This window comes from Alosa alosa, chromosome 16 (genome assembly GCF_017589495.1).
Source record: "Alosa alosa isolate M-15738 ecotype Scorff River chromosome 16, AALO_Geno_1.1, whole genome shotgun sequence".
Classification (NCBI taxonomy): domain Eukaryota; kingdom Metazoa; phylum Chordata; class Actinopteri; order Clupeiformes; family Clupeidae; genus Alosa; species Alosa alosa.
In genome coordinates, this window is record NC_063204.1 from 18650246 (window position 1) to 18706324 (window position 56079).

The 56079-nt window shown below is 41.7% G+C and overlaps 2 protein-coding genes and 1 long non-coding RNA gene across 8 annotated transcripts; all 3 read left to right on the forward strand.

Moving 5' to 3' along the window:
• Positions 1–219: 219 nt before the first annotated feature.
• Positions 220–13987, forward strand: tfr1b (transferrin receptor 1b). Its single transcript, XM_048266461.1, has 19 exons — positions 220–394; positions 3639–3690; positions 3854–4070; positions 4286–4472; positions 4758–4904; positions 5191–5278; positions 5364–5483; positions 5760–5855; positions 5989–6128; positions 6229–6392; positions 6506–6625; positions 6714–6799; positions 6883–6946; positions 9949–10016; positions 10102–10172; positions 10330–10414; positions 10700–10921; positions 11177–11341; positions 11628–13987. The coding sequence occupies exons 2-19, from the start codon at positions 3646–3648 to the stop codon at positions 11868–11870; spliced, it is 2328 nt and encodes a 775-aa protein (XP_048122418.1). The 5' UTR covers positions 220–394; positions 3639–3645; the 3' UTR covers positions 11871–13987.
• Positions 13988–19625: 5638 nt separating this feature from the next.
• Positions 19626–25466, forward strand: LOC125309556. The gene is made up of 4 exons (XR_007196144.1): positions 19626–19728; positions 23865–24021; positions 24144–24216; positions 25135–25466. It is a non-coding gene; the product is annotated as an uncharacterized LOC125309556 (long non-coding RNA).
• Positions 25467–27223: 1757 nt separating this feature from the next.
• tnk2a (tyrosine kinase, non-receptor, 2a) lies at positions 27224–41724 on the forward strand. 6 transcript variants are annotated; one of them, XM_048266562.1, is made up of 16 exons: positions 27224–27466; positions 30349–30523; positions 30908–30978; positions 32926–33156; positions 33537–33689; positions 34092–34369; positions 34606–34732; positions 34906–35052; positions 36305–36399; positions 36485–36679; positions 37221–37312; positions 37575–37619; positions 37865–39363; positions 39658–39753; positions 39929–40056; positions 40147–41724. In XM_048266562.1, exons 2-16 carry the CDS (start codon positions 30361–30363, stop codon positions 40148–40150), a joined length of 3324 nt encoding a protein of 1107 aa, XP_048122519.1. In that variant the 5' UTR covers positions 27224–27466; positions 30349–30360; the 3' UTR covers positions 40151–41724. The 6 variants fall into 6 exon arrangements, with proteins under 6 accessions (XP_048122519.1, XP_048122523.1, XP_048122520.1 ...); XM_048266566.1 differs by having other exon boundaries at positions 32947–33156; XM_048266563.1 differs by having other exon boundaries at positions 27224–27454.
• Positions 41725–56079: the final 14355 nt, after the last annotated feature.

The following is a 56079-nucleotide window of genomic DNA, read 5'->3' on the forward strand; positions in this document are numbered from 1 at the left end:
TAGGAGGCCAATGAAGAGTAACAGTGTCTTCTTTGTCAGATTAAAAAATATAGGCTTAACATAAATCATAAAACGCTTGTAATCTACTTCTTAAATAAATACATTTGTTTATTGATTATTATTTAAAATATTATTGTTTTTATTCTCCCTGTTTTGTCCTCCATATGCGTACGTGCTCCAGGAAATGACTGTAGTGACGTAACTGCAGGGAAGGTTTACCGCCGGGGTTGATCTGACCACTGTGCATAGAGGTGCGTGCAGGCCATAGAGAGGTCGAAAGAAAGACGAGGGATAGTTTGCAAGCTACCACACTACAAGAGCAAGCGGCAGCAGAAGGGCCATCCCGTGTGAAGAGGGCAAATCAAGCATACCAACCAAAACGCCATTCTGAATGGTAAGGAAATATACCATTATGGACACGTAACACAGAGTGCATACTGTAATATTTGCATGCTGTAACGCTGAGTGCTTTGCTTAACTATTAAACGAGTGACATCTTTTTGGAGAGAAAATGTAACGTTCGTTAATTAAGAGACATTAACATTGAAATGTAATCCTTGTTCTGTTCCGCATCCTTTCGATGTAGCAGCTAACGTTTACTTTATATAGTGTTATCCGGCTCCATCCTTAACAGTAACGTTAACTGTTAACCATAAGTCACGGAAACATTACCTTACAACTTAGTTAACATTAGCCAATGTTGATGCATGACATACCGGCTAGTTTAACATTGTGAATAGACTAAAAGTAAGGCAAACATTTGAAACAGGAAGTAGTCTATGCTAAATTGCCATGTGCTATACACGTTAATGACTCTGTCATTTTAACCTCCAGGACAACCAACGCAGCTTAATTTATAGCAACCAGGACATGCTCGGTTTATTCAACTTGCAGAGTGTAATTTGAAGTTCTAGTCAGAGAAAGCAAACGGGCTCTAGGTTAGTTATCCACGCGGCGGACACTGGTATCCAAGTTAGCGTTAGCGGTAGTTGGCTAATTCCCCTCAAGACTACCTTTTAGTCCTAGTATATTTCCTCCTAACACTGTGTGTAGAGAGACTAGGTATGTTTCTCTCGTGACATCTGTGTTCTTGTGATTGTCGACAGTCTTATATTGCGTTAATGCTAGAATGCCGGTAACCTTTGACAGCTAACTTGGCTAACGTTAGCCCACATCCGGGGTAGGTATCATAGATATGGGTAGGCAGAGGAAATCTGCAATGTGCAGTAGCATACAGTAGCTACTTGCTAACGTTACTGACCTTGAATGTGATGCTCGAACATATAGCTCCTTGTATAACATTGCGTTACTAAATTCTCATATTAGTTTTATTTGAGTGTGGTATTCATGACCGTGAACGAGCAGAAGCGTTGTGTGTTCAGAAGTACTGTGTGGTTTACCCCACGTAATGCTTGATCATCACCACGAGGTGCTTGCTCTCTGACACTAGGCTAATAAAAATTATCTAATTTGGGTTTAGCTAGATATGACTATTAAAATCCATTTGACTTTTAAGTGTCATTTGTAGTTAAGCAGACAAGACTCAGGCCTCCTTGCTGAACATTCTTTGTCTCACATGATGACTTCAGGAGCCAAGAGTGTGCTATCCTCATTGACCCTTGATTCCCTGATGGGGAATTATTCTTAGTTTTGTGGTTGAAAGGATCTGATCTAAATGTTACTGTAATTTTGTGAAATTATATAACGTTAGTCGAAGGCAGTGGGCCAATCTGATTGTGTCTGCAATTTTCTTTGTGGGAAGATTACTAGTAAAACCAGTCCTGTACCGTTTCTAAGCAGCCTGCCTGCATTTACTGGAGAATTTACCATATGAGGAAATGTTTAAACTAATACCATTGTTTGTCTCTGGGACAATGGATGCAGAAGGAACAAAACATTGTTAAAGATAGCTGCCATGAATAGTAGCTCAGTATGGAAAAGGGAAGTCATCTAACTGGTCTGAAATATCTATTTAATTTGAGAGAATTGTGATGTAAAGTGAGCATGTTTTTTCCTAGTCCTTCTGTTCCTGGATAGTTCAAGATATATTTTGTCTGAAGTTTGGCCACACATCACTCATGGTATGGTGCAAAGAAAGTTTTAGGTGGCAAAAGCAATGAGGAACTGCTTGTTACTGAAACCTGCATTGCACCAGGAAATGACAGCTCTACTGGATGAAATTATGAAAATGGTCTTGGTCTTCTTATTCTTATTATCTGTAATATTATACCAAGGATTTGTTTAGATATTATGTAGGCCTAGAATTTTCCACTAACATAAAGACAAATAACGATCAACCAAATGAACAATGAATCTGGAGATGTTTTGTTTTCATCAGATGCACTTTGCAAAATAAAATGTATGGCAGAAAGGTTATTTCCAAGGTTGTTTCCCCTTGCCTTTTCCCTTATTGCTTCTTCTAGGTTGTTCAGACTGGGCTCTGAAAGTGTTTTGAAACAATTTCAGTAGATGAAACCAAATTAATAGATAGATAGATAGATAGATAGATAGATAGATAGATAGATACTTTATTGATCCCCAGGGAAATTCAAGAAATGAATGAACATTAGGATGGTGTCAGGTTTATGATGAAGTTACAAGGGCATGTAGAAAAATGTAAGAACACTGGCCTAGTATGATTGAAAAACTTTAAATCAGTTGTCACTATAGCAGACATACCTGAAATTTGTCATAACAAAGGGAAACTGACTCGGTGGAAAATATACAACTGTGTATGGATGTATGTAGATTATCGAAATTTACTCTGGGCCAAGTTGAAGGACCTGCTCTTTAGCCTTGAAGATGTTCCAAAACCTGATTGATTAAACAAGTAAGAACATGCATGCTCAGAGATTATTCTACCTGGGCCCTATTTCTATTGGTGAGTAATTGCAATAGAATACTTTTGGAATAGAATAATAATAGAATAATGTTTGTCAGTTAAAGGAATTATCCGGAGTAAAATGCACTTTAGATCAATTTACAGATGATTGGGAGTACATACGTTGAGTTGACATCAAAATCATGTCATTCGGATGTGTTTTGAGTAAGTTTGATTTTACCGTTTTTAGTCAAAACTCGTTAGCCTGGAAGTGACCAGGGCAAGCCATTTCGCCGCTACAAAACGCTATTTTTATACCTCTTCTACAGTTCCAAACAACATTACACTTACGTGGTAGTGAGTAGAGGGTCCCTAAAGCCAAACCGAAGGATCCTGAGGTCTTTATGTGGTCGGATAGAGAGTCCGGAATGAATTTCATCAAGCCACTACCTTTCCGGAAATGTTGTTGCTGCAGCTGGCGTCTTTAGGGGAAAGTCAATATGAGTCGATTGCCGAGTGTGGAGTAACACGCTCTGGAAATTCACAATTTCGTTGCCGTTTTTAAAAAAAAAAAAAAAAAAACAAACATAGTCCAGTCCATACAACTTCATTTCAATTTCGAAAGAAATACTGGACTATGTTTTTTTTTAGGTAGCACAAGGCGGTGTGTTTTTGATTAAGTAAATGATTGAACTTCCCTGCAGTGTCATTAACCCCCAACACATGAAGACCACATAAGGAGAGGTTTAAAGTTTCAGCAGAAGACGATACATATACTAAGTTCATATCTAAAACCATCCATTGGTGTCTATCCTAGGTCCTCAATGGCTACAACAATCAATCAAGCAAGAACATCCATTTTCAAAATGGTAGGTAATTGATTTCAATAATAAGGGATGTGCATAGAAATTAATTTAATAGTGAAATTTATGTTGATTAGTAGCTAAGAGAGAGTAAATTAAAGATGTGTAACAGAAAAAAATAATGGCTGATTTGACTATAATGTGTGCTGACTCCTCTACTTCCCCTCAGTTTAATGGAGAGCCCCGTTCGTACACACGCTTCAACTTGGCCCAAAACTCAGATGCGGACAGTAGCCAAGTGGAGATGAAACTGTCATCGGATGTTGACGATGAAGTTGGAAACCCCGAAGATGGTCAAGCCCGTGTCACCTACACGCAGAGTCCTCTACGTACCTACAAGAACATCTGTTACCTGGCCCTGGGCACTTTGGTGGTCTTCATCTTGGGTAAATACTGAGATGACTCATTAAAGGGAATAAAGTCTAGTATAAGCAGACACAAACTCACCTTAGAGCAATAATTGGCTAACATAATTACTGTACCACTATCTAATGTTTGCTAGACAATTAGAGGGGGCAGAGATAAATACTTGAAATGAGGTTATCCTTGTAAATTGTAATTTATCATTTGTCTGATTTATGTTCCCTTCTGAATGTTTCAGGTTATCTTGTTGGTTATGTCAGTCATCGTAAACCAGACGTGGCGTCTGCCGCCTGCCCCACTGTGCCTACTGAGGAAGGTCAGGATGAAGGGCTGGAGGTTGCACCCCTTCCGAGAATGAATTGGAATGACATCACCAACCTTCTGGAACAGAAGCTGTCCCCTAGTGCCTTCTCTACTAAATTCAGGTATTCTTCATGTAAATGATCAAACACCATCATTAGTCATATAATATATTCAACAATACCTCCTCATAACCTTACATTAAAACAGTGTCAGTTAAGTAATTTGTAATGGAACATCATAATTATTTCCCTGCCTAATTATACATTCAAAATTGTATAATAAAGTGTTACATTAATAAGTCATGTAACTTGTAACTTTTTCAATTTACTTGATACTCGTTTCAGTGTTTTGGAGTGAGTTCAAGGGCTATTATGCCGTAACAATTACTCCATTGTCTTCTCTCTCAGTGACTTCTCCCTCCCAAGGGGCGTAAGCCATGAGGCAGGAAGTGATGGAGATAACAAGCTTGCTAATAAAGTCTTGGGTGTGTTCAAGGACTTGAACATGAAGTCCTGGAATGATGAGCATTTTGTCAAGCTACCACATCCATCCAGGTAAAGGGTCTAATTCAAATGCTCATGTAATCAAAATCTTTTAGTCACTCATAACTGCAAAATGTCCTTTCGAAGGAGATTTGTGATGCCTTCCTGTTGAGGCACTGATTGCCTAAAGGCTTGGTGCGTGTTGTGCAGAATATAAATCTTGCAAATCTTGTCATTTCATAAACCTTGGACTTTTTGTTGGAAATGGATAAATTAATTTGTCTGTAGTATGCTTCCTTGTATTGCTATTGCTGGTAGCTAGGGTGGGCACTTAATAACAATGTTTGTTGACACACAGTGACAACCCAAATAAAGTTATTTTTGGTACTGAAGTAATCGGAACAACCAAAGGTTACTTGGCTTACAGTGAAGTTGGAACTGCAACGGTGAGAATGTTAGCCTCAATCATTGATCTGCACACACACATACTCTGTTTCTCCTGCTTGGTCTAACCACCGTTGTGTTTTACAGGGCAGAGTGGTGTATGCAAACTATGGTACACTAGATGATTTCTTATATTTAGACAAGAAGGTAGAGGTCAACAGCAGTGTCCTGCTGCTAAGAGCTGGCAACATCAGTTTTGCAGAAAAGGTAAGAAAACACATTTCAGAATGGCTACAGTTAATTGTGTGTAGGGCTGAATATTGCCGCTTGCTTCCTGTATTGATTCGATTTGGAAACTCAAAGTCTCGATTCAATATCCAATTTCAGTTTCAGTTTTAGAAGCACACCAATTTTGTTTGAATATGAAAGTGTCTTCAGAGAACTAGTGTACGCTGGAGGCTACAAGGAGCCCTGTAACATCATGCATTATAAAACATGCACTGCTAGTTGTGAGTGTTGATGGGTGTTCCGTCCCTTTGCCAGGTTGCTAATGCTGCTAAATATGGGGCAGTGGCAGTGCTGATCTACCCTGATCCTTCTAACTACAACTTTGCAGGCTCCACAGAACTTTACGGACATGTGAGTTCCATAGTTCCACAGTTTCATCTTTTCCACATGATGCATCAAGTTATTTGTGTATATGTTTGATAATTGCACAAAGGTATGCTCTCCTTTTGCGTATGTTATCCTAATTCCACACATGTCTGCCCAGGTCCACTTGGGCTCTGGAGACCCCTACACACCAGGGATGCCATCGTTTAAAAACACCCAGTTCCCCCCTGCTAGGTCTTCAGGCCTCCCTACTATTGTAGCACAGACAATTACTGCAGATATAGCCCTCAAGATCTTCCAGTGAGTCCCACTTGCACTTCACATGTCTTGGTCAAATCTGGTCGTTGTGTTAGTATGACCCATGAATGCAAAGTTAAAATGTACTTCCTTTAAAATACAGGAAGATGGGAGGTGATCCTGCTCCCAATTCCTTTAAAGGCTCCCTCGGGACACCATACAAACTGGGCAGTGTAGATAACGTGGTGACTGTGACTGTCAGCAGTACTCTCAATGAAACAGCCATCCACAACATATTTGGTGTAATCAAGGGAAATGAAGAGCCAGGTAAATAAGTCAATGCAATAATAATAATAATAATAATAATAATAATAATAATAATAATAATAATGCCTTTGTGTTGATGCTAGAATGATTGTTTTTCCCCTTTTCTCCCCCAGATCGTTATGTTGTCATTGGTGCACAGAGGGACTCCTGGGGCCCGGGTGCTGCAAAGTCCACTGTGGGCACCACTGTGTTGGTGGAGCTGGCCAGAGCAATCTCTGAGATGACCAGAAACGGTATTGTGAAGCGGCACAACAGGTCATCCACACCTCAGCTGTCATGATTGTTAGAACTCCGCTGACCAAGATGTTTCCTTCCTCACAGATCACCTCAGCCTCAGGAGGAGCCTTGTTTTTGCCAGCTGGAGTGCTGGCGAGTATGGAAGCGTTGGAGCTACTGAGTGGCAGGAGGTCAGTAGCGGAACTTTTTTTTCTTTTAAGAGGCAGCACTAGTTTATTGTGTTACTAATCTGACAGTTTCATTCTGCAAACAGGGGTACTTGTCATCTCTGAACATGAAAGCCATCACCTATATCAATCTGGATGGAGTTGTTATAGGTGAGTGCAAAAACAAAGGTCTAAACAAAAAAGCACTTCCAAGTTTTAGCTGCATGCTCCACATTTATTGCCACCCCGTAAATATACGTTTCTTAAAGATTGGATTTTTCCTCGTTGCTCTCATTGTGAGACTAAATTGCCAACAGAATTTTCTTTATTCCTCTTTTTACTCAATTTTACCTGGGGTGACAATGAATGTGGAGAGTGCTGTATGCACAATCAATGTTGGATACTTTGTAAAGAACTGTCACTTTCACAGATCTTTACAAAGTAACATGAATAGTTATTTTTCTGCTTGTCAGTGTCATAAAAGCCAATTCGGATTTAATGTTGTGAAACCTTAACTCATTGAGTGCCAAAAACGTAATATTACGTTTTTAGCTTTTTTTAAAAAAAAATTACGAAACTAGACACTCTAACACACCTTATGTGATTTTGGGAACTCTGTGATGAAAAGAAATGAAATATATGACGATCAAAAACTCATGAAAATTCTGGACATTTTAGCTGGACATTTTATCATAACTCGGTTGCTGCTTTGGGTCGAATCAGTGACGCTTGCACGTCAGCTCAAAACCAGGCCATTTTCGTGGGTCTATCACTAGGTGGCAGTCTCGCCAGGTCTCGCTGATCACTTCCCGGAAAGTTTACAGGCAACACTTCATATTTCATGAAAGACGTTATATCTCCATTTCTAGAAAAAAACAGCGATTTTGATGAAAACTAGCCACTGTTTAGCCTGGGATTTCTCAGGAACAGAGGCGTGTGGAAATACACGGTTTGCACCCACTGAGAGCTTAAAGTCTCACCTTTTAAACGAGCCATTGTATGTGTTCATAGCTATAACACAGAATATGCTGTGGCTGTACAAAAATCATCAACAATGGTCTAGATTGCTGGCACTCTAGGACAAAGCTTCCGAAAACAGCTTGGCATTCAAGTTAACAGGTGAAAACTTCCAATGATGGTGAAATCTTTTCAAATTGTCATTCACAAATTAATCAAATTGTCTATTGCAAAGTAATCACTCTCAAAATCAAACTGGCATATTATTGTGTTGTACTGGGCTCTATGTGCTCTTCACCCCCACCCCAATATTGAAATGTTAATTGCTTACTTGGTTGATTTTGAAGTGTCTAAAGTAAAGTTTCTTATACAAGGAAGTTTATTGTTGCATGCATATAGTTACTGGAAGTAAGAAATGCAGTGAAATTATGTCTGGTGTCAGCCTATTTGTGTGTTTATGGGGGGTGGTAAAAAGTGCAGTAGAAGAGGGGTTTAGTAGATTAAGTGTGCAGTGTGGGGGCAGTGTGCTGTAAGGATGTTGGGGATGTGTGTTGGAGAAGCTTCCTGATGAAACAATGTGGTAGGGGGGGGGGGGGCAGTGTACTGCAAGTATGGCAGTGTTTCCCCTAGATTTTTTTCCAGTTGATCGTAGGACCCCCAAAAAAAAAAAAAAAAGAGAAACATTATAAAAAAATGACTCCTTAAATTGTGACTTCTGGTGGATTTTGTGAAAGAAATGGACAGATTGAGTTACAAATTAGGACATAACCATCAACACAAGCATGATTATTGCAGTACTTGAACAGGATTATTCATGTTTTTCTTTCACCTTTTTCATTTACATTATTAGTATTAGCCACTGTACAACTGTACACTGTAGGCCACTGTACAAACTATTACTATTTAGAATATACAGTGCTGTGCATAAGTTAAGACATTTATATATAATGTATTTATTTACGATACATGATGCATTAAAAATAATTGATGTCATTTTTTTTTAATTAAGGCATTAGGACAAAAGTCAAAGGACAGTGTTTTTATTCCTCCCTTTAGTCAATTTCAGCATGGGTGTCTTAACTTTTGCACAGCACTATAAACTATATAGACTTCTCTTTCATGCCATTACACTGTATTGGTGCTGTGCAAGTCGAATTGAGTGCCTATCACTTTAATGCCGTGACGGCCCGTGACGCTGGCTTGATTCTCACGGTTTTAAGCTAACTTAGTAGTGTTGTTGTGCATGGTGCATAAGAATATGTGGATGAAATTAATTATGTTTCCCATGTCTTTTGGTAAAATAAATAGTCAAAAATTCGAAGAAAATTTACTTGGATTATAGCAGATAAGTGTCTTGTATCATATCTATAATTTTTATGAGCTCTACAGGAATTACAAACTATCTCAGATGTAAATGCTTGCGTATCCTATTACTCAAATTCAATTAAACCCGCCAATAGGCTAGCTAGCTAGACCTTAGTTTCACAGCCTAGGTATGTTAGCAACACAGGGCTTGAAAGCATTGCCTGTATCACAAACAAAAACGAAACAATGCGTGGATTTATCTGGGAATAGGCTACTGAAGGTAGGGGCGAGCTATCTCGCTGGCGTGTTTTAATTTGGTTCCTTGGTTAACATAATGTAGGCTAAGTTTTTTTGCACAAAATTGCGTCTGCTAATAAACTTAAACATAAACACAAACAAGCGTGATCTCCTGTGGAATCCCTGACTGCGCCTTCAACGTTAGCCTACTATTATTTGTTGACATGAAACCTGAACGAACGGCAGCTGTTCCTGAAGTTCACTTGCGTCTATTTTTTTTTAATTAGGCAACTCTTTTTGCAGTGGCGCTTGAATTCCAGCAGCGGCGCTGCGCCGCTGATGAATACATTGTAGGGGAAACACTGTATGGTGAAGGGACTTACCATTACAAGCAGAGTACTGTATGTATGATGTATGTGAGTGATGACAGTGGAGATGTGTGTGTGTGTGTGTGTGTGGGGGTGGGAGGGGAGTGGAGCAGTGACTGTGTGTGTGTGTGTGGGGGGGGAGGGAGTGGAGCAGTGACTGTGTGTGTGTGTGTGTGTGTGTGTGTGTGGGTAGGTGGGGGCAGTGTGCTGTAAGTATGTAGAGGATGTGTGTTGGAGAAGATCCATAGTTTATAAGATTATAGTTGTATTTGTCGGTCAAGTGAATAAATCACACTTTATTCACAGGTCGTCAGAAGTTCAAGGCCTCTGCAAGCCCATTGTTATATGATCTACTGCAGAAGTCTTTGAAGCAGGTAATGTTGAGTATTTTAATGGCTGATTTGCAGCAGATTTGAGTAGAATGCACAAGAGTTTACATGAACATGTTTGCTTCTGCAGGTGAAGAGCCCATTTAACACTGGCAAGACTCTGTATGATGATCACGCTGCATCAAACTGGGAAACCTCTATGTGAGTACACTTGCTGGCTTATCTACCTTAGTCTTAAAGTGTTTGTTTAATTTCCTCCTTTACACACCTTTTTGTCTGTTATTGTGATGCAAGATGCCTCATGCAAATTAGATATTTGTTCATTCTTTACTTACATTTCTGTATTTTTTTCAAACAGACTTGAAGCTATGAAAATGGATGATGCTGCTTACCCCTTCATGGCTCTTTCTGGCATCCCATCTATCTCATTCCGTTTCTGTGGGGTAAGTTCAAGCATTAATTTTGTTTTGTTTTTTTTTTTTTTGGAAGTGAACACTGAGAACTTGTAGAACATATTCTGTTACCATATCAATTTGTGCTAATCTTGAGTTAAAGTTTGACAACATGCTAATTTTGCTAGTGACTGCAATAAACACAAACACTAACCAGATACTCTCACTACCTCAGTCACTGTTGCTTTACAAATTAATATTGTGGCTTAACTGTGTTACCAGAAGGCTGTGTTGATTGTTGCTTTACATTTATCCCCATCCTCTCCCCTGTCCCAGGAGTACCCGTACCTCGGAACCACCCTGGACACATTTGACCACCTTCAGGCTTCCACAAGCTACAAGTATGCTGAATTGGCAGCGGCAGCTGCGAATGTAGCTGGTCAGATGGCCCTACGACTGGCTCATGACCACCTGGTGCCCCTGGATGTGGCACGATCCGGAACTGAGATCAGGAAGAAAGTGACTGACATCAACAGACGTGTCAACCAACTCAAGAATGTGAGTCAAGCGTAAAATATGAAGACATTATAGTTTCATATATAGATTTATATTTAATTTCAAATTTCTTGTATTTGTAGCTCAAAGTTTTAAAGCAAATATTATTACAGGGAGTCAATGGAATATGCTTAGATAGTAGATTTATTTGTGAATGAAATTCATCTTCATGTCTCTTTGTGTAGCATTAGCTGAAATTGCACTTCTTCACATGTTGGTACCAGGTAAAGTATTCTCTGGTTTCGATCTTTCCCACAGGCTCTGGGGTTGAATTCGACTCTGGCTAAGGGTTTGTCTGTCCAATGGCTAAACATTGCCATCGGCTCCTATGGCCGTGCTGCCCGTGATCTCCAGTACACCATTGATAACAGCGACCTGGAAAACATGGAAATGCGTCGCATCATCAATGACCGCATCATAAAGGTAAATTACTCTGAAAGTTACAAACCCACAGGAAACTGCAAAAGTTTGAATGTTCACCTTCGTTTATGAATTTGAACGAATCTCAGTTTTGATATCCTCGTCACAGTTAGATAGCTGTTAACTTTATACAGTCTATGAGGCAAACACTCTGGCCTTTGTTGGAGAACTTCTTCCAGCATCATAGACTGTGCCTTTTCATGTTACCATTGATGAAATGGTTGTTTAACATCACTAAATTCAGAATGTTTGTGCCTCTTTTTTTTTTTTTTTTTTTTTTGACAAAAAGGTGGAGCATAATCTGCTCTCTCCCTATGTGTCTGTGAGAGATGTGCCTTTTCGCCACATCCTCTTTGGCTCAGGATGTCACACAATCCAAACTCTGCTGGACCATCTTGATGCCCTCAAACAGAATGCTCCGGAGTCCGATGCCGATCTCTTCCGCAACCAGTTTGCCTGGGCTACCTGGACAATTCAGAGTTGTGCCAACGACCTCGCAGGTCCTGTCTGGGAAATTAATAATGAAATCTAAGTTTGTTTGTGATGACATCATGAAAGTGTGTTAAACCTAGTCCTCCAGTTTGATCAAGAAAAACATTTTTTCCATTTTTTTGCACTCGAAGTAGCACTTAATGAATTTATCTAGAACATTTGATTTTGGCTGTCTCATTGCTTCAGTAGAGCAACATAAGACATAAGAAAATATTCAAACAACTTAGATAACTTACATGCAGCATATCGGCATTTAATTTGAGACGTTACATTACATTTCACTATAAATTCATGGACAAAATTGTACTAAATTATGAAGAAAAAATTAGCTAATATTTTATGAAAAACTGAACTGTTCTGACAAGACTACTCTCATCTTGAAGAGAAGTACCTATTTTTTGTTACATCAGTCATAAAACTGCACTGAAGTTCCATAGATTAGTCAAACTTTAATCTGTCTTTGTGCAGCTTCACCCAAGTTGCGACATTAACCTGCTGTATCATCAGATTCATGTTTTTGTTGGGGTGTTTTTTCTTTTTTTGTATTTGGAAGGTCAGTTTGATGCAAATGAGATTTCTGACACTGGCTGATGATGGGGGATTCACAACCAGCCTCATTGCCTTTTAGCACTGGTCTGAGACCCCAAAAACCAAAGCCCAGGTTGCTTAATGGGGGGGCCACTCTGCCTTCGCCATGTTCTAATGCATCAACCCTACCCTTACCCATATGAATTGTATTTATTATCTATTTATTTATCAGTGGCAGTGTTCACTATAAATAGTATTTCTATTTTATTTTACAAAATTATCGGAAGCAGTGCCTTCCATAATTGTGACGGTTATACTGTCGGTTTATAAAAGCAGCATCTGCTATGGAAATACATGTTACCAACAACTGTAACTAGAAACTGGTCAAGGGTGCTTGATATGGAGGGTCTACCCAACACTAAAGTTGATTTTTAATTGCACGTGGTTGTCTGAAGAGTGCCACGTTGGCAGTTGTCTTGAAATATGACCACAAGCCAAGTGTCAAGGGCACAATGGAGGTTAGAGTGAATGTAAGAAAATTTAGTTAATATTGTAAACTGAAAGTCATTTGGAGCTACCTGATCTCAAATTGCCAATTCTCGTCTTCACTTTGATGGGGATACGAAAAGTTGAACAACTTTTCCTCAACTGATTAAGCCATTTCTGTGATCAAGCAATTTTTGGAACATTGATATTTTCTGATCCCAAAACATTATCGGGAGCAGTGTCTTCCATAATGTGAAGTGTTGAAGGTAGTTTTTGCCTACCAGCGTGTATATATCGGGGGCAGTGTTCCTCATATTTCACTTGTAGGGTGGATAAACTTATCGGGAACAGTGTTTCCCATAGTTTTTATATATATTTATTGTTTTTCATTTTTCTGAGCGTTGTTTTGCTGTGTGCATTTCTTAATGATTTTGTTCCTTTAGGTCTGTAATGTTTAGTGTTAACTAACTTGTCTATTGTGTTGTTACAAATCAGTTGTGCATCCTTTGGTGTTTACCAGGCTACAAAGTGTATTTTGACTAAAACATAATTTCTTACATGGAAGACTTGATGTGATAGTTACACGCATGCTCTGTAGCTCTGTTTTTCTAAAGAAAACATAAGAGGTAATCAATAGTTCGGAGAATTTTCAAGTTTGTCTTTAATCTTAAGGCATACCTCTGTCCATATTCAGACATGTAACAGTCTTTCCTGTGTTTTATCTAATTTCAAGTCATTATTCATATAATGAATTACTGTCTGTTAATAGTAAAGACCAAATATTTTCTGAAATATATTTGATGTATCTTCAGTGGTCATTGACTAGTTCATGCCAGGGGTTTGCTCATGTAAAATGTATGCTCATACCTATAATGTACATTTTAATCTGCTGTTTCTTTCTGGACTTGCACGCTCTTTTGCTTGTATGTGGATCTCTGCGTATTCTCTGCTCATTAAATGCAATTATATTATTGTAGGGATAAATCTTTTTGTTTTTTTTTTACTGTAAAATTGACATTGGTATTTGGATCTCAAATTTCAAAAGGTTATAAGATGAAAATGTGATATGGGAAAAAAGTAAATTGAGGAGATAAAAAAGTAGGACCTTTTCTGTCGCTTATTTAATAAACTTGTTCAACTTTAGACCTTTGCCTTGTGTATTTCTTGTTTTGTAGTCACTCACCACTTGGCAACTTGAATAAACCACATTTGAAACAATTGTAATACAGGCTTGGACCTAGACAGCTCAGATTGGGGGTGGGCAAAGATAATTTTTGGGTGGGCACATTGAGTGGGCACTTTTTCCTAGTAGCCTAAACATCACGTAGCAATAGGAGTTTGCTCATTTATCAGATGAATTTAAGTGATGCCATAGTGTAAATCTGCACTCAGAAAGGCACCTGCCTTCACTTCTTAAAAATGGATTAAATGCCTCCTGTCTCAATCTAGCCTGGGTAAACCCAGACGAAATTGACCTTATATCAGGTGTGCACCTGTTATTCTGCTGCTGTTGGCTGGTTGCTATGTATGCTCATCAAAACCTCAACGATACACCTCTTGCAGACAGGATTCAATCCCCATTTCGCACCATAGACATGAACTACGACAAACTATCTCGCTCCGCCATATATATTCTTTGGTATCGGTAATAAGAATTATTCTGGATCATGCTACCATAACATTGAAATAAAGTTATATTAAATTGTTTTACTATAATACTTTATCAGAAAGTAAAAGTTCACAAAGTTCTATACAAAAACAAAGGCCAGGAAATCAAATACAAAAGAAACACTGCCTTGGTTTACTAGTGATCTCTGGGACCTAATGAGGAAAAGAGATGCTTCTCTAAAGAAGTTTCTTAAAACAAGACTGACCACTGATCATATTTTTTAAAAGTCTGAGAAACAAAGTCACACAGCAGCTCAGAAAAGCAAGAGCAAACTTCTTCCTGGATATTATCAGATGCCAAAGGAAATAGTAAAAAAACTTTGCAAAAGCATTAACAAATTGCTTGGAAAGGAAAAACCCAAATGTGCAAAAACCCAAAAAACCACACTGGCTAGTGGCGTTTCTGCCCTGAATAAAACCCACTTCCACACTGGTTAGTGGCAATTCTGCCCTAAATATGACACCTACAAATGAGGCAGTGGTTGGAAAAATTCTCGCAACCCTGTCTAACAGCAAAGCAAAAGATATATATGGACTTGATAAAACAACATAGAGAATATATTACCTCTCCTTTAACTATTTTATTAAACAAGTCAATAAATGAGAGCATTTTAATCTGCTAGTTTCTTTCTGGACCTTGCACGCTCTTTTTGCTTGTATGTGGATCTATGTGTGTTCTCTGGCCATGAAATGCAATTATGTTATCCGATGTTATTGAATCAAAATGAAATTTTGGAATTGTAAATTTGGAATGGGGTACACTGTCTCAGTGAGACAGTCTCCATCTCCTACTCCATCCCCTACTCTTGCAACGTATTATGTGTGTGTGTGTGTGTGTGGTTTTGTATATGTGTGCGCACATCTGTGTGTGTGTGTGTTCACTCATGAGTGTGTGTGTGTGCGCGTGTTCATGTACAACCACAACCACATGCTCTAGGTCTTTTATTCAAACCAACCACTCTTTGACCTGGTAAGAAGGGTTCCCCTCTAACTTTACAATCAAACCCTTGTTCTTTGGCATGTTTATAAGCAGTTGCCAAACTTTTATGGTGGTGATGCACCCAGCTGCCAACAGTCCCTGCAAACCCATCCCCATTGCCCAACATTACATCTAGGGGCAGGTTAGCATGTTGGCCAAACATCAAGGGCTGTATATTATTATTATTATTATTATTATTATTATTATTATTATTATTATATTATTCCTGTCACTTTATTATTTTATTGAATTATTTATTATTATTATTGCTTTTAATCTTATCTGTTTTACTTAGATTCTTTCTACTTTACAGTCATGAAGCTAACCAGGCTTACATTTCACTGCTTGTTATATATACTGTTGGTAATTTTCATGTACCAAAGTTAGCTGGAAACAGGTTTATTCTTGTCAATGAGGCGCGTCAAGGGAGAATACAGCTTTCAGCTCAGAAGCTTTGACTACAATTCTAAAGACTACAGGAAGAGGCTGGCCTTTTATGCTCAATTTGCAAGGGTGTGGTTCATGTGGTGGTCATAGGTACAACGTCCTCTGATTGGCTTTCTCTTCCCGCCGTTTCCATCAGCCACACCCAGACACACCTACACACACCTACTTGATATTAACATATTAGGCAGGCTCCTCAGGTAGAAATGTTATACAGGATGTTCTAAACATTCTTACACTTAATTCATTGTACTCCTTGTACTGAGACTATAGAAATGATACCAAACATGAATAAATTTACAGTTAATAACACAAACATATAATTCAACTAAAGTTAATCCTAAGGTCTTTGTGTAACCCAAAGACAGAACAAAGGAGATTGTGAACAGATGGTAGGAGCAAATGGTGCCCAGCCAGTGGCATTTCACACCTACATCTGCATTGAATACATCAAAGGAAGAGAGAGAGTTCTCTCTAAATGTAAATGTGGCTAAGTCTCCATCTAGTCTGGGGCTAGAAACGGTACAAAATGATTTGCATCAATACTGATGTAAGTGTGTAGGCTATGAATAAATCTCTCTGAACTGAACAATGTGCTTGATGACATTGGATTCAAAATTGGGACCCGGGTCTGAATCATCGAAAAGCAAAACATTGTAGTAACCCACCAGCTTCCATTTGTGTAGCCTAAATAATAATGAGCTATACTCTAAAAAATTATGTGTTAAAATGACACATTGCTGTGTGTGCTCAGGGACAACACATTTTGTGTCAATTTCAACACCACAATTATGTGGAGATATTGCTGTGTTTGAAATTGACACAAAAATGTGTTGTCCCTGAGCACACACAGCAATGTGTCATTTTAACACATCATTTCTTATAGCTACATTTTAACTTGAACTGGAACATGCAGGGGTAATGCACTGAAAAGACTGGTCAGTGATAAGCAAAGAATCTTTGGTGATTAGGCAGTTGTGGGCGGCTAATAGACCAATCAGAATGTATTTTGTGACGTATCATGCAGATCTGGTAACCCATGCAGATCAGGTACCCACACAGTCGTCAAACAGTTAAAAACATGGGCCAAATTGTTCTCTTGTTTCTATTGTAATGGAATGTTTGATGTTTGGAACCTTTAAGCTAACCTGACTCTCGCCAGATGAATTTCGTTCCGCTTAGCTCCGCCTAGCTTCACTCACATCCATCTGGGACCTCTTCCATTGAGAGTGATTTCAGCACGAGATTGTATGGTAGAGCCAATCAGGACACAGGGTGGGAGTTTCATAGATGTGACATAGCGTAGAAGCGACTGTGAGACTGTTATCAGCGTCACGGGTTGGCTTCGATGTGAGTGGTTGAAGTAGCACGTCAATAGATGACGGACAAGTGGCTTATTCAATCACATGCAAGCATTTTTTGATTAGGCCCAGCCTTCTGAAGCAACACTCCAATGGATTGGTCTCAGATGGATGAGTGTAGCTAGGCGGAACGAAATTCATTTGGCGAGAGTCAGGTTACCTTTAAGCTACAATGGTGCAGAAAACATTACTTTAGCAAAGCAATTTCGAGCGACAACACAGATCTTTTATCCAAGCAACTTTTTCCACATCAGTCTTCTCACTTTGTATCAGGACATTTGTCTGGACAGAAAAAGGTCACACAATATGCAGGACAGAACGGAGGTCATTAAAATTGACATAATATTGGGAATTACCTGTCAATTTTGTTGTCTAGGCCAGTGGTTCTCAAATGGGGGTACGCGTACCCCCGGGGGTACGTGAAGGCACTCCAGGGGGTAGGCTACGTGAGATTTTAAAATATACATATATTTAAAAAGTAGAATCCATGCAAAAATACTTTAAAAATAATTATTTAATAAATATTTCAGGAAAATATAAGTTCATAAAATGAATTTTATATTTCAGTAGGCTATGGTCACTGTTTTCACTACATTAGTTTGAATCATTGTCATATGTGGTGTAGTGGCAAGATTTGTCCATGCACTTATCCCAGTAACTATGGCAGATAAGGAAGACCTGATCCTATGCCTATCCTACTGGTGGACCAGATTTGTTTTCTCACCGAAGTGACTCTTTTACAAGCTCAGGAAACACATTCTCTCCCCCGTCACCTCAAAGAACTGTCATCAGATGAACAGTGAGGTGACATGGTTTACAATCAATATATAGAGTCCTTCCCTTTGTGTGATGTTCATGATCAGATACACACATTGGTGATGGATAAACATCACAGCTTTGTGATCAGTACCATGATTATAACAACTTTGCAGGATTATGCAGCGTGGTTATCTCAAGGGTTTGCTCTTCCAGATACCTGTAATGCAGTGAAGCCACCTCCTGGTTTTGCTGTACCTTATGTATCACCTGTAGTGAAGCCACCTCCTGGTTATACTGTACCTCAAGCATCACCGGTAGTGAAGCCTCCAGGTTTTGCTCAACCTAATTTGTGCCTTGCAGTTAGACCACCCCCTGGGTTCAATCAGTCTGAAACATCACCTGCAATGCGACCACCTCCTGGGTTTGCTCTGCATGACCCTTCACCTGTAGTGAAGCCGCATCCAGGATTCTCTATCCCTGGTGCCTCACCAGCAGTCAGACCACCCCCAGGATTCATTCTGCCTAAAACTTCACCTGCAGTGCAGCCACAGTGAAGCCACCTCCTGCATGTGCTTCACCTGTGAAGCCACCACCTGGGTTTGCTGTAACACCTTATGTCTGGCCACTTCCAGGGTTTACGCTTCCACACATCCCACCTGTAGTGAAGCCACCCCCAGGGTTCTCTCCGCATGTCGCATCACCTGTGGTAAAGCCACCACCTGGGTTTTCTGTACCTATTGTAACACCTTCAGTCCAGCCACCTCCAGGGTTTGCTCTTCCTGATGCCTCACTGATAGTGAAGCCACCACCCGGGTTTGCTGTAACTGTTTCATCATCTGAAGCACGGCCGCCTCCTGGATTTGCTCTTCCTAACGCCTCAGCTACAGCGAAACCACCCCCTTGATTTACCGTGTCGCCGTGACAGTCACATTTTCAGTCTTTTGTCACGGCCACACATTGTATTTCTCACGCAGAAAAACTATTTATATATTTAGTAAGCCTATGCTGCCTCAGCGCCCAAAATGTCTCTGGCCGCGCCGCTCTCACCCGGCAGGAATCAAGCGCGTCTCCCCTGGAGTTGAGCCTGTCATTTATCAGCCAATCAAAAATAACGAGAGGAGCTACACAATAGCCAATCAGAAAATAGCACTATTGTATCTGGGTAAGATTTAACGCAACAACCAATGAAAAAACGCGTATCCTGGAATTGTTGAACGTGAATTATTGAACGCGAACCTGTTTCGTTCTAACCTGACCCTAGCCAGATGAATGTCGTTCCGCTTAGCTCCGCCTAGCTTCACTCACATCCATCTGGGACCTCTTCCATTGAGAGTGATTTCTCCAACCAACTTTATGGTTTAGCCAATCAGGACGCAGGGCGGGAGTTTCATAGATGTGACATAGCGTAGAAGCGACTGTGAGTCTGTTATTAGCGTCACGGGTTGGCTTCGATGTGAGTGGTTGAAGTAGCACGTCAATAGATGACGGACAAGTGGCTTATTCAATCATATGCAAGCATTTTTTGATTAGGCCCAGCCTTCTGAAGCAACACTTCAATGGATCGGTTCCAGATGGATGAGTGGAGCTAGGCGGAGCGAAATTCATCTGGCTATTGCCAGGTTAGTTTCGTTCACCTTGAAGCTTCGAGCATCAGTTCATGGTTTCAGCACAGAGTAAGTCATCTTTTAATGTTACAACAAATCCACAACTTGTTTGACACAAATGACAATGTGACTGCTAGAGAATGTTTCCCAGTTGTTCATGACTGTCTGTAACTTAGCCAACAGTTTCACAGCCTGTTCATTGACAACACTTGCTCAGGGCCCAGTTCCCCGAAAGCATCTTAAGCGTCGTAAAGTCCCTCTTACGAACGTCTTAAGATTTGCCGACTGTTTCCCCAAACCATCGTAGCTTAAGAGCTAAGAGCATCTTAACAGTAGCATACTTCTCACTGAGGTCACCAACAGGACATACAGAGGAATTACAACTTAGAATACATAATCCAATTTACGTTCCCATTCTTTTATTGTGTTTACCTGTGATTAATCAGATTTTAGCGTGCAAAATAGCATAGCCTACATTTAATGGTCATAATAATGTGATGAAAAGCGGACAAAAATGCAATCAAGTTATGAAACGAGATGTTGCCAGAATAGTTTGACATTGTCTTTGCTAAGTGAAGGCTATATTTTATTAGGCCTATGAGGTAAAAAGCAGAGAAGGCAACATGTGGTTTAGTCTGTACTGCATCAAAATCTAAGCCTACACATTTCCTCACTTTCTCGACTTCTTTCTTATCTTCAAACGTGTTCTTCTTTCTTATATTCAAAAGTGACACCGCGAAAAATTATTGGTGCAACAATCTAATCTTAAAATAATTACAATTATTTATGTTTGTGTGGTATATAACCTATACTAGGGATGCCTACATGCAGATGTCAAAGTGTTTCTATTTTCGTATTGATGTGAAATAGATCCGAAGTTTAAATGCTAAGCCTAGCTGTGACGTGCAGTCACCTGACATCACCGTCAAATTAGAGGATATTTCAGAACTATTAATGTGGACAGCTCCCCTTAAGAGCATCTTAAGAGAAGTGCACGCGCGTTCACACTACGAGCATGTTCGGGAAACAGTCGGAAAAAACAAACGAACGATCGTAAGATGAATCGTAGAAAACCCTCTTAAGAGCGTGTCTCCGTCGTTATCGGGAAACTGGGCCCAGAACAAGTAGGCTCTTAAGGGGAGCTGTCCACGTTAATAGTTCTGAAATATCCTCTGATTTGACGGTGATGTCAGGTGACTGCACGTCACAGCTATAGGTCTACCATTTAAACTTCGGATCTACACATTAATTCACATCAATACGAAAATAGAAACACTTTGACATCTGCATGTAAGCATCCCAAGTAGGTTATATACCACACAGAGACATAAATAATTGTAATTATTTTAAGATTAGATTGTTGCACCAATAATTTTTCGCCATGCAATGTCACTTAAGAACACGTTTGAAGATAAGAAAGAAGTCGAGTAAGAAAGAGAGGAAATGTGTAGGCTTAGATTTTGATGCAGTAGGCTACAGACTACACCACATGTTGCTTTCTCTGCTTTTTACCTCACAGGCCTAATAAAATATTCACTTAGCAAAGATAATGTCAAACTATTCTGGCAACGTCTCGTTTCATAACTTGATTGCATTTTTGTCCGCTTTTCATCACATTATTATGACCATTAAATGTAGGCTATTTTGCACGCTAAAATCTGATTCATCACAGGTAAACACAATAAAGAATGGGAACGTAACATGGATTATGTATTCTAAGTTGTAATTCCTCTGTATGTCCTGTTGGTGACCTCAGTGAGAAGTAGCTGACGCTCTTAGCCGGTAACGAGTAGGGGAGACCGGGTATGGTTGTAACATGGGGGGAGTTGTAACATCACCAATTCCACCAATCAGGGATAAGATATGAGCCATGTGACAGTTTCTGACTCTTCAGACTTCCTTAACGATCACACATGGACATTTTCAAGTTGTTAGTGCCATTTATCCCAGAGTAAGGAGAAAAATTCAACATCTGATGTAAGAAAGTAACTTGTTTAGATTTATTTTTTCTAGTGCTTTTACCAATGTAGATACAGTTGTATGAGTTACATCAGGTCAAACTATAGTTTCTCTAGTAAAGAATGGTGTAGCTCTCTCTTGCTAATGGCAAAGCACCATGCTAATACAGCTAGCTAAACAATGGATGACAGTGGTGGGGTAGGTTGTAGCACATTTTTTGAATATGTTACAACCTGTAGAATGGGGCTAGTAGACCCATTTAATGTCTGTTTAATTTCATCTTTGTGTGTGTGACTGTTCAGCCCTCTCTCTCTTTCCATGAGACACAAATACATACACACACAAAAGTATAAACGTTGTGGTTTTTATATTTAGTTTAAAACGTTAATATGATCTCCATTCTCTATGTGAAGAACGGATTGTATGGTATACAATATGTTGGTGAATCTATTTTCACACCCTGTGTACCCTGTTTATGCAATACATCAGTATATCAAATGGAATTCCATTGTTTTTCTGCATTTTTTTTTACCTGTTACAATATACCCCAATAGGTGTTACAATCTACCCCAGTAGTGGGGTAGGTTGTAACAAAGGTACACACTGTATTTGTCATAATCTCACAAATTCTGTAATGTAGTTGAAGAGATTTAAATGATTGCCACTTGTAGTAGACACATGTGGGTACTTTGCCAAAAAGTTCCAGAACTGTAGCTTTAAAAGAAATGGTAGTTTTAGGTGCTGAAGAAAAAATGTGTTACAACCATACCCAGTCTCCCCTACTCTGGAGCACTCGTAGATCTACGAGTGTTTTCACGACGCTCTTAAGCTACGATGGTTTCGGGGAACTGGGCCCTAGCCTATGCCTAGTCATAGCCTTTCGTTCACACGATGACTGACATATTGTCACATTCTAAACATCTCTCACTCCAAATAGGCTTAATCATTTTATTAGCACTAAACAAATTAAAGTGTATTGCATAGGTCACTTTTAAAATCAGCATATAATTATATCCTGGCCATGGATGCATTAATCATTGCATCTGTATTCAAAAATGTCAGGTAAAAAGCAATTAAGCATCCTCTCATTCACCCTGAGAGGAAAGCCCCCTAAAAGGTCCAGGTTAGTGGATGCTCAGAGGTGGTGAAAAAGCCTATTATTGAATTGTCAGTGCCATGTGTCAAATCTTTTCTTTTGCAAATCTGAACAATTATAAATTATACTTTTGCCCCATTTTGACTTAGGAGGGCATTGCTCCTACATACTGTAGCCAATAATCAAATGCCTGCTCTCTTTTGGAAAGCTGAGACACTGTTGGAAAACAATTAGAATAACTGTGTGATGTAGCCTACTGACACAAAGTTACAAAGGCTAGATTATTATTTTCTTTTTTTTTTTTTTTTTTTTTTCTACTAACAAGCATCTTTGAACTGACCACATTTCAGCCCTCTAGGTCTTGACTTGATATGACTTGAGTCCTAGCATTAGGTCTTGTCATGCTGTGTGCAAAAGTAGATCAATATAGAATGACAACATGAGTACTTTAGACCATTATTTGCCAAGATATGCTCATGCATTTTGTAAAATGCCCTATGAAAACTCCCCATAGGACTTTGGGTTATCCAAAATGCATACAGTAGACTACTGGCAATCAAATGCCTACTGCATATGAACCCCTTACAAGCATAATCTTGGCCTCAAATTAAAGGTAATACTCTGAAGTTTCATGCTTGCATTTGGATTGTAGGCTACTTCAGGTTCTGATATAACTACACTAAATATGGAATAATTACAAAAAATACAAATCTTTACAATTTCTATTTCAATTCAATTGGTGTGTATAAGATGGGCTATATTTCTGCACAACTAATATTGGATCAACTGTTGACCGACCTGGGGCTGGTGTATGCTAGCTGGTGATGCTAGTTGCGTGTGTAAATCCTCACACCCCTAACCTTAAGAACGGCTCTAACTGCTGAGTTGGAAGCTTGGGCTTTTAGCTCAGTGGTTAGAGCGCTCGACTCCCATGCCAGTGTGTTGAGGTGGCGGGTTTGAGGGCTGTGAGCGGCGGACGAAACAACCTCTGGAACATCTGAAGGCATATTATTAAACAGCAACAAAAAGTTGTAGTATTATTAATGAAACACCCCCATTCTCGCAACCCGTCTGACCAGCCACCCCTTTAACCCCCGGACGGGAATTGTCGACGGGGAATGTCACTCTTGCCCTGAAAATTTACTTTCAGTGAAGCCGCCTTCTGGGTTCCTGCTTCCAGATGCTGCACCTGCAGTACTGCCCCATCTGGGCTACTTCTTTCTGAGAGCTCGGGACCTGGATTGTGCCCAGAAATTTCAGATTGGGAGATGGAGGATGAGGCTCAAAACATTGAAAAAGATGATCAGGTACTATACCTATCTGGTGTATTTTATGTGATTGTGGTTGTGACACACACTGAACACAAATTACCCTTTTGGGACAAAGAATAAACTGAACGGAACTGCCCTGATTTCATTTTTGTTTGCAGTGTGCCCAAGACACAGCACTGACAGTAACATCAAATGACTCAAAAGATGACCAGAATCAAGCAGCACTGCCATGTAAGTTGCAGGCATCCATATAGTACATCATGTTACTGCATTTCACCAGTCCTGGCGTCATGGGCGGGCTTTGGGGGGCCAGGCCCGTCCTGGAAGTCATCTGTGCCCGCCCTGGACGAGCTTGGCTGCACCAACCAACCCCAATCCCATAGATTGATTTTGAACACTTATTAAATGTAGGCCTATATTATATGTTTGTCAATCTAGCAAGTATCAAATAAAACTTGTAAAATCTGTATTATTCCGTAGCTAATCAATCAGTTACATTAGGTAAGCCCATCACCTAAATGGAGAGGTTACGTGGCGCAGTCTAGGCTACTTCATTTCTGCACTAACCCGTCATCCGATGACAAATATGGCTTATCGGCTCGCAGGTAGGCTATATCTCATATCGTAGTTAGTAGAAGTAGGCCTAGTAGTTTCTGGGTTTGTTTTTTACTGTTTTTTCTTCTGACCTAGTCGGGAACAGGGAGCTTGTTACCTCCAGGGCGAAGTTATCCGTAACCGGGGGCTAACCCCTAACACTCTATCTGAAAGTGGTTAGCAAATGAACGAGGATTTTGGTTTTATCTGCGGATTTATTTTTGCATTATTTTGAATATGACTAGCTCCAGTCTCAACAGCACGTCTACTTTTTCCACACGCATCTCAGTTCTAACACACATATCCCCTCTCGCTTTCTCTCTCTCCATCCCTGCGCACGGGGCTCCCTTAAATGAGCTGCACCAAATTATACTGTGTTCATGCTTTGCTCATCACATCCAACATGTAAGTCACAGGGAAGGGGAAGTTGGACAATTAAGATATGTAAAGGATGCTGAAAAATGAGACTTTGGAGTTGTAATGGAACATGAATATAAAATAATTTATTTCCAGCAATAGTTAACATAATGCCCATGTATTTATGTTCTCCTGAAGAGATGCATGTTCAACACGTCAACCAAGCCTGCCTAAAGAATGACGCTCAGACGTAAGGTGTGAAGCTGAATAGTGGACACATCAACATCAACACCATGTACAAGTGAAGGGAACAATTCTGAGGAAGAGTACAGACTAGGCTTTGTGGGAAATGAGCAATATTGCTGCTTTGTAATAATTACAGCGATGAAGTCCATTTGCTCTACTGTACAGTGCTTTGCCTTCTATTTCATATAGGATATACAGTATATAATGAATGCATTGATCTAAGTTACAGTACATGCAGTTGTAAATATCGACAAAGCATTAACCTCATCTTTATTAGTACTTTATAAATACGTAATTAGTTGTTTTAAACACATTGTTTATTGTTATATTTAAATGTTTGTTAATGTAAACTGATTATTGATGTGTTATTGTACAGTTCTAGTTGTCAGTTAATACTGATGACTTATTTTTGTCAACAAATGTGTGAAGAAAAAAACTAACTACATTTTTTTTATTGAAGGCTTAACACTTCCTAACACTTCCTCATGGATTTAAATGAGACTCATTAGTGTGACATATCAGACAGCCAGTAAGAGTTTGTTTGAAGGTTTGCTGTTTTTATGGTTGTTAATCTGTGACTCTTTGTGAATGTGTTGTGAAGTGCAGCTTTGTGAATGTGTTTCCTTTCTGCTATATGCTCATGAAATGTTGTGAACCTCCTCAAGTGCCCATATGTATCAGTTTCTGTTAAACACAGGAATTTCTCTATCTTTCTGTAAAGGAGTTAAATCTACTGTGATAAGATAATCAAGATACAATAGCAATAGGCTGCTTTTTTGTTACAAACAAGATTAAAAGCATTAGGGAGCGTATCCTATTCATTTGATTTACAGTTTTTTTTGATTGCTTAAACACTACAATAAAAGTATTCCACAGTTAGCGAAACCTTACTCAAAGAACAAAACATCATAGATTTCTCCAACTATAAGCACATTGTCAGCCTCAAATGTTTTGCAAAACACTATACACACATTGATTTACAAAAAACTATGCATTACAAAAAACTAATACATTTCTCTACTTTAGACAGAAATCTCAGATAATGTCTCCTCTTTGCAATTTCAAGGCAATACCTTCCAAAATACACACCCATGAACCAATTGTTAAAACACAACTGTCGAGTGTGAAGACACTTAGGTGTAACTGTAAACTCAACAATCAGTCCTAAACACTAGGCAACAGGTGAGTCCTGGACAACAACACAAATTGAAGGAAGCACAGAGAGGAAGAGGAAGAAGAGACTGTTTTGCCAAGTTTTTTTTTATAAAATTGAACACTGTCAAAGACTGAGAATTAGTGTATGGTTTTGCAGATTTGGTATGGGGTTTATCATATGGGGTAATGGGGTTATAGTAGCATGTTTACTGTAAAGAATTGTATGATATGCAAAGAATTTGTGTGTAAGCAGTTGAAGAAAAACTGTAGAGTACTTCATCCTCCTCATCCTCAATGTACAGGGGGTATTCAAGTACGTGGTTTAGTGACAAACCTGGGTAAATTAACTCTGAGTAAGTGGTAAACTTCCTACAACAAGAACCCTATGGCATTGTTTTGATAGGAGAATGAAGCCATATTCTATTAGGAGCTTTACCCCTTAATCTGAATTAATTTGCCCAGGTTTGTTACTAAACCACGTTCTTGGAATAGTACTTGGAATAACACCCCCAGGTCTGGTTTTGTGTGTCGTGTTTGGTCAGTATATTCTTGTACTCTAAATGATCCTCCTGGTGTAGCTTCCCTGTAATTGTGTGTAGCCTGGTGTTTGGAAAAAACGGGCATTATAGGCCTATATTCAAAATTGGAAAAAAAAGAAAAAACAGAAGAAAACTGTAATTGTGTGTTACTGTCACGCACCGCTTGATAACTTGAATAAACCCCATTTAATAATAAATATTGTAAAAACAATTTGCTCATTCGTTAGACGAATTTAAGCGACGCAGGTAAGTGTGCAAAGAAATAGACTTGTGTTTAGCTCATACAAATTGCCTCCTGCCACGCTCGCTCAGCTCAGCTGTGCTGTGTGTGTCTCTTTAAACGAGGACGGTGGGGGTGAGAATAGAGATCAATCGAGTTGTGACGCCGTAATCCACGGCTAGCTGGACTGTTTGTACAAATAAACGAAGAACCTGCATCCCGTGCGAAATGTCGCCTAAACGGATATCGCTAATTACATGCTACACTGCAATGGAGGATTATAAAGACATTGTGCATCGGCCTTGATATCGCGTTTTATATATATAAAAAATTGCAGGTCCGGGGTCTACGTCTTGCTGTGAGTGGACAGGTAGGTTGGTTGTTTAACGATATTTTAATCCTCTCAGGGACCTAGTATTAGAAATACAACAGTAGCCCAATCAATGGCAAAAACAACACATAGCCTCATACCACGTTTGTAGGCTATCTTAATAAAATGTTCTTAAACGCACGAATTGGACATCGTTGCGTCCATTGGTTTTCCGCTGGCAACAAACAATGATGGCGTTTCTTATCTTGGTGTTCCCTGTCGGAATATTATGCGTTTATAATTCCTAAACATATGTCTTCCTGTAAAACTGGACGGTCCTGTCCAGCTTTGAGGGTAACACCCGAGAATGCAGTGGTTATCATGTGCCTGCTGAATATAGGTTGCGCTCTATGCGCAGCCTCCGCGCTAGACTGTCACAGTGCGGATGCCTCTAGGACACGTGCATCACATTTTCAACTCATAAAGTCTAATCTGTTGACTCTGATCGATGTTAAACTGTCTTGTTACATTGCCTGTCATTTTTGTAAGTTTTTCAGTATTGCTACCTTCATCAGTTTCCCATCAGTCTCCCTTTCCTTGTGTAGGCTATCCCCAGAGAGAGAGACCCTTCCTTCCTAGTGCCTGACGTTGACATATAACCCGGCTGCTGAATTCTGTGATTAGTGGTGGCTTGCTTATAAATTATTTGTAAGGTACCAAGCTCTATGCAAAAGTAGATGGCACATTTAGACACAGGGTCCATAATTAAGACTTACTTGAGAAAGCAACCTGATTAAATATAAGGAGGAAATGTGTGACCTTTGGCCAATTAATTATATTTTGTAATCAGTGTCTTGAAAAACCAGAATACACTGATGTTTAAAATGTTACAAGGTTTTCAGAATGAACATTGCCCATGCTTTCGCTGTTCTCTCACACCATTCAAAGCTGAAGGCAGTTTGTGTCCTATTTTCTCAGGCGTGTTTTCCCTGTAGGCAATCCCAATGACACACCCAAGAAGTGTATTCAGTCACAGAGTTTATAAATGTCAGTACAATGATCCCTTTTGTCCATTCATGTCAACAGTAGGACAGTGTAGCTTTTCAGTACACTTCCCTCTTCAGTAGCCATCCTTCTCTAGTGTAGGTTAACAGTTAACTGTGTGTGTGTGTCACTTCCATTACTGTGTCACTTTCACAATCTGGCCTTTAGGGCTGCCAACACAGAAGGCGTCCTCAAGAGGCCCAGCCTTGCCATGCGGTCCACAGTCCGCTTTGCCCACAGAGGCTTCGGTTGTACAGGATTACTGCGTCATCAAGTCATCGTACTCCCCTTGCCTCCTTTTTAAGCACACACACCCAGGGGACACTATGTTGTATACACTATGGGATACTGCAATTCCTGGTTATATAGGTTGTGTGTAGTCAAAGAGTTGTAGGGTTGTATGTGAATCATATATCAAGATGTGGGTATTAGTCAATGTACTTACATAAGATAAGGACTCTTGCAGCCACCCCCCCCCCCCTTCCATCTTACACTCACCCACCCTCTCCCCCCTGTCTCCATGGGAGCTGAATAATTCAGCAGTAATGAGAGGAGCAGGATGCTGTGATTCAGAGTTCTGTGTTAGAGGGAGAGCAGCACTGCTCTGTTCGGTCTTACTCGGATTTACTGGGAAAAGACAAGGCCCCTGAGGAGCTAGCCTGCTAAGGTAAAGTGTCTCAATTCAGTATCTGTAGGGATAGGACTGGTAATATCAAATTCATGTTCTAATAGAAGATGAATTCCAAGCCATTAACATACATTTGAGGGCACCTCATAGCGCACCGCCTCTAGCTGTCATCATGCACATCACTTATCGCCTGTGCTTGCCAGTCACCAAAAGGCTTGTGTTTTTTACCTTCTGTTTTTCTTAATAGGCCCACATGGTTAGTTTTTGCTTTATGTGGAGGCATTGTTCAGGTCTGTGGTAGGCACAGTGGACAATTGGGAGTTTTTGAATAGCTAAAAGCTATAGCTATTATTCCTAGTAAAATAAAGGTTAAATTAAAAATGAAAATAATAAAATAAACACTTGTGAGCACTGGGCAGTTAGGAGTTTCCAGTCTGGCTGGGTTCCCATCTGCTGGTTGGCTGATCTGGGTCGTGGTGCAGAAATAGGACAGATGGAATCTGGGGTGGTAATCCCCTCTGCCCTGTACCAGTAGGTGAGACAGCCTGCCCAACTTAACCAACTTCCTCCACTGTGCTGCACCATGTCACAGCAGTGGTGTGATGAGCCTTGTGGTGTTGCAACGTGGGCTCACTACAGTATATCCTCACTGGTTCTTTCTCTAGTGAAAGGAGCAGCTTCCGCGATCGTCAGCGTCTCCTACAGGCCAAGGATGAAAGCATGAGAAGGGTGTGAGAGAGGGAGTATATTCCATTGTAGGCTGCTTGTTGTAGCAAAAATGGACAGAGACCGAAAAAAGAAACTGGCCAACACTTCAGATTGAAAGGGTGAATTCAGAGGAGCCCACCTTTGTGGTTATATGTTCCTAGTGATGACGATGCAGGCTGTTGGAGGGTAGCTGAATCACTGATAGGTTAATAAACACCTTAACCTTGTGTCTGTTTACCACTCTTGGCACCGCTTCCACACATTCTGATCGGTCTGTTGAGTTTTCTTTGGGTAGGCAGCGTACCTAATGGGCATAGTCCAGACTCCAATGTGAAGCTACATCAGCATCACTCTTCCTGGCTTGCTGAATTCCAAATCCCCTTGAAGGCATTGATTGATTTGGTGGAACTGACTGTTTAGGTTCCTCTGAATTTGTAGACCGTGTTACTGACTGAGTGATGGTCTGGCATAATCTAGCTAACCACACCTCAGTATAGGTCAGCATGATCACATTTGTAGCTTATATTGACCATGTGTGTGTATGTGTGTTCATGTCTTGAAGGCAGGTGAAACCATGCAGGCAGACGAAGGGACTGAGTGGCTCTTGGAGCTGCTGACTGACGTTCAGCTCCAGCAGTATTTCCTGCGTATCCGTGATGAACTCAACGTCACACGCCTCTCCCACTTTGACTACGTCAAGACTGAGGACCTGGAGAAGATTGGCATGGGACGTCCGGGTAAGAGAACTTCCCTACCCACAGACCCATACAGACATGCAGGCAAATGGCATCTTAGCTATTGTCATCTCTTAATCACCACCACCCACTTCAAACACATTGAAATGTCCTCAGAACAAATGGGACTTTCTGTCACCCACTGAAAATGACAGCTTTGCAAATTCATTGTTATGGGCATCTGTCATCTTCTATAGTCATTGAGTAATTTTCCAGGAAATGATTTTTCATTTATTTTTTATATTATTTATTCCTCTATGACGATCTTAGTTTGTTCAATACACAATGGACAATGATCAACTAATGAATTAGTGTGAACAATTCATGCAGGAATGCTGTTGTGTGACGTTATCAGATTTGTCACCTATTTGTTTTGTTTGGGTGAAGGCCAGAGGAGGCTGTGGGAAGCTGTGAAAAGGAGAAGAGCCCTGTGCAAACGCAAGTCTTGGATGAGCAAGGTACGCTGTGGTTTCTTAAGGCAGACCCCTCCCCTCCAACAGCCACTTATATAGTATATAGTATAGTATATATACTCTTTTGATCCCGTGAGGGAAATTTGGTCTCTGCTTTTATCCCAATCCGTGAATTAGTGATGTTTAGTGAAACACACACAGCACACAGTGTACACACAGTGAGGTGAAGCACACACTAATCCCGGTGCAGTGAGCTGCCTGCATCAGTGAGGGGTTAGGTGCCTTGCTCAAGGGCACTTCAGCCGTGCCACTTCAGCAACTGGTCGGGGTTCGAACCGGCAACCCTCCGGTTACAGGTCCGAAGTGCTAACCAGTAGGCCACGGCTGCCCCGTGGCTTATCTATAACTGCAACAACATTGTTGTATTAAAGATCCATCAATTGAGATGAGAATCAGTGCGATGGCAGCCTAGCTGCTGCTTGCCTCACCCTTACACCATATTGTCATTCCATCATAGCTCAGTAGGAAGGAGCATGATGCGAGAAATGGCAGGTGTAATGGATGCCATCTCCCAGGCAAATATATCTGCTGCACCAAGTCATTATGAAGCATAAATCAATCAATCAATCAATCAAACGGACAATTGTCTTGTCGCACTAGTAAGCCAAAGCTTCCATCGTGTATTTCATCACTGGGGTCGCTGTGTCCATGCCATGTTTGGGTCCAGGTGCCCACGGGGACGTTGGTTTGGGTACGGCCTGCGGTTATTTCCTGATCCCACCCCATCTCTCTCTCCCACTTGCTTTTTGTCATACTTCACTGTCCTATCCAAATAAAGCATAGACAATAAAAGAAATGGACAGAGCCACCCCGTAGACTTCGTTAGAGGCAAGTGAAGTCAATTTGAACCCTTTTATTTTTCCTGTTGGTCGACTTCGGTTCTACAAAGTAGAACACAGTAAGTCGTCTGGTAACCGTGCTAAGAAAATTGATAACGTGCCGTTATCGGAGTGTTCCGACTTCAAGTGGATTTGTTCTGATGTAGTGCCAACCCAACAAAACATCACTTAATTGTTTTTTTCCCTCGATGCTTTCCTAAATTAGCCTGACCAGCCAGACCCACATCAAGATGTAGGGTCTGGGAACTTACCATTGGCACTGCTCAATCCGAGGGGCGGGATAAACGGTTGTCTTTCAAATTTCCTCTTCACGCAATAGGATGGCGCTACAACTCACCAGTCCCATGCATTTTCCCACCAGCGGAGCTAGTTGGCTAGTTGATCAAACTTTTGCCAATTTAAAAAAAGCTTTTAACTCGAGTTGCGATTCAAAGACCGCTGTTCGCCAGCAGCAGCATCCATGTTCTTTGTTTTCAAGTAGCAGGGAATTCACGTGGAACCAATGCCGACTCTATACACAATGTGATTGGCCTGATTACAAATTACATTTGCTGCCGCTAGGGTGCGTCTAGATTTCTAGGCTATTCTTAAATATCTTACCCGCTAACTTCCTTTCAGACAGCCTTTGAGTTTCTTATCCAGAGAATACGGTTACTTCTCTCCTGTACGACGCAAAGTCCATTTATGTCCATTACATAATTTTAGCATTGTTTTCTGAAAAAAGTTTATTACTCAGCTGTAAAGTGAGTTATGAGGTTATGACACCAGTCACACAATGTTGTATTTCTCTGAAAATAGAAAAGGTTCATATAAAGGCTTAAAACGCTTCAGATGTAATATTATTTAATGTTAAAGTGACGCCAAAATGAATGGGGGTCAATGGAATGTTAACTCCAAGTGGTCGACTTCTAGCCTCAAAGCTGCCCATAGGGTATGCGCTCTCCAAACGTTTGCCTACCCCCTTGAAATAAAGGCAGAAAGCCTAAACATATACAAAAAATATGTATTCAATCACAGTGTGCTCCAGCCTGCTGTTGCTATAGAGCATAGCCAGCTGTAGGGGGGAACCAGGTGGAATTACTCTCAGCTGTAGTCTCTGTGCCTGGGCCAGCAGGTCTTCACAGGGAAGCGGCCGGAGTCAGAGTCCCAGGCATCAGCCACCACGGTCCTGAGGGGCCCCTCACCCACCCCAGGCCCTGGGGACCAACCAGCTGCCCTTACCTGCCTCATCAGCGAGCGGGACCTTACTCTGTTTGAGAAGCTGGGGGACGGCTCCTTCGGGGTGGTGAAGCGCGGAGAGTGGCAGGCCCCCTCTGGAAGAGTGGTGAGTAGACCAATGGACGGAGATCCACTCGGGGACCTTTGAAAGAACTGCTGTAAAAGAGAATGGATCATTAATTTTGCGTCCTCCTTTTAGACAAAGGTCATTGGCGATCAATACATGAATGGAGTATGGTCTCACTCAGGAGGATCTATTGATTGATGACTGGGTTGGGTGGCTGGACAGATGGGAGAGGAGGAATATTTAGAATGAATGAACGAACAAGGTTGTTAAAATAGAGAGATGAGTCAGTGGAAATAAAAACATGCCTGCCCACGGCCAAAGTGTGTAGAGAAATTGGCAGTGAATGTGTGGGATGTGTGTGATGTTAACATGAGACATGAGTCATTTGTGTTCTTTTGGGCTCTTACACCGGCGCACAGCTGAACGTGGCCGTCAAGTGCCTGAAGACAGACCTGCTGGAGCAGCCTGAGGGCCTGGATGACTTCATCAGGGAGGTGAATGCCATGCACTCCCTGGACCACCAGAACCTCATCAGGCTCTATGGCGTCGTGCTCACACACCCCATGAAGATGGTGAGAGTCATCACTGGCGCACCATCGCAGCCTGCCTAAAGCCCTTCTGCATGTCCTCATGTTTTTCTAGCCGTTGGTGTTAGACGTTAGTAGAATGATGCTTGTCTTTCACTCTCTTGGATCTCCTGTTAGTTCTACAGTTCTAGAAGTCCAACAGTGAATAACTAGGTTTGGATACCTTCAAGGAATAAATTTGTCATTTATTTTGATACGGTTACTGCTAGGGATGTGCCATATTTTAGCGTACAGTATGTTTGCACATTTTTGTATATGCAAAAACATGCAAATTGTTTTTACATATCTGTGTGTGCCTTCACAACTGGCTAAAATCGCTGAGTTGGGCTCCACCAGTGCTGTTCTGCTGACACCACTGACTCTTGCTCCTGTTTGACTGTGCATCAGGTGACTGAGTTGGCGCCACTGGGCTCGCTGCTGGACCGTCTGCGGAAGCGCCAGGGCCACATCCTCATCTCGGTGCTGTGCCGCTACACCGTGCAGATCGCATGCGGCATGGCCTATCTGGAGTCGCGGCGCTTCATCCACCGCGACCTCGCCGCCCGCAACATCCTGCTGGCCTCCAACGAGCAGGTCAAGATCGGAGACTTTGGCCTGATGCGGGCGCTGCCAAAGAACGACGACCACTATGTCATGCAGGAGCACCACAAAGTGCCCTTCGCCTGGTGAGCAGGGATGGACGCAGGCAGGGGAGATGTACACCACATACAAACACGCACAGACACTGTCTCTCACTGTGTTTTCTCCCAAAGTTTATTTTCTCTGCATGTCCTCTCTGGCTCTTTCTTTCTTTCTTTCTTTCTTTCTTTCTCTCTCTCTCTCTCTCTCTCTCTCTCTCTCTCTCTCTCTCTCTCTCAGCCTCTGTCTAACGGTGTGATGCACTTTTCTCTGTGATGTGCAGGTGTGCCCCAGAGAGCCTCAAGACGAGGACTTTCTCCCACGCCAGTGACACATGGATGTTCGGTGTGACTCTGTGGGAGATGTTCACTCATGGACAGGAGCCATGGCTGGGCCTCAATGGTAGCCAGGTAAAGACACACACACACACACACAAACACACACACACACACACACAGACACACACACTCTTCCTCTTTTACCTCCATACAGTTCAATACAGTATTTCTGTACATATTTCTGTAGCATAGACCTCTGATTGACAGTGAGCTATATGCCATGTGGATTTGCTATTACTCTCCAGATTCTCCATAAGATTGATAAGGAAGGGGAGCGCCTGGTGAAGCCAGAAGACTGTCCCCAGGATATTTACAACGTCATGTTGCAGAGCTGGTCTCCCAAACCTGAAGACAGACCTACATTTGTGGCTCTTAGGGACTTCCTGGTAGAGGTATGTCCGGATTGTCATGATGATTCATGGTCTTAAAAGACTACGAACGGCTCTCTGTATGCTCGTTTGTTTCCGATGGAGCCCGGTGTGTTTGAACCTGACGCTATTGTTAATAAACAGTAGTTAGTGTCTACACAGACCCAGTTCGGTGTTGCACTAGGAATCAGCATGTTACAAAAAAGAAGGATTTAGGCATTTGTTAACATTTTTATTATTGGGTAAACAAGATATTCAGTGATGAAGATATATAACAGAAGATGCCGATACAACACAGTTTACGCTCCACCGGAAATAAATGAGCGTACAGGAAGAGCCTTTTGTGCACGTAGTCTTTTCTAATAGACCGCTGAAGTTTGCCTACAAAAAAGCTCCCATCTTTGCCCATATAAAGAGATCTGGTATCTTGCAATTTTTCCAATGGGAAAATAACATGAGGATTTGGAATAATCTCACCTGTTGCACTGCGGGGACGAAGAAGTCTGAAATGCAGACGTTTTGCCATACACACTTTTGTCATCTGCCTTCGAGTGAATTCTGTGATCTCCGGTATGTTAAGACGGCAAACTTTGATTTTTGCTACTCCAGACCTAACTTGCAGTGCAACCTGCAATATATTGCTTCGATTAGCGCCCGGATCTCCTTATATGGGCAAAGATGCCAGTTTTGGGTACTTTTTGTAGGTGAACTTCAGAGGTCTATACTTGAGCTCATTAACCTTTGGGTTTTTAGAAGCGTAATGTCCGAGTTAGCCACTTAATGGCTTGATTTGAGGGCTGTTCTTTGATATCATGATTACACAGAAATAATGTGTCCTGGGGGGCACTGTAGCTCAACTGGCTACAGCGCCCGTACCACATTTGGGTCCAAATGCCCACAGTGACTGGGATAAAGTCTGATCCCGGTCATTTCCCGATCCCATCTCTCTCTCTCTCTTCACTGTCCTGTCACAAAAAGCCCAAAAAATATACTAAAAGAAGAGAAGGAAAAGAAATAATGTGTCCTCAGTCATCAGCTGTTAGGCCCCTGGATAAAAATGTCCATGCCCACTACCTGTTTCTGTGTTTATTCATTTTTCAAGATTCAAGAAATCTTTAAAATATTCCTGTTGAATATCTTAGTTATTTCTATCCCATTTCAATAATCCCAAATCATCAGGGTGAGGGTAATTTATATAACGTCATGTCCTACTATAGTTAATGTTTAATCGGTCTGTGTGACTCACGCCTCTACCACTGTTTCCTCCTCTCCACAGACAATGCCCACCGACATGAGGGCCCTCCAAGATTTTGATGAGCCTGACAAACTTCAGATCCACCTGGACGATGTCATCACCATCATCGAGGGCAGGTACACCTGCCATTGTGTTGACCACATTCTAGTTTCCCTGCGCTTTGGTGCCGTAGTGGCACTCATCATGTGCTGTTAACCACAGGGCTGAGAACTACTGGTGGCGCGGTCAGAATCGGCAGACACTGAAGGTGGGACAGTTCCCCCGGCAAGTAGTGACATCGGTGGCCGGGCTGTCGGCTCAGGACATCAGCAGGCCGCTCAAGAACAGCTTCATCCACACAGGCCACGGCGACACTGACCCACACCGCAGCTGGGGCGCCCCAGACAAGATAGACGAGTAAGACCACCAGTCACATACTCTGAACAGACCTCTTCTTTGTACTAATTGATAAGTTATTTTATTGATTGTGTCTACAAGATATGGCTAAACTCAACTTCAGTAGTAACAGTGGTTAAAAACTTGCCAAAGATTGTGTATTGAGTTTCCCTGTGTTTTTACTGATCTGGGATTCTGTGTGTGTGTGTATGATTTAAAAAAAAAGAAATGGCTCAGTTGTGATTAACAAACTCACCAAAATGTGTTCCTGGACTCACCACTAGAGTGCAGCAAAAGACTGTGTGAAAGTCTTGAAAGTGATTTATGAACCAGAAATGGTGAACAAAGCATGTGTGTATATAAACCTATAAGATTTATGTTTTTGTCCTGGAAAAATATATATTTTAAACAACATGCATTGATTTTGTTTGTACTTATTCTTGTTTGTGTTTAGAGTGTTGTTTGTCTTCTTGGTGTCTCCGTAATTAATCTTTGTATTTATGCATGACTGTGTGTGTGTGTGTGTGTGTGCACGCACGCGCCTATGTGGGGACTTTATAAGTTTATACCTCGGTAACCCGATGGATCCTCCGGATGTTCTTGGAATGGACCCAAATGCTGACCGGCCCACTAAACTCCCAAATCGAGCCAAAAGTATGTGGGCTTTTTTATTGTCCTTCCAATATATGATTTAACTCAGGTCATTTTCATCAACTCTCTCTTCTCTCTCTCTCTCTCTCTCTCTCTCTCTCTCTCGCACACTATATTCCCTATCGGCTTAAGTCCTTTACAGATCAAAGGCTTGTACTGCTTTCCAATTTTCACCACCATTTACTTTCTCTCTCTCCCTCTTTAAATCTTTTCTTCCCCTCTTTTCTTCCCCAGTTTCTCCTCTGCACTCTATGACCTCTATTAGAGCTGCCACCTCCACGGCCTCCTCAGCCAGCTGTTCTGCTCAAGAGTGAGTGGGCTCACCTGCCTCATCACCATGGCCTCTCACCTCGGCTTCATCACTGCACAGGGCACACTCTTTCTGTTGCTGCATGTACCAGCATCATAGCAGCCCTGGGCCTTGGTGCACTTTTTGGTCTTAAGATGCTTTGTGAATACTGGCCCTGTGTTGTCGGTATGTCTTATTAAAAGCTTTAAGGTGGATGGAGGGTGGAAATGAGTTGATGTTGTTTTGTGATGTGTGCTTGTTTGAAGAAGAGGCATTCTATGACTCGGTGATGGACGACGGCGATGACCTGATGGTGACGAGCGTGAGGAAGCTGTCTCTGTCCAAGCCGTCGACGTACCTGGGCCTGCGCCTGCGTCCATGGGAGAGCCAGCAGACGGACCGCCTCTGTGAGGTCTCGCTCATCGACTTCGGCGACGATAGCTTTAGCTCGGCCTCGCCGTCGCCTGTGGCGGAGGCCCCGGTCAAGGCGCCGCCACCGCTGCCGGCCAGTGCGCCCGTGGGCTCAATCCTGGACACACCGGCGCTGCCGCACAGCCCAGCGGCGCTCTCGCTGCCCAACCCGCTGCACCCCACGCCTGTGCTGGACTGGGACCGGCCACTGCCCCCGCTGCCCGCCTACGACGAGGTGGCGCAGGAGTATGAGGAACCGCCGGGGAGGGTGGAGGAGGACGCCGAGGTGAGCTCCATCAGCCAGCGCGCCGAGGAGGCTAGCCAGCTGCCCACTCCAGCCAATGGCTCCACCAACGGAGGATTGTCTGGCGCTGAGAAGGCGGGCGTGGAGGATAACCTCTTCCTGACTGCCCCCCAGCCTGCGGAGGAGGCGCGTTCCCCAGCCCAGGCGGCGCAGACGGCCCAGCTCTTCCAGGAGCTGCAGCGGGAGGTGATGGTCAAGCTGCGCGCTCCCCCTGCGGTCGGCCGCTCGCTGCCCTCCTCGCCCATCCCCATGGCCTTCACGCCGGCTGGCCACCGTCAGATCATCCTTCCCTCCTCCTACGAGGACAAGCCCCTGGTGCCGCCACGCGTCCCCATCCCACCAATGCGGCCGTCCAGGCGCGCCGGGGTGCCCGCATACCGCTCCTCCAACTCGCTGGGGGACGAGATCGACGCCAATGACGCCGACGGTGACGCCAGCGTAGAGCGCCCGCCACGCATCCCGCCGCGGGACCACGCGTTGTCTCAGCCCAGCTCGCGGGCGCCCAGCCCGATGGGCTCGCTGCGCGTGGGCTCCCCCCAGCAGAGGGCCGGCCTGTGCTGCGTGGGCTCCCTGGGCGCCTTCCTCTCGCCCTCGCCCTGCCTGCCCCCCTCCCCCATCACGCCACAGCCCAAGCAGCCAGTGCTCACGCCGGCCACCCACAGCTTCGCCCGTGACCCCCAATACACGGCCCCCGAAGTGGGCCAGGCGCAGGCCAAGAGCCCCTGCATCCTGCCGGTGGTGTGTGACGGCACCAAGGCCAGCAGCACGCACTATTACCTGCTGCCTGAGAGGCCGGCCTACCTTGACAAGTACGAGCGCTTCTTAAAAGACTCAGAAAGCGGCGAGGACAGGAAGACCACCAACATGGCCACCGTCAGGCCCATGGTGCAGCAGCAGGCCGCTACCAGGCCCATCTACAGCTCCAGTAGCAGCATCAGCAGCAGTGGCATTGGTGGGATGGGGAACCCCCACAATCTGGCCTGGACCACCAACCAAGTTGTCAGCAGTCGAACGGAACCCACTGCACCTACCTTCAACTCTGTCAAATATGTAAGCAAATTGCCTTCTTTATCTACCCACCTTCAAATTGTCTTCTTTATCTACCCACAGACAAAACAAAGCTTTTAATGCAAGTTTAACATTTCTCTTAAGCCAAAAACATTTCTCCAGGAACTCTACTGGCTATGGCTATGTAGGCCAATGTCCTCACAAGAAACATGGCATTTATGTTTGCTACTAAACTGATGCGTTTATGCCATTAGCTACCATCATGATACTTGTTTGTTTATGTGCGTGTTGATAAAAGGCCTGGCTGGTAAAAGATTGGCGGGATTGCGTCCTCAGGTCCAGGAGGCGGTGCACGGCGTAACTGTGGAGGAGTGTCAGGTGGCCCTGCAGAGGCACAGCTGGAATGTTCCAGAGGCCATCCGCTACCTGAAGGTACCGGAGCTCACTCACTCCCGTCCCCCCTGTGATTACAGATGCCTGTATTTAAAGGGCTATAGAGCCTCTTTATTACAGAGGATGGCGTGAGAGTGTGTGTGTGTGTGTGTGTGAGCTGGGCCAATGGGACCAGAATGGGGACTCCTCCAACTCCTCTCCTCTCCTGTTGCAGGTGGAGCAGTTGTTCCGGCTGGGTCTGAAGGCCCGCTCCGAGTGCCAGGAGGCGCTGCAAAGGAGCAACTGGAACCTGGAGCAGGCTAGCACCCAGATGCTCGACTCCTACGGCCCCACCAGGCAGAGGTAGTCCAGCTCAGAGTCAGGGTGTCCTTTAAGTCAATGTGTGTTTGTGTCAGAGAGTCCATATCACCTCTGTCCCTCTGTGTTGTGCAGGTAATGATGACTGGGGTTCAAAAGAGGAGGGAGCAAAGTTCTCCCATCTGAATCACTGGAGCAAGACTTAACTTTCTCTCCCTGCAAGATTTTGTTTTCTCAGAGCTGTTTATCAAGCAGGACGAGTTACAGCAATTTTTTTTTTTTTTGGGGGGGGTTGCTAAGCACAGCTCAGCAATTGCGAATTGCTTCTGCATATCTGCAGATTATGCATCTTGTAATGCTTTTTCCATGTTACTTTTTCAAAACTCAAGGATTCTTGAATTTAAGCTGGAATATTAATCAGCATATCCACAATCATTCAGTGCAATGCAGAAACTAAATAGGATGTTCTTAACAGCTCACTGTAGGCTTATGCTCAGGCAATGCAGACATGCCTATAGATGTATGGCAGATCTTAGTAATTGCAAAACTACAAATCATGCCCAGAGAGGCTAAAGGCACACTCTCAAAGCTTAAGAATGCTATATAATCTTTTGTCCATTTTGCTATTTTTTTGTCAGTGTTGGTGATACCAAATATTGTTTATTTTGTACAGTAGTTGTTATTTGAATCATGTAAAATATTATTTTTATTGGTGTTTTAAATGTGGTCTTTATATGTTATTTAAGGAGCTTTCAGGGTAACGTTAGCATAGCAGTAGGCACTATAAGAAAAGCTGCTTTACTGTGACACTTGTATTCACATCAGGGCTTTCCCATTTGTTTTGTTATCTGGTTCTCCCTCAGGCTAATAGTCATAGTTTTACCATTATGTATGAACACTGTATTGAGAGATGAAAAGTATATTAATGTGTTTAATATTAGTTAAAGGAATCCTCATTAACAAAAGATGCCTCTGGTATTGTTCAGTATTTTTATTTTGTGTTCTTTTTGGATGCCTGGCCTCTGTTTTTTAAGTGTCATTTGGAATAGTATTTATTAATAGCGTTACAAAATGAAATACCATTAATGTGATTCATTTCTCAGAATAAGCTAATGCCGAGTTTACTGCTATAATGTAGTTTGCTGTATGTTCTGCTGCAAAGTGTTTCAGCTTTGCACGGGGTACCTTTTATCATCTTCCTCGTTCTGTGAACTGCTGCATTTCCTAAGTTGTGCTTACGGGGGGCCTGCTGCGTGAGAGATGTCTGTAAGATGTGACATGTTTGACCCGTCTCCTCACTCAGTCCTCACTGGCTGCTCAGAAGGTCAAGTGTGTGCCAACGACTGTAACTGTTTCAACATAATCATTATGACTTCTTTTTGTTTTTTTTTTTGAAACACCAAGAGAAAGAATGCCATTCCGTTAGCTAGATGAGCCCTGGGAGGTAGCAGGGACATCAGTGTAAGTGTGCAATAATGTGTCAGTTCTGCCATGGGGAAACCCAATCACTTGAATATGTTTTAGGAGGTGTAAACTATAACTGTTAATTATCATCGTTGTCATTCTCATCATCTGCCAGATGTCCTCTCTAATGCTGACGTGAACTGAGAGTTCATATACTTAAAATGCTACACTAAAGTTGCAAGGCTGCACATATGAAAAGTACAATTTCTGTATATTTTCTATTAAATATTTTCGTTTTAGAAAACAAAACTGTGCATGTGTTATTGACAATGCAGGCCTAATGGCTTTGGGAAGACAGTTGTTTCCTCTGTGGGGCTGCTTTTGTGTCTACAAACACCTTAGCTTTTCCTTGAAATGAATGATCACGGATGAAGCTCTGGAAAATGTATGTTCTGATCATCACAACTGCATCCCATGCAGCTTTGGATGTGGCAGTGCAAAACAGCCTGACCAATTACTTATAGGGCAAAGGAATGACCATGCATGGTCACACAGGTGTTCCCTGTGGAGTCAAAATCTCCTTAAATGACGTTAGCCTAAATTGCAATCCAGTCCCAAAACAGACCCCTGTGGCACACCATATTTAACAGAAGAATAAGAAGACACATAGTTGTTCACAGAGACACAGAACCTTCTATTTGACAAATAGGATGCAAACCATTGCAATGCAGTACCAGATAATCCCACCCAATGCCTCAGCCTGTATAACAGTAGTATGCAGTGATCAATTGTGTCAAAGGCCGCACTAAGGTCCAGAAGTATCAGGACAGAGCCCAAGTCATCATCGTCTATTCTTAAAAGTCATTGGTAACTTTCAGTAGTGTTGTTTCAGTGCTATGATGTTTTTGGAATCCAGACCATTGTGATCAAGAGCAGAAAGACGTTGATTTGACACTATTTTTTCAAGAATGTTAGATATAAAAGGTAATTTGGATATAGGTATGTTGTTTTGAGGAAGAGCCCAGACTTTTTAGCAGAGTTCACACAGGCAGTTTTAAAATAATCAGGGACACTACCATTACACAAGGAACTGTTAAAGATGGAGAGCAGGCAGGGCCTAACAGATTCCATTACCTCTAATAGAAACTTAGTTGGCACAATATCAAGAGGGCTGGAAGAAACTTTGATTTGAGACACCGTTTCTAAAAGTTCAGATAAAGTGATTGTTCAAAATATCTTGTTGAAAATGGGGGACCTCTAAGTAACTTGGATCAGGAGTAATAGAGGCTCTAATAGCCTCCACCTTCTCAGTAAAAAAAGACAAGAATTTTTCACAGCATCACACACACACACAGCATCACTTAACTGGGGCACAAGGTTCCCCATACAGTAGATCGAGCCACTGATGCAGCTAGGCCTCTTGGTAGCACTAATCCAGTAGTGGGAGCAGCGCTTGATTTATTTTCATGTCAGCTGTATGCTCTTGACTGTATACTCGGAGGAACTGATTGATTTGAGACTCGGACTACCATCAACACAACAGGGTGAGGGCGATACAGATATAGAGCAGATTAAAATCCCTGTCACATAGTTGGCACTCAGATTTGCCTTGATTTTGTGTGTTGTAAATGTCCTCCACTACCATTTACAATTACATTTATTAATTTAGCAGACACTTTCATCCAAAGCAACTTGCATACAAGCTACATTCCAAAGGTAACAAGAATACTACTACAGTAAATACTACTACCATTAGGTATATAAAGCCATTACTGTAATCAAACCTGCCCAGTTTGGGTGGAAAACCATTTGCCTTACTTTGTGCTAACCAGTAATGATCAGGCCAGCCATGGTTTGAGAAATAAATAATCGGTAAAAGCCCAATGGTGGCCATATAATCTTTGGCTTTTTATGTTTTTCATTTTTTTCCTGGGGCCATACCACCACTAGGTGTCAGCGTAATCATGATGTTAAATTGATTTCCCTTTGATTGATGGGTTCTCCCTGTGTCTTCTCTCCCCTCAGTCATCAACTCCAGGCCTCAGTGGGAGCATTATTGTGATAAAAGTTGCTGTGCACAGAAATTAACTGATGACTCGGACCTTTCTCATCGCTTCCTATTTATACCCCCTTATTGATATGTACAGTAATACAAATGGCTTTGGGTGACCTTGGATGCGTTAGCACTCTCAATACACTTGGCTGGTGTCATACATCTGTCTTTGTTTGTGTGTTGGCTGGTAGCTGCTATATAGATGCATGCATGGATGTCTGAGGAAAGCTGTATATATATTTATATACGTATATCCTGTATATTTTATATATATAATAAAATATAATTTTATATAATATTTATATATATATATTATATAATAAAATATAGTTTGGTTTAGTTGCTTTAATTGTTTACCTAAAACAAGAACTGATTTCATTGTTTTGGTAGGCATATCCCCTCCAATCAGACCTAGTCTCAGCTGAGGACTTCACCAAACAGAAAAATTAAAGGTGTGAAATTAAATCATCTCTAGCTTGGGTGAACCCAGACAAACCTGTTAGCCCATTGGCGCCCATTTCCGAACTTGCCATTTCACTACTTTCACAGGCATAACCAGCACTGAAATTAAATTGAAATGTGTTCATTAAAGTATTACCAAATCGTTTCGGAAGTGAAAAAAATATATATATTTCTTGTAAATTAAGGTTTTGAATGCAGTTGTTAACTCAATTCCAAAGAATATCTATCTATCTATCTATCTATCTATCTATCTATCTTTCTTTCATTCTTTCCAGACCAACCTGCAGAGCAAATTCAAATTTCCTATTAGGTTTGTCTGGATTGGATTCACCCAATTATAGCGCCCCTTGTGGTCAACGGTGACTAAATTTATTTTGCGTCCTCAGGATGTGGTCCCGAGTCTACGTACCAAGTTTGGTGTCGATACGAGAAAGTGTGGCTACTTATAGCGCCCCTTGTGGTCAACGGTGACTACATTGTTTGTGCGTCCTCAGGATGTGGTCCCGAGTCTATGTACAAAATTTGGTGTCGATACGAGAAAGTGTTGTTAATTATAGCGCCCCTTGTGGTCAATGGTGACTAAATTTATTGTGCGTCCTTAGGATGTGGTCCCGAGTCCATGAACCAAGTTTGCTTCTGACATCTGAAAGCCTTGCCAAGATATTAGCTCATTTCCTGTAACTTTAGTGCCCCCCTAGTGGTCGAAAGTCGAAAGGTTTTTCCGTGTCCTCAGGATGGTGTCCCAAGTCCATGTACCAAATTTGGTGTCGATACAAGAAAGTGTTGAGAATTATAGTGCCCCTTGTGGTCATCGGTCACTTAATTTATTGTGCGTCCTCAGGATGTGGTCTCAAGTCCATGTACTAAGACTGGTTTCGATACATGAAAGGGTTGCTGAGATATGAGCTCATTTCCTGTTACTCTGATGAAAATGATGAATTTTGACCTGTTGGTGGCGCTAGAGGCTTAGACCCAAAGGTGTGGAAATTGGTGTGCGTGATCATCGCCATGCCCTGACGCCTCCTACCAAATTTGGTTCGGATTTGTGAAAGGGTTGCTGACATGCCACCAGGAACAACTTCCTGTTTCTCTAGCGCCACCCTAGTGGTCAGAAATCTGACCAGTAACTTTTGTCTAAAGATCATATGTGCCAATTCTTGACAAGATTGGTTAAAGTGTCTGGTCTCTGAAGTTTTTCTTGATTTCAAAAATTTGAACTGTTGGTGGCGCTAGAGGGTAAGACTTAGTGGCATGTACATTGGTGTGCGTGGTCAGGGCCATGCCCTGATGGCATGTGCCAAGTTTGGAATTTATAAGTCAAGGCACTGAAGAGATATGAGCTGACTTCCTGTGTGGCGGCTTCGTCGCCATATTTGATTGGCTCTCACCTGCCGACACTTTTGAAATTGAAAAATCTGATTGTGAAATTTTTGTGAGGCTTGATCTGAAGATCATGTGTGTCAAGTTTCGTGAGAAACGGACAAAATTTGAGACCCGTGAAACTTTTGGAAAGTTTGCACCTTAGCCTGTTGGTGGCGTTACAGGAAGCATGATAAAGTCTTGGAAATTGGTGGGTGGGGCCGTACCTTTTGCCTTAAATAACACTTCAAGTTTCAGCTTCATAGGTCCAAGTATTGCAGAGCTACTTGCATTAATGTTGTTAAAAAATTGATGAGTTTTGACCTGTTGGTGGCGCTAGAGTTTTGGGGTCTGGGGTTTGTACATTGGTGAAAGTGATCAGTGCTATGAGTAGAATAAGTGTGCCAAATTTCACAACTTTTCACTAGACGGTTCTATGGGCTGCCATAGACTTCAATGGCAGAGGAAAGATGTTAAATAATAAATATAACCGCAAGCGGTGATCTAACGGGGTCCGAGCAAAATGAACATGAGGTAGCATAGCTTTTTAGTTTACATATGTTTTGATTGTTTGGGCCCAATTGTTCAAAATAACGTGATTGGATTCCGGTTATCGGATTTCAGTTACCGGATTTCGGCTATCAGATTTCAAATCTTGAAATTGGGTTGTTCAAAGGGAAACAAGGATCCTGAAATTAGATTAGATCACATAATCTATTCTTGGTTTTGATCTGGATAAAACCTTTGTGTTGTTCAAAACTTTTGAGTTGGATTGGAATAAATTTGATCCATAAAATTAGGATTACCCTGTGCTGTAACATTATAGTGCGCTAACCTCCACAACCCAACAGTATTCTAACAGTATTCTATTCTAGTATGCTAACCTCCACAACCCAACTGAAGGAACTGTAGGGGGCGATGTGGGTTGAGGTAGAGTGAGTGTGTGGCGAGCAGGCAGAGCCTCGGTCAGAAGGCTCAATGGTATGGAGTGATGACACGGAGATGGCAGGTTTCGGTGCAACACAAGTGAACTTTATTTGAGTTTCGATTCATCTGTTCTTTTGTTCTTTACTTGTATGTGTGCTGCATCAAAGAGGAAACAGAAAATGGAGTAATCAGTGAAATGGGGTAAATCAGTACAGATCCCAACTCACAACAATAAACTGAAATCATATGGCTATATAAGGTACAACTAAACAATACTTGACATTCCAAGTCAACCAACATCATCTAATCATCTCTCACATGCATCTCTCACATGGGATATATTTATATATATATATATAAACTTCTTTCACCAACGTCTTTTCACCAACAGTATTCTAACAATACTCTATTGTAGTATGCTAACCACCACAACTCAACAGTATTCTAACAGTACTCTATTCTAGTGTGCTAATCTCTACAACCCAATAGTATTCTAACAATACTTGATTCTACAGGACTAATTATTTGTCGAAGGCAGTGTTTCCCAGAGAATTGAATTGTATTTGTGGTGGTAGGTGAATGGGGGGCGGGGGGTTCTGTGTTGGAGTCAATAAGATAAACAGCCTATAATTATACAGTTATACTTGCCTTGCACTACAAGTCCATATTGACAAGTAGCTGTAATGTTATAGTGTGCTAACCTCCACAACCCAACAGCATTCTATTCTAGTATGCTAACCTCCACAACCCAACAGCATTCGAACACTAATGCTTCAAGTGTGATTTGCTAAGCTACGCTGCTCGGACCCCTAATTACCTGCTGCAGTCAGTTCAATATTCAGAAACAGTCAGGTTAGTTGAATCAACCTTATCAGTGATTGACCTCTGGCTGCATGGGTCCTGATAGGATTTGATTCACCCTGCTCATAATTGATTAATTGAAATCATTAAGGAAACTCATTATATGTTGTTGTGCTTAAAAATGAAAGGAGAAGGTTAGATAAAGATGTTAAGCCAATAGCTTACTGTGCACCCTTACAATGTCTTACAAATCTCTGTACAAAATCTCTACAAAATCTAACAATATCTGTCACGTGTTCTTACTACTGACCGAGCCTCGCCATTTCGCATGATGGAGAGAGAACAAAATCACAGTTGGAACAAAGCACCAGAGTGTTCCTGCTTGTTTTCCTGTTCTCAGCCTCTTCAGCTGGCCAATCAAACCCCAGCCTGATCCAAATGCCACATAGGCGAGAAGGATCTTAATTAGTGAGTGCAGTTGGCAGCCTGCCTGTGTGTCTGTGTGTGTGTGTGTATGTGTGTGTCCGTCCCTGTCTGTGTGTGTTTGGTGGTATTCCTAGGCTCTCGTATCCTTGTTAATCACTCAATGGCATTTGGGGGTCACCACCCTTCAGCACCTCTGTAGGGTGGGTGGTTGAGAGTGTTGAGGGTGTGTGTGTGTGTGTGTGTGTGTGTGTGTGTGTGTGTGTGTGTGTGTGTGTGTCTGTGGTGTGTGTGTGTGTGTTGTTTGTCCATACAGCCCCTGCGGCTCACTGGCTCTTATGAATTGCTCAGGGGCATCTGAGGGTCAACACTTAGTGTTCCTGGTCATCGACAATACTGCTGTGCTAGACTGACAAAACTGAAAGGCTGGGACAGCCTCGGGTCAGAGGAACAACAGGCACGAACCTTCATAAAAATACCTACATATTCAGTGCTGCATTTGACAAATACTTGAGGTATGTAGTAACCACGGCGGCAAATTCCACTAAGTACCTGATTGGTTGGCTTTATGTCATTGGCTTTTTTGTTGTTGTCATTGGCTTTTTTTCGTCGTTGGGTTTTTTTGGTTGTTGTTTTCTGGAGTCTTGTCATCTCATCATGCCAGGCTTCTGGAGTGTAAAGAGACAACCGTGGCTCCACTGATCTGATTTCAGAAAGGGTCACAAACTCATCACAATACAAGTGTTCACTAATTAGTGTTTTGTTTGACACACCAAATGATTTGTTTAAGCACATCAATCCTTTTTTTCCCACTGCTACAATAACAGTCTTTTGACCAACACAGTGGAATTTGAGAGGTTCAGAATATCAAAACTAACCATTTATACCCTTGTTTAAAATGAAAATAGAAATAAAATACAGCCCAGAGTTGTTCCCTGCACAAGTGCCAAGAAAACACCCCATGTTCATTAATTTGGTCTCACCCACTCGCTCGTGCCCTATCTTACATTGGCGTCTATTCTACTGCAGTCCTTTCAGTCGGCATGCTATCAAAGTGCTCCATCACATCTCGCTCACAGTGGGAGATTGGAAATGCAACTGGGTCATGGAATGTCAAGGTCATCAGCAATTTTCCTGTTTAGATTGTTGGAGCCGTTTTCCCCCAAGTGGAACTTGAGGCTAAAAGATCACTGGAAAAATAAACTTGCAAAAAGGAAAAAAGGAAAAAGATGTACTAATAGAAACTGGAAGTGAAGTGGATCATTCAGAACATCTGTCCTTATCTAAGTTTTGTCCTTCTAATGAGAAGCCTCAAGCATGTGGTGCCAAAACAAAAGGAAGATGATTCTGTTTTTCTTGCAGAGCAAAAGCAGGAATATTGTATGTTTGTTTCTCCACCTTATTGCTGCTGTTCTCTCTCTTTCTTATATCACATACACCAGCACACAAAGGAACAATCATTCAGTGGTGCATTACTCATTCTCGTACATATTGATGAAAACTGTGATTCTTTATTGTCGTGTGTGTCCTGCAAAGTATTAGGTCATGCATTAGCAGAACTGACGCCCAAATATGAATGAGATGTGTCTCGTTTGCTTTATTTCTGTTTTTCTGTGACTAATGACCCTTTCAAGAGAGTTCCATTATCAGCATCATAGTTGGCCCCACAAGACTTCCTTTTTAACATTCCATATGTTATCTTAATGCAGAGGAAGTAGATTGGGGCCCAAATAGAACGTTCAAGCATTGTTTTTGTTTTTATTGTTGAAAGGGTCTATGTGCATTGAGAGACGGAAGAGAATGATGTTTTTCACAGAAATGAGAGAATGTTGTCCATGGGGATTACACTCCAAGATGACAAGAGGTAAGAGTATCCCCCAGTGGCAAAGTCCACAGCTTATCTGAGTGTCAGGTGGCCATATCCAGGAACGCAAAGTGAGACAGGAGAAGACAAAAGTGCTCTGACTTATTTGTGAACTAGAGAAGATCGATGCCCGCAAACTGGGCAGAAAATCTGTGGTCCCTTGCCACATCTAGTGGAGACGGAAAGAGATAACATGAGTCTAATGTCAAAGAACAAATTCTGTTCAGTTGTTCCATCACTCTTTATGCTTGGGCATATATATATCAATATTATTGACAGCATTCTGCGTTCTGCTCTACATCCTTGGTAAAATGAAATGAACCTGAAAACAATCATGAAAAGAGATAAAAAGTAAAAATTACAAGGTCACTTACTATCCTCTCTTTCTCTTTCCTTCTCTGTATCTCTCTCTTTGTGTGTCTGTCTGTCTGTCACTCTGCCTTTCCCTCCCTCCATATCATTACTGCTGGTTGAGTAATGACATTTTCACATGCACAATATCAGTCAGGTAATTTGTGGCATCAAACCGTCTGACTTGGGTTTGGGGACAGGCGGGGCGTTCAGAGGTAAACAGCCACAGATGGCTCTTCTTGAGATAGGAGAGTGACCTGAGTTCAAAGGGATGCCTGCTTTGTGATAAAAAAAAAAGAAATATAGCTGCAAGTGGCAATTAATGGGGTTCTAGCAGTATATTAGCAGTTACAACCACACAGCAGCAGTCACAACCAATGCCGAATATGACAATTGGCAATTGTAGGAGAAATAGATTTGCCAGTTTACCCGTATTAAAGAATCAGAGGAAATAAGACATTTTGCATTGATTCAATGCAGCCACTTCTCCATTCCATTCTCCAAGATTCCATTCCAAACAAAACTGCTTCTGTGGTTGCCCCATGTTGCATTGAATTATAGTGCATAGGCCTCCAACTTCATTGTTTTTTTAATGATGTGATTAAAACAAACAATTACAAAAAGCCTTTCTTGTGGTCATGTACAATGCATTGCGCTATACAATAGAATGGAAGCTGTGTGTGGAGTAAAGGCTAGACATTTTGACTAAAGTATACATAATACAAATAATTACAATAATAATAATAATAATAACTAGATGTACCGCATAGCGGTACAAAATATGACCGCCGCTCAGTCCTGTACATCCGTTCCGCGAAAATAAATCACACTTCAATTTGTCTCCATCTTTTACTCTATCCCCCACTCTTGAAACTTTTGTGTATGCTTGTTTGGCATGCCTGAGTGTGTGTGTGCGGCTGCACAGAAAGTAGCCTACTGGTGCTGAAAAGGTGAATAGATTGTAGAATAGCCAAAGAAGATGTAGCATTGTTATAAAACCTTTAAAATCTCTAAACAATCACAAGTAGGGCAGTTCATCACAGTTCATCCATTGCAACTGGATTGATGAAAGGTCACTTACACCTGTAGGCTACACTGTATTTGGGAAAAGCAAAAGGTATCAGCATAATGTTATATATTTTTATTTATTTATTTATTAATAAACAAAAACATCTCTGTCAGTTCCATGCCGTTTTCAACAGCTATCAAAAACAAACGTCATTTTTGGATGGATGGATTTTTTGTGAATGTTTCTTCTTCTACATAAGATTTTAGTCATCTTTAGTTATTGTCAATGCACAAATTAAGTAACAGTAGTCTGAAACGTTATTGTTAATGCACAAATTAAGTAACAGTAGTCTGAAACGAAATGCTGTTTTACATCTAACATCTAGAATCTACATTAGATTCTAACCAGTGGTGCAAATAACTGACATGTCCAAATGGGCCTTGATGAAATGCGTCGCTAGACTGTTCATACACATTTTAACGGGCCAAAGTTGAAGAGCTGTTGTCCGTTATTGTTCGTGCAAATATAGGCTGATTCATGTCCCCTTGCATTGTGTAACTTAGGTCCATGGCTAGTCTGGTTTTCATCAGATCAAGCTCAATCTTTTAAGACATCAAAAAATAAATAGCGGGCAGATCAGGCTGGGTTCACCCAGTCCATAGGCACCCGATATTGTTTAATTTTCCGATTGAGATATCCACGCTCTGGCTATTCTAAATGCAAAAATGCATCAGGGAGTTATGACAAAACTGTAACTAACAAACTAGATCCTAATAGAAAGCTGTTAGCTTCCCTAAGCTACAGGTAGGCTTATAAGGTAGGCCTATTTACAACATAAATTGTCAATAGGCTATGCGGTGCTGGCTGGCGACACAAAAAATCTCATTTGGAAACCAATGGCTTAGCCTATGCCTTACAGTATCAAGCGGACTTAAACTGCCATATCGTGGCGAAAAGTTGTAATAAGATTCACGCAGCTCCATGAGTCAAGGAAAGCGCGAATGAAGTAGCCACTTCTAAATGGGACCCACTACACAGTAGCTTAAGGTGTGTTGCTAAAGCAGCCATAATGAAATGAAGGTGTCATTGTTTGGATACTTCACACACACATGCTTTTTAATTTCACAGACTACAACTACCAAGCTGGAATCAAAGCACATCGATTCCCCTCTTACACCCTGCACGCACTTAAAACAAATAAACAGGCGTCTCAGTCTCACGCATGTGTAGGCAAAACTGTATCAGACCGGTGTAACGTTGGTAAATCTTCCATTGCACAGAATTATTTTTGTAGCACGTGCAACAAATGACAGTCGAAAGATACAATTACAGTGCTGCTGCTTGGTGTCATGTCCATGTGTAACACACCCTATCAGAATGTTCAGGGGTATTATGGGTAGAGCGGATGAGGGGGAGTTTATTAAAATTCGTGCTCAGTAAGCAACAGACGTGTCTATGTGTGGTCCATATTATTACGATTAAATTCTGCAATATCTCCTTAATTCATAAGTAAAGTTGAGATATAACACTTGGTATAACCGCATTTATAGTTTTCTACAAATGCAATCAATCAAATTGGCCTCCATCACTCAACCAACGCTAACGGTAACATTATTGTACCTATAGGTCCTTATTGATATTATAAGATTAACGTACCTGCAGTAAAAACCAAGCATGTCCAATAAACATCCTCAGAATTATTTCGGCTTCAAGAAGAAATGGGAATTACATTTCATGTCAACATCATCCTATCCTTATTAGACGTTCTCTGCGGTAAACTACAGTCCTTGTAGGAAGCGTCCATTGTTTTTCCAACCCACTTTTAACTTCCAACAAAATTACGTCTCACTGCAACGATGCGCCATCTAGTGGACAAACGACTACTTATCGCCAAAACTGGAAATGCAGCCATGATGATGATGATGAATATTTGGCTTTCTTTAAATCCTACTGAATTTGTAATTATGTATCGGCCGTTCTAATACCGATAGTATGTGCGTGGCTGTGTGTGTGTGCATGTGTATATGGGTGCACCGCCATCTACAGGCCAATGAGTGTAGTCACTAAGTGTACACATAACCTAATATTTTTTAGACCCCCCCATGGATGAAATTCTACCAGAGAATGCCAGGTCAATCATACACATAATATTTGGTGCAGTTCTGAACATCTTAACTGAAGATAGGGGTGATTAAAGCAGAATAATATTGCATTTTCATTTTTTACCAGGGGGGTGCAAATCACAAATGAGTGATTATGGGCCAGGTTGATGTGGGCCCTTGAGACCAACATACCATAAAAGATTCTTCATCCTCAGTGCCACAGTTCAGGTAGTTATTTAGGAAAAACTGCTTTTTTTGCAGGTTCGGGGGGCCCAGCACGGGGAGTGGCCCCGGGGGCGAAACGAAATTTTTCCGTAAAAGTCTAGTGGGGCTACATACCCACCAAATTTCATGTGCACCGGTGTTTCGGTGTCCCGGGTATCGTTGACCAAACATTCAGGAAGTAGATGACGAAAAAAAAAAAAAAAAAAACTTTGACAATCATTATATGACCGCTTCGCTAGCGGCGGTCATAATAAAGAGAACAAAATGTGATTGCTTGCACAATCACATAATGATCCTGCCAAAAAAACAAGGATCCAGCAGCTTCTCTGTTTGGACCCCTAAAAAAACACTCAGTTTCACAGATAACTGGCAGGAGCATCCTTTTCTACCCCTCCCACCAAATCCCCGTCTGTCTCTCTGGCCTCTATTAGCAGATGATGAAAAGAGGGCAGAAAATTAATTTACACGTAAAGATTTCTGATAGGTGTTAAAATTGCCATCAAAGTCATCTTTGATGTGGAAAATTGAATAATTCCAGCACAAGGTGAAGCAGAAATGTGCACAACAGCAAGTTTCCATTCACACTTGCCCTCCTCTCTCCATCTTTCTTGCCCTCCCTCCCCTCCATCTCTCCTTAAGACTAACCATTAAACCTGACATCAATACTTATGGGGGAAATGGGGACAGTTTTAGTTGTGTTCATATCTCCAGGGTGTTACTGTGTGAGTGCCTCTCTTTTCACTTCACTTCCTCCTGCCCAGAGCTCTTCAGCTGGCCTTACAACGCAAAGGAGGGAAAAGGACGATAAGACGGGGGAAAAAAGCACACAAGCTGCGTTATCATCTGGTGTTGCTGCATGTGTGACTCTGAATTCTCAGAGTGTGAAAAGGCTGTGTTCTGGGGATGTGTTACTCAAACTAATGGGGAAGAGTGAAACGTGTGTGTGAGTGAGGGAGAGGACTGTGTGTGCGTGAGTGAGAGAGAGGAAGTTCGTCGGGGACAAATAGGTTCTGGTAATCACAACACTCCCAAGAGTCTCTGAAAAAGACATTATGTGGCCTCCCAAATGTGCATCCATGATGCTCGTGTTAGCTTTGTCCTCATTGCTCCCAGTGGAGAGTAAGACTACAATAAATCTTCATGTCAAGATGCTTGTGCATGTGTAAATTCAGAATTCCTCACTTTATCTGTTATGTTTCCTTTTTGCCATTTTTTTCTCTCTCGCTCTCTCTCCCTCTCTTTCTCTCTCGCTCTCTGCCTGCCTCTGTGAGCTGTTCTTGCCCTGCTGGGGGACATCCCCTAGCCCTGTCCTAAATGGAGACAGATGCCTGTAATGGTCCGTTTAAATGGATGCTGATGTGTCACTAAACAGAGTCACATAGCTGCAGCCCAAACAAATCCCAGAGCAAGCCAAGCACTCAGCCTCCTCTCAAGTTGAAAAATGGATGTTCCTCTCCCCCCTTGCCCCTCCTTCAATAGTCTCAAGTTCTACACCGGTGTCCCTCCCTCGACGGCCTCTCTCTCCACTTTTTACTTTTTACCTTGAAACAGTTCTCAATGCGCCAAGGTTTACAAGGCCTGTGAGCTTGCATCCGGTCCGAATAACGCATTATAATTCATGCGACGGAGCAAGTATCAAGAACACCTTGAGAAGTCGGAAGTCGAGGCGGGTGACATGGCTGAGCTTGAAAGGAAACTGATGAATCATGGTACGCAGGCTCAGATTGGTCCAAGGGGCCAGGATAGTTGTGCTCACCATCCTCCCGGTGATACTGTGCAGACAGACAGAATCTGATCCAAAGAGACATCAGCCTCTGGTGCATCTCAATAACTCAGTTCAGAGACGGCAAGAGAGAAAAAAACACAATCTGTTTATTAAGCAGTGAGCAGTGAGGTGTTGACTTGAAAGTTATCACATTGTTATTCACTGAAGCATGAAGAGAAACTTTTTTTTTCTGTTAATTAATTTTTTTTATCGCTATTGGTCCTGATGCCCCCTCACAGAGACACCAGAGGGTTTTTTTCCTTGATGTTATCAGACATCCATTTCTTCAATCAAATCTGCTCAAAATGGCTCACAGAGTTTGGCTTTAGGCTTGCTTAATGGCTGAATGAATGGGGGCTGAACTATTGTGATTGAAGAGAGATGAAGAGGAGTTTTCAAAACACATTAATTTTGTCATTCATACAGCAAACAAAACACAGGAGAGAAAAAACAGAAGGCTATTATGTAACCGTACTGTCATAATGTCTGTCCTTGAAGTAAACAGACACTTGAAGTCTGTAAAACATATGTAATTATATCTTTCTCTTATTGTGTCACTGCCTCACTGTGTCTTTGAAGAAATATCTATAAACAAAGTATGCAATTACAGTCAAATTGTATTTTTTTCTTTTTCTAACGAATTCCATTTACAATAGCATACTGTATAGCTTACTTTCAACTTGGTGCCATGTTGAGTGCATTTTTGTAGAGATACTCTGTAATGAATTGGTTAAACTTCAGCCTTTCTGCAAAGGATGTGAACTAAAAAGTTTCTTGACACATTTTTGAAAAAGTTATTTTTTGTCAGAATTGTGGCCGGTCTAGCCACAAGTGCAGTGTTGGGTACCAGCAAAGAAGAGCAGAATACAAGTGCAGATCAATCATACTTACCAATCAAGGGATTTGGAAAAGAAAAAAATTACAATATAGGTACATTTATTTGAATATACTTTATACCAAGGAAATTCACCTACCTGGAAGTATTAAAAAATCATTGCTGCTGACCTATTAGCTCTGGCTACTGCACATGCATTCATCAAATGTAGTGGTCTGTCTGATCAACCTCTGAGTCCTAAGAGACCTGAGTGATATGTGGTGTAATGGTAGCGCAACATGAGAACAGACAGGTTAAAGCTGCAGTTGGCAAGTCTGACATATTGAGGGGACTTAGCCAAAATGTCAAATGTTTACAACTCTCATGCCCCTCCCCCACTACCACCGAGCACACTCTCATCGAGTTTGTGCTCGTCAGTGCGCACCAGACTGCACCAGACTGTGATTGACAGTCAGATCTCACAGCCCTGCTCTGATTGGACCAAAAAA

What these genes read in the sequence shown, in the direction of transcription:
- tfr1b (XM_048266461.1), top strand. Translation starts at nt 3,646, where the DNA reads ATGGCTACAACAATCAATCAAGCAAGAACATCCATTTTCAAAATG. An exon ending in AAGCTACCACATCCATCCAG is followed by an intron (nt 4,905 to 5,190) that starts GTAAAGGGTCTA and finishes GTTGACACACAG; the next exon opens with TGACAACCCAAATAAAGTTA. An exon ending in GTGAAGTTGGAACTGCAACG is followed by an intron (nt 5,279 to 5,363) that starts GTGAGAATGTTA and finishes TGTGTTTTACAG; the next exon opens with GGCAGAGTGGTGTATGCAAA.
- tnk2a (XM_048266562.1), top strand. Translation starts at nt 30,361, where the DNA reads ATGCAGGCAGACGAAGGGACTGAGTGGCTCTTGGAGCTGCTGACTGAC. An exon ending in TCACACACCCCATGAAGATG is followed by an intron (nt 33,690 to 34,091) that starts GTGAGAGTCATC and finishes ACTGTGCATCAG; the next exon opens with GTGACTGAGTTGGCGCCACT. An exon ending in AGGCCATCCGCTACCTGAAG is followed by an intron (nt 39,754 to 39,928) that starts GTACCGGAGCTC and finishes CTCCTGTTGCAG; the next exon opens with GTGGAGCAGTTGTTCCGGCT.